Consider the following 70,740-nt stretch of genomic DNA (forward strand, 5'->3'; position numbering starts at 1 on the left):
AATTGTTTACAAACCCAGAAGATTCCCTTGAGTCATAAAATAGCTTTAATTACCATCAGAAACAAGTTTATGACGAAGATGGATCAAAATCTACAATGTAAGGATCATGCTAAAAAAAAAAGAAATAATAAAATTAAAACAGTCATATTATAATAAAGTCACAATATTTTAATGATAAATTCAAAATATTACAAGAACAAAGTTGTATAAGAATATTGTCGTAATATTACCAGAATAAAATTATAATATTAACAGGATACAGTTGAAATATTTCTATAATAAGGTCACAAATCCAATCCAATAATTTTCATTTTTTACATCATTTAAAGTCAGTAGAAACATCTGGAACATCTGAACGTTTCTACCATATTAATGAATAAAAACACAGCAGAAAATGTAATTTATTAGAGACAAATCTCACCAGCAGCGTTTCTCCCAAACAGATGAAGCTTTATTAGGTGTTATTGGCGTCTGGTTGTTTAAAACATAAATATTATTTGCATGTTAGATAATGACTGATGATCCTCTATTTAAATGTTTTGGGTTAAAACCCACTACCACCAGTTACCACTTTGCGTTTCAAGATGGCCGCTCCTCGCATCAACAGTGAGCCGTGGTGGAAACATGTTTATTTCATAAAACTCAGATGTAAGACCGGATTGTTGGGCACCAAATCGTTTCAAGACAAAACAAAAATCATGCAGGAGGAAAAGTAAAGAAATGAATCTTGACTGTGGAGATTTCTCGCCTTATTAGAAACTTCTGGCATAAAACTCCTAAAATATTCAGATAATTCTGGATGTTTGCGTCTAGAAAAAGACTCGATCTGATGAATGGATGTTTCTGGAGAACTGCAGTTTCTCTCATCAGAGAAATTATCAGTTTTCAGCTACTCTAGATATGAACTCACAACAAAGAATCTGGTAATTACTAGATCCATTTCATTGTTAAAGTTTTATCTTGTCATTTTAAAAAAATAAAATGATAAATCTTATTGTATTTGGACCTGCAGTGTATAATATTCTGATGATTTACGTAATAAACCCTGAGCTTTAAGCTACTGGTTTCCATGCACATCTATGTATGTTTTTCTCCAAATAAACATGTCAGTTTATGTGATTTCAGCAGACTGAGTTTATCATCAGTTATGTAACCATCAGCCTGCAGCAGATTCATTAGAGAGTTATCCATCAGGTGCCAGATAAAACACAGATCAACAGAAACAATTAATTCATTTAATTAATGAATTAAACAAATGAAGCAGCTCCGGTTTGCATGCAGAGTTTGTTCTGTGAGTTTTGTTTGCTCATCATTCATTTCATTTTCATAAGTCTCTTTAAAAACAAATGGACTTTAACTTCATATTTTATAGGTTCAGTTGCATTTCGAGGTTTTTATAAATGTATGAAGCTGTTTTGAAAAAGCAAAATGATTTTCTTTTTTTTATGTGACAGATCAACACAGAGAAACACGTCACTGTAAAGTTGGTAGAAATTAGTGCATGCATTTTTTAAAAATTGCTAATAAAAAATCTGGAAAGTACTGCGTCATGTTGCAATGCACACATTTCGCCAGAAGATGGCACTGTGGTTTTAAATTTAATTCTCTGTCGGGCTTAACTGTAATTTTTGTTGTTTTGTTTGTGTTTAAAATGAATCATTCTCAGAAATGAGACTTTTTCTATTACTTATGGATATAAATAGTGTTTTCTATGAAAGATTGGAGGAAAAAAGAAAAAAATGAGGAAAAGCATCACAGCCAAGTCAAAACTCCTGATTTTACTTTCAAGCTATTGATGCTGCAGCACAGCTGGCTGCAGCAGACAATTAGAAAATTACACCAATATCTTTTTTTAATCATTAATTGTTTTTGATGGAGCACAGCACAGAATTCCACATCTTCTTGTGTACAGATTGTGTTAAGACTGCAGCGCAACTATTTCTGACAGGAAGTTAGAAAAATGAAATGAACCTAAATTGGAGGAAACCTTATTAGGGACAAACAACTACTACAAATCAAAGTGGAAAATAATGCAACATTTGTTTACATTAAACAAGAAGCAAAGCATTTACTAATTAAAACAGATTCATTTAATTAGAAAACCTTTTCCTGTTGTTGTTCATCTGCTGTTTGTTTGTGTTTTCACATCACTAATATAAGGCTGACATTGACTCATTGTTTAAAGAAACAGTGATCAGGGTTTTTTTTATAGTAGAAACTAATGATAGCACTGTTGCACAGCTAAGCCTGACAGGAAGTTAGAAAAGTAAAAGCTGACACCCAGAACATTTCATCCCAATGCTCCAGTTTATACAGGTGGAGATCCAACTAAATCATTAGTGTTTCAGCTGTCATTTAGTTTGAAATGGAGACGTAAAAGCGTATGATGTTCCTCATTCTAAACCCAGCATGTATGCAAAGACAGCAAATGAAGCCGTGGTGTAATATGGCATGTCAATGCAAACACCATCTAAAGCATCTACAGGACAACAAAGACGAGGATGGAAAAACTACAAACTGAATTTGAACAAAATGTCGTCTTCTTCTTCTTCTTCTCCCAAAAACAAAAACTCTAAAACGAAACATAACTACAGCAGTTCAAGAGCTTTAACGTGTCTCAGGGCTAAATATGAGAAGTGGATGTTTAATATTGATGATATTACAAACATAAAAGCATTTATTATCACACTTTAATAAAAAAAAAATAGAAGTACAAAAAGAACTAAAAATGAGAACTAAGAAGGTTTTTGATTTGGTTTAGTTTCTTATTCCAAAATAAATGTAAAAATAAGTAAACAAAAATAAATACTGCAACATAAAAATAACTGGAATACTTAAATATAGAAATTGCAACTTTTAAGAAATAAATAAATAAACTTAATTAGCTAAATCTTTATAATATAAAAGAATGGAAGAAAAAGAAAATGAAAAAGAAAGAAAGGAAAATTTCAGCATATTAATAATTATGCTTTTGATATGATTTCTAATTAAATAAATACAAATAAATTTAAAAATAAAGTTGGGAATTTTTAAATAGATAATAGAGGTAAAGGAATTAAAACATTTTAAAATTTATTTATTTTGTATTTTAACAAACATAAATAATTTATTTAAAATAAAACAGTAGAAAAATTTCAATAATATGCATTGTGATAATATAATGAATGAAACTCTCTCTGCTAGGAGGTTTTAAGTGCATAAACGTTAGTTGTTGTGAAAAATCTATTTTCTCCTGATAAAAAGGTCAGAATTATTGAAATATTATGAATCTACTCGAGCGCGGAACCTTCGTGGTGCGTTTCCAATGGGACTGTTTTTGTTGACGCACCAGCGCACCTAGAACTCGTAGTGAGGCAGAAGTTTGGACTTTTCTCTTCTGTTTTCCCGTCTCATGCTAAGCTAAGCCGGTTTGTGAAGCATGTCTGGGCTTCCTCGGTTCCTCCGCTTTCCCCCCTCAGGCTCGGAGCGGATATGGCGCAGAGGAAGCGCAGAGAAGTGCGTCAGTTTGTCTTCCAGAGCCAACTTTCTGCGCCCCGGTGTAGCCCACCCGGACGGCAGAGGCGGATCCAGGTGGTACAGCAGCTGCAAACCGGTCCGGATCGGCTGCGCCTCCGGGTTCTGGGGGGACACGGCCACGTCGGGTAAGAACTGGGGGGATTTCCCAGTTTTCCTGGGTTCGGTGCCGCGGAACCGCTCGGTTGCCGGACATTTCCGGTTGATTTATAAACAACAACAACAACCTGCTTTCTAATGGGTTCACAGAGATCCAGAATAGCAGATTCTTTAAGGATGCTTTCTGGTTTTATGAAGCTTTGCAGAATGTGCACACCCGTAAACACCGTGGTTTACTGGGACTCTATGTGACAAACTAATTTACTTTGACTAGGCCACCATATTGTAGCTTCCCATCAGCTCTGCTCTCCAGTAAAGGGTGCAATTTGTTTTCCTCCAGGTAAAATCAGGCTAACGGATTCTTCCACCTGACCTCTGGATCTCTGCTTTTGGCTTCTGACCTCTTGTTGCCATGGCAACAGAGGCTTTGAGCCTAACACACTTACCAGCCTTCAAACAGCTCCTTTTCCACGTCTTGGTCCCTGTGACATCATTTTAAAAAACACACAGCCGAGCCAGAATGGCCGCCGGTGTTAATGACCGGTGGTTCTGCTCGGTCTGGACCCGCTGATCGGTCTCTGGTTCTGTTTTCAGCCCCTCAGCTGATCTACGGCGGGAAGCTGGACTTCCTGGTGTTCGACTACCTCAGTGAGATCACCATGTCTCTGCTCACCGCCGCCAGGACCAAGACACCTGTGAGTCTCACCTGGTCAACACTCACCTGACTCTGTTCAGCAAACCAGACCAGCACACAAATAATAGTTTTATTAGTAATAATATTAATGATGTTTGTATTTTCATACATTTCTAAATGTTGACACTATAGATTTAATTAAAATGTATTAATTTCAGTATTTGGTTCTTTAATTTTCCTGAACAATTCTTAAATTTTTTTATTTTTTTTATTTTGTTTATAATTTCTGTATTATAATTTCTTGCTTTTTATCTCTAGTTTATTTCTTTACTTTATGGCAATTATTTTTTTCTTTATCATTAATATTTTTTTTTCCTTTTTAGTAGTTTCAGTAATTATAATAATTACTTTTTTCAAATAATGTAATCTGTGAGCTATCGCAGTCTATTTCGGCCATAAAAGCAAAATTAAAAGCGTGACAGGAAGCTTTTAATTTGAATTTCAACTTTCAAAGTTATAAGTTTGAGCCATAGTTATGAGATAGTCAATTATTTGATTGAAAGTCATAATTTCGAAATTATAAGTAAAAATTAAATTCAGTCATAATTTAAAAATGGAAATTCATAATTTTGATTTTCTGCTTCATAATTATGACTTTTATTGCCACTTCAAAACTTTAAATTATAACTTCCTGTGAGGCTTTTATTAGTTTTTCATGGCAGTAATGAGTTCCTATACTGAGCTGTGTAAAAATATTAGTTTTTATCAGTGAATCAGATGGAACATGATTTTTATCTGCAGTTGCAGCTCGGCGCCTGCAGGTGGTGCTGTTGTCCCTGCTTTAAAGCTCGTTCTCTCCTTCCTGCAGAACCTGGGTTACGCTCCGGACTTCGTCCAGGTGGTTCTGGCTCCGTTCATCAACGACATCCACAGGAAAGGTGAGTCCGCCACCCAGCAGCGGCAGCAGCCCTCCGTCTCCATGGCAACGGCCAACGCAGGCCTCTCTGTTCGTCAGGTATCCGTGTCATCAGCAACGCGGGCGGAGTGAACCCGCTGGCCTGCGCCAAGGCCATACAGGAAGTCATCAGAAAGGCGGGGCTGGACCTCAAGGTCGCCGTGGTGACCGGTGATGACCTCATGCCCAGCGTATGACCCCCTCCTCTGATCTAACTACATGACCTCTGAGTTTTAAGTTGATCTGAGCTGATCTCCTTCTCTGGTTTCCTGCAGAGGAGCCTCCTGTCTGAAGTAAAGATGGCCGACGGCGGCGGCAGGCGGCCGCTGCCTAAAACGCTGCACAGCATGAACGCCTACCTGGGGTACGAACATGTAAATATAGATGTAAAGACAAACTGATATGATAAATCATATAATTTTTGAGCCATAAATGCCTTCAATTTACCGTAAATATCCTAATACAATTCCCTTTCTGTGTTCAGGGCCGAGCCGATTCGCCGCTGCCTGGACCTGGGAGCCGACGTCGTGGTAACGGGGCGCTGCGTGGACAGCGCCGTGGCTCTGGGACCGCTCCTGCACACGGTACAGCTGACCTACAGATAGAGGATTTCTGCAGACTTTTAGGCTTTAGGAAGCGCAGAAAGCAACTAAATTTACTGTATATATCCTAATATTTACTGAAAACCTTATGCAGAAAGATCCCAGGTTGGGATTTGAACCCAACACCTGCTTGCTGCTAGGCAACAATGCTAACAACTCCAGGTTTCCAGCACTGAACTCCAGTTGTAGCTCGTGTTTCTTTAATTAATACATCTCATAACTCAAAATACGCTAGCATAGCATAGTACATCATAGCTGCAGTTTATCGTAGCATAGCATGTGGTAGCATATAATGCTGTAGCACAACACATTATAGCATTCTGTGGTACAACATGTTGTAGCATATCACATTGTAGCATATCATGCTGTAGCATTGCATATGGCATCATAGCATACAGTAGTACATTGTAGCGTAGCATGCTATAGCATAGCACTTTATAGTATGCTAAGTAGGATATTATAGCATAGCATGTTGTAGCCTATCACTCTGTAGCTTAGCATAGCACATCATAACATCAGTACATAGCTGAACATATTACATAGTATTTAGAAAATATTTCATTTATTTTTATAACTTAGTATAGCATAGAACAACATCATGTTCCTAATCACACCCTAGCATAGCTTAGCATACTGTAGCATAACAAACAAGCAGGACATAATGTAACATAGCAGTGTTAGAAACATAGCATTTTCTATTGAAAATGTAGTTTTTAGAAGGTCTTTGGAGGGATTTGAAATCTGATAGAATATTCTGCCATATTTGGCCTTTCACTGACAATTTTAAAAACTGAGAAAAGCTTTTGGTGCTAAGAATGTAGACTTAGATGACTCAGTTGTTTTTGCAAAGTTTGGTTTCAAGTTGCCTCTGAACTATTTGCGGCTAAAGATTTATGTGGATGAGCTAAAAGAGTTTGGTTTCCATCGCAGGACATTATGGTTGTTTTAATCTGAGTTTTGTTCACATGCGACTTAAAGTCTGTTTCTGTTGCAGTTTGGTTGGAAGAGAGACGATTACGACTTGCTTGCAGCAGGAAGGTAAAAAACCCCACAAACACACTAAAACATCCAGCAGAATTTAAAAATAAATATATATTCTTTCTATATAAGTTTGTATTTCTTGCTGTGTAAATGTTTTTTTTGTACAGCTTAGAGAAACGAACAAATAAGATCAGACCAAAAACAATCTTATTCTAACACAAATGCTGCATAATTATTAGTATTTTTTCAGAAGAACATCTAGAAATTTTAATTAATTAGACTGGTGGAAAATTAAGAAAAAACAATTGAAATGTCAATAAAAACATAAAATAAATGCAGAACCACAGAATGTTTTTGTATTGTTTTTGAGGCTCTCGTTGTTGTTGTTTGTGTTTCAGCCTTGCAGGTCATCTGATTGAGTGTGGAGCTCAGAGCACCGGAGGGATTTTCACCGACTGGCATCAAGTTCCCGACTGGTGAGTTTCAACGGATTATTAAAAATCTGATTTTCATTCATCCATCTCCAAAGTTTAATCTGACCTCAACCCTCAGACCTGAACTAGAAACGTTAACATGTTAGCTCCTGCTACCTATCTGAATCTGGAAGGACTATTTAGCCAACCAAATATTTTTTTATAGCTACAGAATTTCTCATCTTGTGAGAATAAAGTACAGTACTAGTACAATTTACTATTTGAGTAAATTTCAGAACCTGCTAGGTTGATTAAGTGTCGTTTGACTTTAATTAGCTGCTATAGTTCCTGTAAGTCTGATTAGCTTTTAGCCTGACTCATTGTAATAGTTAGCTTGTCTCTTTTAATCTGTTAGCCTAGCTTGCTTTAGAGAACACAATTCATTAGAATAATAACGGTGTTTTGAGGAATCTTGTTTCCAGAGTAACGTTTGGCCCTTTGGTCACAGCTGCTCTCTGCTCCCCTCTCAGGGACATCATGGGCTTCCCGGTGGTTGAATGTTCCTCCGACGGATCCTTCGTTCTCTCCAAGCCTCCAAACACCGGCGGCCTTGTCTCCTTTGGAACCGTCGCCGAGCAGCTGGTGTACGAGATCGGCGACCCGCGGAGATACCTGCTGCCGGACGTCATCTGTGATTTCAGCCAGGTGGCGATCCAGGAACTACCCGGTACCCAAACACACACACTCCCACACACACAGTCCTGAGGACATGACCACAGTTTGAACTGCTGACTGTTTTCATAACCCTGAAAAACTCTTAAACAAATGCATCTGGAGCTTCGTTTGGCCCCCTGACTGAACCCTTCACCCTCCTCTGAACCTCCATTAAACTCTCTATCAGCTATCAGTCACAGATTTTCCTTTTATAAACCTAAACCTAAACATGGATCCATCAGCCCCTGCCTGAACCTTTGGGCAGCAGCGTCTAACCTTCCCTTGAACCCCAGAAACCATCTACTGAGCTCCTCCTCGCTGATAAAACGCCTCATTTTCCGCCTGTTTGGTCATTAATTCAGGACTTTCTTGATTGATAGAGAGAAACTTCACTACTGTTGCCAGATTTCTGAAATTCCACCCTCAGGTCTCCCTCCCTCTGCTCAGCCTGAGTAAATAAGAGCTGTGTGTACATTTTGGTTTTGGTACATCCAGAATATTTCACGCATGTATGTCAATGACCCAGTTACATCTCAGTTAGGAAAGACGAGGGAACAGAGTCAGCAGATAAAAAACATGGTTTTTAAAGATATCTGTACATTTTATCCCTCAAAAGCAACAAAGTTCTGATGTCTGAATTTATACAGAGAAAAAAATGTCCTGAAAGCTCAAAAGTCACAGAAGAAGTTTTCATTTCATGCCTGTAAATCAAAGTGGAACAGTGTTTCTTTTACAGGCTGAGGACCATTTGCCCCTTTAACAAATTTGAAATTGCCCCTGAAATAACACAACATCTTAACATATATATAACCTGGAATAAAAATATTAGTCTGTTAGCTGATTGTTTTTGTTCCTCCTCATGTGAAACGTGGCACTGTTTTGTAAATGTGACTGGCCACAATAAAACCATGAACAAGTCGACTCAGGACGCTTTGAGTTATTTACAGATTCTGAAAATAACTTTCAATCATTGAAAACGCATGGAAACCAAAAATGTTCTTTACTACAAGTGTCGTGTGCACTAATAATGTTTTAGGCTGTTTGTAATTTAGAATATGAGTTGCTTTGGAAAAAAACAAACATTTTCTTTCAGCCAGTAGATGTTGCAATATAATTTTATTTTAGGCGTTAAGTTGCAGTTAGTCGGCGTGGGGCGCAGCGCTGCTCACCGCCCCGTCACAGTCATATCGCATTCAGCATGGGCGTATGCTGCAGGCTATGTATCTTAATAATGTTCAAAAACAAAAGTTCTGCAACTCTCCCTGAGAAACTTTCAGCCAGTATCTTCAGATTTTCTTCCTTGTCTTAAGGAAGCTAACTTGATAAGCTAACTGTAGCATTGCAGTTTGAGCTCACGTCACAGCAAATAAACGGTTGTTTACATGTAGTACATTCTGGACCAGTAGGGGCGCCTGCGGACCACCTCTGGTCCGGGGACCACAGTTTGAGAAACACTGATCTAGAAGGTAAAGAATAATAAAAAGTGGGAAGTTTTTCCCTCCAGATGATGTCAACAAGGCATTTCAGTCATTATTTAGTCATAAAGATTAGAAAAGACCGCGAACTAGAAGGTAGTGGCACTAAAGCTGAAGCGCTAATCATAAACATTAGCTAAGCTAATGCTACAGCGCTTATCAACACAGTATTTAGTGGAAGCTAATGCTAAACTGCTAGCTTCAGTTCAAACCGACTACAATCCTCAAGCACCAATTTCATTCAATGTTTCTAACATGTAACGTTTTCACTTGACTTCACAGTTATGCAATCCTCTGTGTTGCTTTATTAAATCAAATTCTAATCATAATAACCATAATTTTGACAAGAAAAACTAAATGAAACCTAAACTATCTGTACATCTTTTCCTCATAAAAACCGTCAGAATCGTCGTTTATGTTTGAGCTGCGATGGGAATTTCCAGCTGTTGCTGAAAAATGTAAATATTTCAGTCTGATTGAACCTCGTCGAACTTTCAGAGCCCGTTTGACCACCAGCCGACCCGACTCAGTTTATCTCTGAACATTAACAAGGCGGGTTGGGGAACCCAAGACGGGTCAGTCTGCAGCGCGGTTCAAACCGCGGTGAACAAAATGCTGCGTGCCGTTCTCAGGCTGTGGGAGGAAACCGGAGGAGAGGCGGCGTCCAGAAACGGAGAGGAGGACGGGAGAAAACGAGTTCCACCGCTCCGTAGATCCAAACCAACCAGATACGAAGAAAACAGAGGACACAGAATAAAAATAGAAATAAAAAATGATGTAAAACGGACAAATGAAGAATTAACAAACTTAAATAATTTAAATGGGTTTATTAAAAATATAAAATAATTACAAAATAATAAAAAAATTATAAAAAATATTTAGAAAATAAAAAATATTAAAAAATAGTTTAAATATAACTTTTGCTGTCTCATAGATGTTGATGAATCGTTTTTCAGGTGTAGACGGAGGGGCCGTCAGAGTCACCGGCGCCAGAGGTTTGGCACCCTCTCCTGACTACAAGGTAAATCAGCAGCGTCACCAGCAGAGGGCGCCACCAGGAGGAGCAGGGACTCCATAGGAAAGGGTTAATGGTGATGTCATTGCTGGTGTCCAGGTGTGTGCCACCTACATGGACGGGTTCAGAGCGACGGCGGTGTGTCCGGTGGGAGGGCCCAGAGCGGCGGAGAAGGCCCGGCGGACCGCAGACAGCATCATCAAACGGTGCGTGGAGGAGAACCGACCCAGTTGGGATGATTCCTCTCGTTTTCTTAATGTTCTCTGGGTTTTTCAGTCTGTTGAACACATAAATCATCACTGACTGAGTTTAACTGGTTTGTTTTGTTCGTTCAGGACCAGCAGGATGTTTCAGCAGTTGGGACTGGAGGATTTTAACTCGGTTAATATTCAGGTTCTTGGAGCTGAAGACACGTACGGCCCAAACGCTCGCAGAAAAGTAAGAAAAACAAAACAGAACCTGATATTCTGTATGTTCAGGTCCAGTAACGGTTGGATTGGATTAGACCACTAATTTCAATTTTTATTATTTTTCTCTTTCTACCAAAAACTGGATGACAAAAGTCTTCAGTCTGGCTCTTTTGTCTCAATCAGCTTTTATTTTGAAGGATAACTTTGTTTCCAGAGACTTCATAAGAAATTTTATTTGTTGTTTTATTTATTTTAGACATTTAAAATGTCTTCCAGTTCCAGTGTTAAATATTCATTAGACTTTAAAGTTTATTAATCTTTTGAGAAAGTGTTCTTTCATTATTATGACCATTACTAGAGAATGGTCTCAAAAGAAAAGAAAACAGTATTATTAAGTTTATTCACCTTAAGGAATGTGTTCTTGCATCATTATGTGGTTACTATAATATCGTTTACCACAATATCTTTGACAATTTATCATCCAGCCACTTTTGTTTTCATGACAGGCCTTTTTCTACCAACATATCTTTTACATAATTGATTTAAAAGATGAATCTGTTTTGTTCTTTGCTGCGTCGTTCCTCTGTCTGCGCCTCGTTGTTGGACCAACTGGGTCAGGGTCAGAGCTAAGCCTGTTTCAAGCCTCTGAACTCCCTCTGTGTCTCTCTTGTTCTCCATTCGCCACAGACGCCGCTGTGAACCTCGGCTGCCCTACATGGAGCCTCCTGTAGAGGCCGAGGTCAGAGCGGCGCCGGCGCCAGCCTGCAGCGGTTAAACCTGCCTCTGGTCTGTGTCTGTGTTCAGGACTGTAGAGAGGCCGTGATCTGGATGGCCGTCCACCACCAGCAGAAGAAAGCTCTGGAGATCTTCTCCAGGGAGGTAGCTCCTGCAGGAACAGGCATGGGTACGATAACCGCTCCACACACAGGCTCCCTCTAACAACATGCAGAGGAACTGCATCTAAATGTATTTTGGTCTGGTTTCTAGTGCAAATGTCTTACTGCATTTTAAATAAGACAGAACTTTTCATCAACATATTGGAGTTTGTTTTAAGTCAATATTTCCTTAATATTGATGAAAAAAAACTAGATTATTTCACTTAGAACTTTGGGGAACAAGTGAAATAATCTGACAGTGGATCTAGTGTTTTTATATCAATATTAATGAGTTATTGACTTAAAACAAACTCCTATATCTTGCTGAAAAGCTACTTGTGACTTAGTTTGTTTTCTTAAAGGGACATAAAGCCATTTTATAACACAGTCTAACCATGTCAACTTCAGTTGTTATAAAAACTGTTAGTTAAAAACTGTTAAAAACTATAAGTATATATATATATATATATATATATATATATATATATATATATATATATATATATATATATATATATATATATATCAAATATGCCTTTAAAGACATTTAGTTTTGTAATTTAATGATTTGAAATTGGGCCTCTGTCTCTTTAAAAAACTCCTGCTCTTTCTGAAGCTCAGCCTTTATTAACACTTTAACAATGTTTTAATCAGTGTTTCACTGAGAAGTCGCTCCTATGCTGAGCTCAGCAGCTCCACCAGGTGTTTGCTAATTGCTGCTGCTAGTCTGAAGGAGCTGAGTGGGGGAGTAACGGAGGAGGAGCTGCTCTGAGACAGAAGCTCTAAACCTAGAAACTGCAGGTCTGAGGAGGAGCTTCGTCTTCAAGGCGGGGCTCGGCCCACTCAGGGCTCGGTCCACCCAGGGCTCGGTCCACCCAGGGCTCAGTCCACTCAGGGCTCGGCCCACCCAGGGCTCAGTCCACTCAGGGCTCGGCCCACCCAGGTGTTTTGGACAGTTGAATGGTTGCCATGGAGATCTCAAACATGCGTGCAAGAATCAAAGCAACACTCCAGGTATATTTATGATTAGGGAATAACATGACAACATGATGCAAAAGTCGATTTTACATAATACTGCCTCTTTAATTGAAGTGTACTGATATATTTGCAGTAGAAACTGGACCATAGAGATGGTAACATTTTGTGTTTTCGCAGCATAAAATCCTGATTTAACTGATTATGTGAGGAAAAGACTCATCTTAACTCTGTTTCCCTCCAAGCAGATCAGATGGTAATTAGTGAATTTAAGAACAACCTGTAGTTTGTGTTTCTGGCCAATGAAAAGACGTAAAACTGAATCTCATGTCTCTGTCTGTCTGTCCTGTTGTCATGACGATCCTCCGGCGACGTGGCGGCTCTGAGGATCCTTTGTCTGATAAATTATTTGATCATTGGGGTAAAATCTGATAAAAATCCCTGAAAGTTCAGATGTGGGTCGATGTTTGTGTCGGTTCTGAGGCGGCTCCATTTTCCCCTGATGTTTCCTGAGCAGCTCAGGCATCCATCACATCGAGTCCAACTTCTCCTCTGCTGTAAGGTTTAGGTGACGGATTGTTTTAATTTGCCTCCTTAAACTGAGATTCATCAAACTGTGATGTCCAGTTTGATGTATTTTATATTTTGGCTGTCGTCATTATGAAAAGTCCTAAATGAAGTTAAAAAGCAGCATCAGAAATCATCATGTTGGCTTCAGGAAGACGAGTTTAGTGAAATGTAGTCGCTCTGTTAAACTTCCCCCTGTACTTATTGGCCTCTTAAATGAATCTTTTATTGCAGCAGTATAATATCCCATTGAGAAAAATTCAAACTTAAATTGCAGTAGAGGAGCGATGTGACGGAGAATCCCATTTGTCTTGGCCAAACTTAAAATGGGAAACACAGGCTGACCTGCAGTACCAGGTGTTACCAGAAGAGGCGCCACTAACGGTGTCATCTGTTTTTATGTAAAAACAATAAATATTTCTGAAGTGTGAATTACACAATGTTCCTCTGGCCATCAGTCTCAGACTGTACAGCTGATTATGTAATGGTGTTTATGAAGTGCTCAGTGTTTGCATTTATTTATAAAACAGATAATGTAACCAATAGGAAGGCTCCTCAGCTTCCTTATCATTAATCTGCAGCAGAGTGAAACATCAAAATGTGAGCCAAAGTTCATTCAGAAGTTTCTGGATGTTTCTCTGCAGTCGGTGAAGTCGTGCTGCCGTTAATTAATCGTCTTTGGTGTTTGGAAGTCAGTGAGCAGTAAACAGACTGAGGTTTACTGACCTGCCGTCTTCCTCAGCTGGCTGCAGATAGCAGAGGTCACGACCTCCTGAGCCGCGTTCGGGTCGGGCTTTTTCAACTCGGAGTGAACTCTGCCTGACTCCGGCCGGTTCCGACTCTCATCTTGTTTTCTCTGTTTTTATTTAAACCCTGCAGCTCCTGGACTCACCGGCATCGTGGGCGGACGACCCAGAGTGTGAGCTATTCTCCGTTTTACATAAAAACCCGGGAGAATCGACGTGTTTAAGTCTGTTTTCTGGTTTATACTCACAGGTCTCCAGTCCTGAAACCCTTTTTCTTCTTGCATCCCAAATCCCAGATAAAGGTCAGTTTATCTCTGATCACCTGATGTCAGGAGTTTATGGGAAAACCAACACAACAGTCTCAGGTTGAGGCTGAAGAGTCGCAGGTTAACTCTCCAGGTTTCATGTACTGAGACAGGTGGACATCCACGTTGCTGGAGAACTGGTAGAGTCACTTGCTGAAGTGGGACCGGACTCACCTGAGCAGGCGCAGGGTGAAGCTCCTCCCACCTCTGATCAGGATGTGCCGGACGCAGGTGAACAAATGTTTCATTTTCTCTCAGTAACTCAGTTAGTGATTATTGTGTAAAAAATTCATCAGTTATGAGTTTAACTTAAATATTGAAGTAGTTGTTGAATAGACAGCTGATTTATTTTAATTCTAGATAACTTAAAAAAACCTAAAGATATGTTGAAATAATTTAAAAAATGTAATCAATAATGTCAGACTGGAGCTGTTCAGCCCTTCAGAGACATTCAGGTTCCTCTTTGTGTGTTTTTACCTCTGGGAACAGAACAAGTGTTGCTGGTTCTGACCCATTTGCTCTTTTCAGTCGTTTTGTTCTGCAGAACTTCAGACTGTCAAGATGCTCTTCTTTACAAAATCAAACAATTAAAACTCTGCAGCACTGACCACCTGCATGCAAACTACAGTCGTTGGTGTTTATATTTGTATGCATGCATTCATTTTCAGATATGCATGACTTAGAAGTGAACATAAGTGTCTTCCATAAAACATGAAGTAGCTCCAGTTAAAAAATACAAACATGCTACTTGAAAAGATTACAGGTCTCTTGAGTCTTAACTGATTACAGATGTCTTTGTGCACTCGTTGTTTTTTCACCCATTTCATAGATTCTTGACATTCTTAGCAACTTTTTACGAGCTTTCATGGTTTGTTGAGAGCCTTCAACTTGAACTGAATGGGTTGCATTAGGACAGAGCAGAGCACTGGCAGGAAGCACACAGCTAACAGGCTGAATGTGTGTTTGCCTCTGTTTTACCACAAGTTTCTGGGCCAAACACGCAGGTCTTTCTGGTTCCTTTCAGACCTGCCCAGTGGACCACACACCTACCGGCTGGAGGACCTGGCATTCACACGCAGCGGCGACAAAGGAGACTCGGCAAACATCGGTGAGAACGTTAAACCTCAGCGCTGCATTTTAATGGAGCCAAAGACCCAGATCCAGAATGCTGAGAACTCCTCAGACAAGCTTTTAACGTTCAACGAGCCACAGAGAGAGATTTAAAAGGGAAGGGAGACCACCACTCATTAAATGGTAGTTAAATTTTATCTTTTGTATGTTCTGATCTTTCTAACTCTAAGAATAATTATATCAATCCATAGCAGTTTAAACCAGGCTGTGCTGCCAGTATGAAGTACGGCAGTGTCCCAGTCTATCCCACTCTGCACCAGTATGCCAGTGTTTCTCAGACTACTGACCTTTTGCACGTGACGTCACGCTCTTTAAAACTCCGCCCACTCCGCCATGACGGACAGGAAACAACCAGTTCAGCCTAACATCACTTTATTTAGTTGATTTCACGTCAAAAATGGTCACAAACAGACAGAAAACACGTTTTACAAGGTAAGGAGATTAACGTTCATATACGTTATAAAGAAGTATGATTACAAAGACATCAAATATTACATTTTGGAGAAGGTACGCGTCTACCCGTTGGTAACCATGGAGACGATGCCGCACCATCATGTAGCCTCTCATCTCGTCTTTTGTTCGGTTTTAATGCTGCTCAGATTTAAGGTGAAATGCTGTTTATGACATATTAATATAAATCATGTGGCCTGAATTCAGGCAAAGTCGGTAATTTGATCAACATTTCAGGAGGGAGGCGGTGCGGGTCGCTTTCTAAGCTAGCTGTTTCCACCTCTAGTAAATCTATGAGCCCCAGCCAGGTGAGTTACCTTCACAGACAAATTACCTCGACAGGAAAAAGTAGAAGCCATGAATAAAGTGGCAAAAACAACTTAGGAAAACAATTTCAGTCGCTCTGTTCAACACTCCCGTCCCTCACTTCCATCATGGCGCCTCGATGATTCAGTCACATAGTTGAAAAGGGTCAGTATCAGTTTGTTCCAGTTTATGCTAGTTGTACCCATCAATCCCAGTCTGTCTCAGTCTATACCAGCCTGTAACCAGTTTACAACAAAACAAACTAAATCATACAATCTACACCAATTTATACTGGCTGGTTATCCTATTCCAGGTCTTTTGTTGTCTGCGCCGCTCTATTGACCCAAAGCACAAATATATCTCTTCAAATGATCGGGTGGTTCAGACGAAGTGAGTGTAGAAGTGAGGATGCTGTTAAACTTAAATCAGCATAAAACCTGAGAAAATGAGTCTAAAACGAATCCTTTGAATGTCTCTGTAGGAGTGATCGCTCGCCATCCTCTCTACTTCCCTTACCTGAAGAAACACCTGACTTCTTCTGTGGTGGAGGACTACTTCTCTCACCTGATCGAGCCTGGAGTGCAGAACGCCGTCACACGGTGAGTACAGAGGGTCGTATCATGTGACTTTAAGCAATGCAGGAAAGCATAGAACATAAAACACACTTCAGTGAGCGCTGAACAGTTCCTACTTGATGTGCAACAATTAAACAAACTGTTTGCCGTAATATTGAGTTCCTGGAGCAGAAAAATGTTTCATCATTTCAACAGGTAAGGTTAGGTTGGTAGTTCTACTTTATATCTGTGGCAAAATATGAAAAACGTTTTAACCCCACTAATAACACACCGGACCGTCCTGGAGACAGAACCAGGAATCAAAACGCAACAGGGAAACTTCTGCTGAAACCAAGAAGCAGCAGAAACACCAAAGTGATTCCAGCAGAAAAAACCCAACAAAGAGCAGAAGTTTCCTCTGAGAGCCAGACGCTCTGCGCGCTCACACCGTCTCCAGCCTCTCTGCGCGCTCACATCGTCTCCAGACTCTCTGCGCGCTCACACCGTCTCCAGACGCTCTGCGCGCTCACATCGTCTCCAGACTCTCTGCCTGGTTTCTAGTGCAAATATCTTAGTAAAGTTGATATAAAAGAAAACTAAATTACAAGTATCTCATCAGAAACATAAAGGAGCCTGTTTTATGTAAGTATTGAATTAAAATTGATTTAAAAAGTGCCACTTGCACTTTTTACTTATAATTGTCCCATGTTTTAAAAGTCGCACTTATTCATCATTATTATTGACTTAAAGCAAGCAAACATATCTTGCTGTAAAGTAAGTTTTGCCTTATTTGAAGTGAACTAAGACATTTGCAATAGAAACTTGACCAAAAATACTTGGTAAGGTTTTGTATTTTTGTATGAGTAATTCTAGTTCTCAGAGTTTTTATGTCAGATTATTAATCTCTTTAATGTTACTCTGGGTGTTTTTATTGTGACTCTTCATCAAACCGATGTCGATTGAAGCTTTCGATCTGCAGCTCCTAGTTTCTGTTTCTGTATGTTAGTTAGATAAACATGTTGTTGTTCATTTAAAGTTACATTCACATAAATTCAGACACAATGAGAACCAGGTTATAACTTTCTGCTGCTTGAACGTTCAAAGTAAATGAGTGTTTAGTCTGGAGCTCAGCCTCAGAACACGGTGTGGTTCTGATTAGCCCAATAAAGACTTTCAGGCTGTAAATCCGACTGACCAGCGGCTCCTTTCACACCTCCAGCCGCCCCCCTGCCGCCACAGACGCTTCGTTAGCGCGTCTGCTGCTAGTTAGCGCTGCAGGCGGGCCCCGCGCCGCCTCGCCTTTAAACGCTTACAGAAACACACCGCTCTGTTTCTGAGGGTCGCAGTTCGCAGCCGTGCACAGACACACGTGTTGCACTGTAGTGGTGATTCAGCCGTTCATTCATCACACATGAACTTCTGGTAAGTCCCACAGCAGGTCCAAGAAAAACACGCCCAGGCCTGAGCCGGGCTCTGGGTTCTCACTGGTGGGGGTTTGTGGTTCCAGATACACTCTGCCGGGGATCCACGGCCTCAACTTTGTCCTGACGAGTTCCCTGGGAGGGGGAGGGGTGGCCTCGCTCCGCAGCGACCCCCAGGTAACACACACACACACACACCCACACACTCTGTTAGAGCTTCGTCTGCTCACTTCAAAAAGTGGCCCCGGTATCAAACCTTTACCTGAAGTTTCTCCTCTAAACCTGCAGACAGACGGCAACTTTCTGCTTGTTCAGCTGTTTTCTGACCTGTTTCTGTTTCCTGTCCTTGTTTTGACCACCTCTCCTCTCACATGAAAGGTTAAACATGTCCAGGCACCTGGAGGTCCACTCAGCAGTGAGGAATGACAGGGAGCTGCAGCTAAACCAACAACAAGTAGAAAACCTGTTAAAGAAAAGGAAACAGATTTTCTACTCAACCTTTAAAATCTTATTAGTGACTAAAACCTTAAAGGTGCTTCTTTGAACAGGTTACAATAGATTTATGGTCTACACAAAACATCTGCATTACATTTCTGTACGTAATCATTCTTAGAGGATGAGATTTGAGTCAACTCCGTTTAGAATGAGCTGTTTTAGGGCCTCTGTCACTTTAAATCCAAATAAGTTGCTGCTGGCCACGCCCCTCCAACTCAAAACATTTACAGTCGCATGTAAAAATGAAGATGTACAATTATACAACCATACATCTGTGAAAAGCAGAAGTAGAGCCTCCTGCACAACCAATAAGAATGCAGCAAGTGGTGTTTAGATGGTAAGTCAACAACAAAACACTTGTCTTTTCCAGCAGCCATTGTAACCAGCTGACCAAACATGCTGGAGCTCAACTTGGGTTGCTAGGTAACAGGCTGGCTTCTGGGGTTGCTAGGTAACATTGCAATGCCTTGTGATTTGTGACGTTTTTGAAACGGTTCATTTTTCAGTCATCAAAAAACAAAGTTTTTGTCAGAAGCTGGTTGATTATTTTAAACGCTTGCTTTGTTTTTAGAAGCAGTAAAAACCCAAATAGTACAAAAATCCAGCAAAATGGGAATTTTTATGATTGTTTCCCTTTAAATCTTGCAACATTTTATCACATTTAATCTCAAACTTCAACGTCCTGAAACTTGGTTCTCTAACAGAGCAAGAAAAGTTATTTTATGAATTAATAACTTCAACATAAATGCAGGAACAAGACGGAGGATTTACTGGGTTCCATTAAATTTAATTTCAAAGTTTTAATTGTTGGTTTTCAGTTGATGGAAAATGACTCTGAAGCCCAGAATAATAATAATAATAATCAAGTTTTATCACCTTTAAAAGCTATGAGGAAAACTTACTTCTGTTTGTTTTTTACCTTCAGTTCTTCCAACATGTTGGACAAAATCAAATTAAAAAACTCTTTATTGATCCCAAAGGGAGATTATTGACTTCACCTCCCTTAACTGGCATGTTGAGACACAATCTCTACTTATGTTTTATGAGCTACATTTACTGTTTTACAGCGAAATGTTCAATCCAAGGTGAAACTTTGAAACACTCATTTTGTTTTATTTGAACAGCTTCAGTTTTATGTCTCAGACATCAAAATGTTTCTGCAGGACTCGGCGTTCCCAGTCAGATCACCCTGGTAGAGTTTGAACACCCAGTAACTGCTGGTTCTGCTCTTTATCAAATCCTCAAATTCCCCAGTGAGGAAATCCCTGTTTATTTGAACAGAAGACAGTCGATCTGTTGAGGATTTTGAGACAGTAGCTGCGTTGAAACGCTGTAAAATGTTCTTCATTTGGTGGCTGTTTTTGTTTTGGTCACATGTGGAAGGAAAAACGTGGAAACAGTTTATTAACAGGTTGATTCCAATTCAGCTCAGATGCTGACAAACACTCAACATTCCTGAATGTTGTTCCATTTTGCTGAATGCCAGAGTAATAAGAAAATGATGTTTTTTTCCTTTTGTTTGTGCCTCAGAAGTTGACATGGACTTTGATGAATAAGCCTTTAAGCAATTAGTGAAACCCAGATGGGGGTCGTCAGCTCCATTTGAGTTAAATCAGGCCAAACCTGTGGAGGTATTGCAAGGCATTATGGGAAAATCAGCCCAGATATCAGAAAAGCCGAGTTCTGGACCTCCATCAGTCTGATTCCTCCAGGTTATTCATCTGTTCATATAAACAGCTTGAAGGAACTGTTCAGGTTCTGTGTCAGATTAACGGGTTTTTGAGTGAAAAAGCTCAGGAACAAAACAAAACAAAAGACTCTGAGATGGTGCTGAAAGGCCACGCAGGGAGGAAGAAGCCATAGCAACATAAAATCAATCAATCCAGTTTATTTGTGTTGTTCGTTTCAGCAACAAGGAAGTTCAAAGTTCTTCATTTCATAAAAACAGAAAAATGAAGTCATGAAACTGAGAAACCAGTAACAAACATTACATTTTGTCAAGTCCTCAAAATCATCAAAACATGTCAAATGTGTTCAAAGTTTCATTCATTAAGCAACGGTTTTAGTCTAGACTTAAAGGAACTCGGTGTTTCGGCTGCTTTGCAGTTTTCTGGAAGTTTGTTCCAGATATGTGTTGCATAGAAGCTGAAAATCCTGATTACAGTTTGGAAATTAACTCAGGAACAAAGATTTCAGTTTTTGGAGACGTCCTGCAGTCCCATGAATCTAAAACTGACGTTTCCGTAAAGACTGGAAAAAAACAAGATCATACCAAACCTATCAACGTTTAAACATCATGTTTCTCGTTGAGGTGACATGAGCACTAACACGTTGAGTTGATGATGGCTTAGCCTGATAAATTAGCAATAGAAGATGCTCCAACCACTCTTAAATTATTTGATTAGCAGCATTTTGTGTTTATAGTAGGAACTATTAATGGTGATGGAGGCAGAAAGCATCGCTAAATCAGGCGGTGGATGATGAATGTTGTACTCAGGTTGAGGTTTATTCAAGTCCCACAGGGAAATTTATGTTACAACAAATAAAAAACTACAGGACGATCCTGAGGTCTAGAGAGATTTAAGAAATCATAAAAAGAAAGTCATGAGTTTGTGGTAAGATCAATCAAAACGCATCAGAATGAAGCATTATGTCTTGCTGCAGGAGGAACTGGTGCACTTCACGAGGAAAGAACATTATCTGGAGCTTCCTAAAGCTTTGGTAAACCTTTATGACAGTGGAGTTACTGGAACCCTGTGGGTAAAATCTGAGACAGTGTTGAGTTTTCTGTAAAGGTAAAGAACAACAGTTGGAGTCTGAAGAGGAACGTGTGTCTTTATTATTTCTCTGTAACTTTAACTGGTGCAGAGGAAACTGAAGCTGATTATTATTGAGATGTAATAAAATGAATGAAAACGTGCCGATACACACAGATCAGACAGCCAAACACACACTGAGACACATCAGAGTGTTAGTTGGGTTCCCGCGCTGAGAGCTTGTTGTTTGGTCTTCCCAGGGAAAAGCCTTCGGACAGATGCTGCTGGACCTGAAGCTGAAGGGACTGCCAGATCTCAAGTCCCTGGTGGACTGAACGAACGTCCCACTGAGAGACATGAAGGTGGACACAAATCATTTTACCTCAACAGGAACACAGATGATCATTTACGCCTTCAGATCGGCTGAAATGCACAAAAATTAGACTTTTTGCTTATAACATGAAATTTGGCACAGATTGAATAGACTTTGATCCACAGTGGAAACCAAAAGAAAAACTCCCCTGACATGGAGTCAGGTTGACTCTGGATGACCATTGTTCAGCTCAGTTAATGGCAAATTATTCCTGTATTTGAAGCAAATGTAAAGTGAAGCTCTGAAACTTTAAGGCCAAATTTACAGAGTTCAAAATATGTGAGTTGTTTATTGCCTTATTGAAATTAGGGAGTAAACGAATTCTTTAAAATAAATTAACTACACTGTCAAAAGAACTGAAGCGTCTAAAATCAAACCCAGCATTAATTTAAATCATTTTATTTTCACTGAGCTGCAGTTATTTCCCACCAGAGCGAACATCAAACCCGATCAAAGGCAGCCATTGTTTCTGGTGGAAGAAATCAAACCTGTCATCAGCGTAAGTGATAATTCACTCAGAACCAGCATGGAGGAATTCACAGGATATACAAGATCCTGAGTTATTACAAACATCCAGAAGATAAATCAGGTGAACGTTTCCGTACAAAAGGTGGTGAAGATAATAGCATGTTTAGCTAACTCTGACTTGCAGGTCAAGTCCAGATTTCCTCATTTATCAAATAATTTTTTAATAATAAGTTTTGTTCTGTCACAGCAGCTGATAAAGATGATATGTAGAATATTTTATTCCTCAGCTGGTCGTTATGTGTCGGCCTTAACGCCTCATCATTCTATGCAACATGATTCAGTACCGTTTTCTACTGTTTCTGCTTTTACTCATCGCTGGGGATGCTAACTGCCAACCTCTCCCCATTTATGTTTACATTAGTTATCATCATGTAACTTTAATATTTTACATGCAAAATGCAGAAACTGTAAAAAGCAAGAAGTCATTAGACAGCAAGTTATGAAATACAGGGCCAAAGGGACAAAATAAAATAATTAAATGTAAAATAAAATATTTAAATAATTTAAGACAATACATTGGACATATTATTAAAATGCAAACTTATAATAGCGTGCAGATTATTTCTTGGTTTGTGTAACTTCAGTGATGGCAGTGAAACATTTATTTCCTGGTACATTTGGTTAAAGATTTAATGATGTATTTATTTATATAATTTTGTCCCTTTTGGCCCTCCATAGGATCCAGCCTTTGTTGTGTTGGAGGTGTAACACCACCAGTATTTCCCTCCAACAGTTAAACATATATTTGAAGTTAGTTTTGACTAGTAGCGGTTCTAAAATGTAAGAAGTGGTGAAAAATGTTGGTGTGTGGAAATGAATATTTAATTGGATTTAAAAGGAGCCCGGTTGTCACGGTTTCCTTTACACAAATAATATTTATATGTGACAAAGAAGCATTTATTGGTCGTTCATGTGAAGAAAACATCAGGCTGGATGTTTTTAAGCTGCAGACTGATTGTTGCTAAAGAACTAAGAAAAACAGAAACAGTTTAACTTTCCTACACCCTCAGTCTTGGGTTTAGCTGCCTTCTTAGCCGCGCTCTGCCTCAGGGGAGCTGACCTTTGACCCCAGCACAGGAGAGTTTTGGTTTGGGTTTCCTCGTAAGATGCTCCAGGCAGATATGAGAGGTGGCGCTCTCATCCGACAGGAACGTCGGTGTCTGGTTCACCTCGACCCGACCCGGCTCTGATGTTCAGCGCCCCGGAGGAATGCGAGTCTCCCTCTCTCTCTCTCTCTCCGCAGCCAGACTCGGCCGCGCTCCGTCTGCGTTGTCATAATTGCAACCAGACTGAAGCTGGGAGTCGGAGTCGCTCTGCAGTTTAAACTGAATCATCTCCCAAAACTTCCTCCGTTTTCAGGGAACCTCTTCAGCTGCTGTTCTGTTTACCTCTCACCAAAACACTCTAAGAACCAGAAAACGTGAAACATACACACACTTTGTTTTCTTTTTTAGAAAGTTTGGTGAAGAAGCCACATGGAGCAGTCTCCCTGAAACAATAAAGAAAGAGCAGCTCAGTAAACAGACTATCAAAGTCTGACAGTGGAACCAGAATAAATATCGACCCGTCAAACTCTTCAGACAGGATTGAGAGCAGGCAGTAAATCAGGACCAAAAGTTCTGCATTAGTTTCAGAGCATCAAGACGTGCAGAGCTGGATGTCACAGTAAGATCTTTGAGTGCTTGTTCTCATAAAACCACAGACGTCACCACTTTGCATATGAAAACGCCTCATGACTAAAACGAGGTCTGGATTCACATCTGTCCCACGTTTTCCTTCCCAGGGAACAACAAGGCGTTCCACGGGATCTGCTGATTGGTTATTTGCTCACGTCGTTTTGTCATAATAAACTTTCCCAAGAGCCAGGATCTGGGTCAGGTCTCCAGGAATCTCAAACATCACCGCCGTCAGTCGTGAGCGACACACTCTGACCCCGCCCACGTGTGTGTGTGGGTGTGTGTGTGTCATCCCGTTCTCTCTCAGATCTAAAACACCTCAAGGGAATTTCTTCAGAACCAGCCCAAGCTTTTAACTGGAACAATACATTTCTGTAATTCAGTTATCTCAAAAAGAAACCAGAAAATGATTGTAAATTTAAACTTGACAGGTGAAGGCAATAAACAAAAGCAGTGATTTCAAGCAAATATTGAAAAATATCTTTTATAATTTGACGTAATTGTATCTCTGTTCTCGAAATGATTCCATATGTCACTGTAAAAATTAAGATCCTTTTTGTCATTTTATGGTTGTGTCAGTTTTTCTGAGAGAAAAAAAAACAAGGTCCAAGAATGGAGCCCTGTGGAACGCCGTAAATTTTTACCAAAATTAAGAGCTGCAGACAAACACAGAACAAAATAATCCACCTTTTATGAACTTATAAACACAAATCTTCTTTAGTTATTTAGATTTCCTGCAGCTTATCAATTAAGGTTTCATTTCTGAATTTATTAAAAAGAGCAAAACTTTGAATATACAGAAGAATTTTCAATTCAAGTCAGAAATACATTTTGTTTCTCAAAGGGAAATTAAATCCTGTCATAAGTATCTTTAGAGTCATTTTGATGGTGATGCTGTGGGAGAAACTCCAGTAGCAGTCAGTGTTGAAACGGCTGTTTAGGCCTCTGACTGAAGACTTGCAGCCAGATATGACAAGCTAACAGCTCCAAATCCAGGCAGCGCTGCCAATCAATCCACCTCATTTGTTTTTCTGCTCAGCTGCTCCCAGTTGGAGAAAAACGCTACCTCGTTGCCATGGTTACGCGTTCGAAAGTAAACAGTAAGGGCAAAACTCCTTCTTAATAATCGCCCAAACATTCAACGACTCAACTAAAACCACGACGAACAGAAGAGGTCAGATCTCCAACATGTTGCCTCCAGGAGCAACGCAATCCGGAAGCAACTTTACATCCAAGGCAACTTTTTTATTGATTACAGATTGGAAAATCTTCATAAAAATAATTCATTAAAGGAAGAGCGATATGGTTTCCCTTACAGTGGATGTTTGTCTGTGCCAAACTTCATGGTGATCCAGGCAGTTGCCAACACATCGCTGCCTTTCACAGCTGCTAATCTGGGATTAAAGAAATGCTATTAATGAAATAATAGTTGAACAATAATTTTACGGTTCTGTTGAAAGAGGTTGTTTGTGTAATTGATTGTTATATTTTACAGTGTTTAGAACGAATGTAATTTCCAGATTTCAGGACAGTCGGAGGCCGCAGCCCTGTGGAACGCCAGAGACATTTTACTTCTTTTAATGAGATTTAATTAATCTGGATAAAACATTTCCTTTTTTTCCACATGTGAACTCAAACGACGGCCAGAGCTGCAGCACTTTATTCAACCTGAGGCCTTCGGTAAAACTCTGGTTAACCTGACAAATGAGGGATTTTCTAATCAGTTTAACCTCATAATTAAACATCAGGTGGTAATAAATGTGAAATCTAAGCATCATTTAAAGAAAACCGGATTCACCTTCCTGCCTTTTTTATTCAATCAATGTAGAAATTAGATTTTGTTTCACAGCTTTTCACTGTTTAAATGCCTTTAATGCATGATGTATGAAAGTGATTTTGTAGATAAAATGATTAAATTAAAGATGTTATTACCAAAACTAAAGTTTCTTCTTTTTTATCTTGAGCTTTTTTTTTAAATTTAAACCTGAATCATGTTTTAAACCTAAAGTTGTGTAAAGCTGCATCCTGCTGATTGTTCAGTTTAATAATGAATACATGAGCCCAGCTGATCGTCTTTAACTGGTTTCTGCAGACAAACGTAACAAACATCCATTCACTCCGACTGAACAGGATTCCTGCCAACTTGTCCCGCTTATCGCCAAACGTATTCGATGCTAGAAGCTCCTTTATGGCGCCTGATTAATGGCCGCCAGAAAGCCCTAAACGTTGGGATTTAGCTCCCAGATTCCTGGACAGAAATGTGTGGGATGTGCTGAAGGAACAGTTTGCTCCACTGTGAGCCCTCCTGACTCGCCCGTTGTTTTATCGGCTAGTTTTACAGCAGCATGTCTGATTGGGTTTGCACACAAAAGAGCCAGACGCTCAGATTAATCAAACTTTTCTGTCACGGCGTCATGGCTGAGAAAAGGAGATAAATTACGTCTGGCCGCTCGTTTATCTTCCCTCTTTGTCCTCATTTCAGCCCCGTTTTGCCTTTGTGTCCAAACCTAAAACTGCCTCCAGGTTTTATTTGTCACTTTGTCACCAAAGTTTGTCTCCATGAAAAGGACCGAAGAAAACTTCAAGCTGAACAGATGAAGGTGAAACTTCTAGTTTCTAATGATTTACACATTATTGTTTTCTACATATCAGAGCCTTTAGAAGGTCTTTGTGAACGTTTAGGAATTCACAATGGAAACGTCACGGCCAGATTTATTTTATTCCTTATTTTTAATGTTTTACAACATTTTTACATAATAATTTAATAAAATAGCAAATCCAGGTTCAGCTGTAAAGACATTTAAATCATCCATAAATACAGATTGGACCCCAAACTGTTTCTGGTTGAGTATTTTTCTGTGGAACCACATAACTCCAAATTGTTCAGCTATTAACATCATTTTTCCTTAAATATTTAATGAAAAAGCAGCTTTTAGAAGTGCAAACAGGCTGCAAATAACACCAAAGTTTCTAGTGCAAATATCTCAGTATAACTGAGACAAACTAACCTGAAAGTAACTTTTTTCTGTTGGTATTTTAGTTCATTTATGGGGAAAATATCTTGTTATAAGTTAAATAATCTGTCAGAGTAACTAAAGTCTTACTGTTTCATCAATATTAAGGAAATATTGATTTTAAACAATCCCTATGTTTTGCTAAAATGTTGCTTGTAAGTTAGTTTTGCCTTATTTGAAGTTTGCTGAAATATTCTGACCCTAAACTGGACCAGAGTGTTTTTGCAGTGCAGCATGTCGGGTTAAATCCTGAAACCTGATCCGTCCTGAAGTGAGAGGATCAGCTGCCATCTCCTCTCTGAGGCGTCACTCGGCTCCTTTCACCTCTTCACAGCCGCTCAGTCGGGGTCACATCAACACAACCATTCAGCATTTCAGATCTCACCTCTCCTCACTCATTCAGCTCCAGTCGGAGGGGCGGGGTCTCACTGCGTGAGTCCCGGTCCGTTTCCATAATCTTCCCCTAATCCTTCCAAATCCTCTTCTCCCATTCGGAGGAAGACGGAAGAAAAGCTTTGGTAACAAAAATGAGAAGTGAATCACAAGTAGCTTTTAGCTAATCAGACGGTTTAACCCACCATGAACATGAAACACAAAACTTGGTTTGTTCTCCTTCCTGGAGATGAATCAGAAAAAAAAACAAGGATCAGCTGAAAACTGAGTCCAGATTCAGACATGAAGGCAGGTTTTCACTGTCTGTGCTGGATCGGCTGTATGAGGTTCTACAGTTACTTGCTTTAGATTATTTCAGATCATTTAAACCTCACAAGATTTTCTGAAGTATTTGTAATAAATTTGAAATAACGTATCCAAATTACATTTTGTTTTTCTCAGCAATTACAAACTATTTCAATAATCTTGATATGAAAATAAAGCTAACATTTGAGGGACTCCTTCAGAAGTGTAAGCATCACAGCAGGTTGCGATGGTTTCTGTTTTGTTTTGTTGTTTATAACAGATTTTATGTCCTGACCAACCGTCTGTGTGTTCCTGCTGAAACTCGTTGGACCAGCAGGATTTCTCTGTTTTCTGATTTTGGTGAGTCTGTGTGATTTAGTCCGTTAGAGTCGGTTTGATTATGGACCAAAATCATAACATTTGCTCCATCTCCAGCTGCTGTGGTTCTTTCTCTCTGCTCTGACTCAAACCCTTTGAGCAACCTGTTCCCCTCCTGGCCTGTGGGGGCGCTGCACCAAAAACCACTGAAGACACTGAGTGCAACTTCCTTCTTCACCAAATGGAAACAAAAATGGAGTGGCTTCAGGTTTTTGCGTATTTTTCACTTTTGTCGGTAAAAAAACAACAAGCTGTCTCTCCCTTAGCGCTAGGCTCTCTAGCGTTTGTTTTGGTTGTATTTACCCAGAATCCCCTGCACTGTAGTCCACTTCCTGCTTTTGGAGCGAACTGGGAATGCACCCTAATATTCAGTCTCAGCTGAGAGGAGAGGCATCTGCTGCTGTAGCTCATCTGCTCTGGTTCTGTCATCTGGAACCAGAACCAAATATTGACAGTTTTTTTCTTTTTCAGTTCATTCTTTTTAAATCTTATGTTAGTTGTGTGAAAGAAAAAAAGCTAAAATCAGCAGTTTGAGCAATTTAAACCTTTTTCTCCTTATTCTGAGGCTCCATTGGAGCTTCAGCCTGAAGTCCTCCAGTTTCTGCAAAGCGATTGGCTGGTTTGTGTTTGACGATAAAAACGTGAGGTGAGTTTACTTACAGAATTTTTTTTTGTGGTCACCAGAACCGGGACTTTCTGTAAACATGAGATCTGTGATGTCATCATTGAATCATTCCTACTTTTAATGATTCTTCCAACTCGGTTCAGTTCATTTAATCAGGCCCGGTTCACAGGATCAGTCGACCAACAGGTCCAGTTCATTAAACCAGTTTGTTCCAGTCGTTGTAATCCAGGACACTGTGTAGTCAGAAGGTCAGAGGTCATTGTGAGGTGTAAACAGTCCAGGATGGTCCAGGTGTGAACAGGAAGTGGACCTGCAGCGGCTCCTGGCCGACCCAGTTCCCACAGAGCTGCTGACGACTCGCCGTCAACAACATTTGCTGCTCTGACTTGCGGCTCAGAAGCGTTTGGTTGGCGTCAGGCTGAGCGGAGGCGGTTCTGTTACAACCACAGCAGAACGTCAGCGCCAGGTTCATGAACCTGTGGTCCTACGGGAGCCCAGAGGAGCCAAACAGAACCAGAACCAACTGAAACATGATCAACTCTTTATTAATGTAGCATTCCTGTTCTGCTTTTACTGCAGATCAAATCAATTATTTCTCCTGTTTTCATCTTTCAGTTTTTGTGATTTTTGATTCCAGAAATGCTTCGAAGTGGATTTTAAAGACATGGAGGTTTTGGAGGAGCCAGATTAAAACCTGCTGCATTCAGGCCCCGCCCACACAGACACCTGGAAGGTGTTTGGTAGTTCAGACGGGAAATCCACAGCCACCATTTTAAAAAGAAATTATTTTTAAAAATGTTTGAAAAGTAGAAACATTTCTAAACGCCAGATTCATGTTTCAGTGTCAACATGCCTGTTTTTAAAACGACATCGCCGGGAGAGTTACAGCGCCACCAACTGGCCTGGCAGACCTACTACAGCGATTCTGTGGCGCTGCGTCCTGTTTTTAACTCATTCTTTATAGATTACAAGAATTTACCTTGTTCACCTCCGTGTGGGCGGAGCCTCAGAGGGTCTGAAGTTCATGTTTAACAGAATCTCACTGGTTCTCCTGGGATGGATGGATGGATGGATGGATGGATGGATGGATGGATGAACAGGAGGTTGTCGGTTAACTGATTTAACTGGGTTCATTGGGTTAACTGGATTATTTTGGGTTAACTGGTTTCATTGGGTTAACTGGGTTAACTGGTCTCCGGTATCTCCTCTCCTCCCTCTCCCTGTGACACACACGGGGCGCGCTCCGCTCCCGCACGCCCCCGCAGTAAAAGCGGGCTTCCCGCGGGGAGCCGCTCAGACTCGGAGCCGGACGGACCCGCATCCTGCCGCCGCCATGCTGGACAGCCTCACCTTCCTCCTGGAGCGCCTCTTCCTCCTCGCCCACATCAAGCTGTCCAGCCTGCTGCCCCCGCAGCTGGCCCGCAGCTGTGACCGGGAGGAGCCGCTCCCGCAGCCCCCCGCAGCAGCAGCGGCGGCCCGGCACAGGTTCCAGCGCGGGGACCTGCTGGAGGTCCCCCGAACCCTCTTCACGCACTTCGGGATCTACCTGGGCGACAACCGGGTGGCGCACCTGATCCCGGACATCCTGCCGGTGCTGAGCTCCGACAGCCGGCAGATCCAGCAGATGGTGACCAACAGCCGGCTGCTGCTCGGCGTGCTGTCCAAGCGCGCCAGCATCCGGGTGGACTCGGTGGAGGACTTCGCGTACGGAGCCGGGATCCTGCTGAACGCCATGGACCGGGCGGTGCCGCTCAGCCCGCTGCCCGGGGAGGAGGTGGCCCGGCGGGCCGAGCTGCTGGTCGGCGGGGTTTCCTACAGCCTGCTGTGGAACAACTGCGAGCACTTCGTCACCTACTGCCGCTACGGGGCCGCGCAGAGCCTGCAGACCGACCAGGTGAGCTGCCCTTTGACCCCACCGAGCCATTCACCAGTTCATTTACCAAATTATCAAAAAACTGCAAAAGTTTTAAATGCATTAATTCGACCTAATTTTATTACGTAGCATGGAAAGCCATTACTGCCAAAAATCACTATTTGTCTAATATAGAAATAATTGAATAGTCATTTAAAACAAAAACATTCATTGCCTAAAATGCTAAAACTTTACCACTAGGCTAAAGTATAGAGTCTTAAATGCAACATATAGATATTTTTTGTACAGTTTTGTATATTATTTTTTTTATCAATTGATCTTTTTTGAGTCTGTATACTCCAGTTAATGATTAATTGATTACTAAATTAGTTAACAATTATTTCAATAATTGTTTAATCCAGTTAATTATTTCAGCCCAGACACACACACACACACACACACACACACACACACACACACACACACACACACACACACACACACACACACACACACACACACACACACACTAATTCTGATGGATTTTTTGGGTTCCATGTTTTGATTATAGAACATGACTCTGTCTTTGTGTGACCTGAACATGATTGATTCTCTGCAGACAGAAAAAGCGATGTAACAACCAGATAAAATCTTTTATAAGCATCTTTGTGGCGCTTCATGTTTCTGTTTTGCACCATGTTGACAGAGGAGATCAGGCATCAAACGGTCTGATGCCTGGAACCAAACCCAGCTTGGCCGAGTCCAGACCTCCACCCACTAAACCACCGTCGCTCCTAAAACATTTCCTCGTAATCTTTTATAGCCTCTTTAAAAGTTAAATCATGAATTCTACATCATTTGTTTGTGCTGATATTTATCATTAATGGCTGGCCGTACTGACTTGTCGCTGAAAGTCTGCAGAAGTTTCCTGCACACAGGGATCCTGTGTTTTATTGGACAGAACGTCCTGCAGCAGGAGACCACATGTGTTCACGCATGTTTGACTTTGCAGCCTCATAAAACGCTGAAGGTTTTAGTGAAACAACTTTATCCTGACTCACTCTGCATGCAGCAGAGCAGACCTTAACAGAGGAGGACTCTCTTTTTTTAAAAACTTTCCATCATCCAGACGTCTAACCTGCTGTTCATCAGCGGTTCTCAACACTTTGTTGTGATCTGTGAATGATTCCGGCGGCTGCAGCAGATTTGACTCTGAATCTCTGCTGGATTGAACTCTTTTGTCTCCTGATTTGTTTGTTATTTTGCACACAAAGCTGCTGCTTTGGGCTGAAATGCAACAGCAGAAAATCTCTGGACCCTGTTTGCTCTGGATAAACTCAAAGATGGAATCTGCTCACTGGAACCAAAACTCAGTTGAGACAGATATTCATACGGCATATTTAATGCATTAGATTGTAAGCAAGGACAAACTATGATGAAGTGCAACATTTATTTATTTACTTATATTAAAATGCATGGTTTATCCTTCATGATGCCCTTTTTGAACGTGTCTTTCATATTTATCTCCAAAATGATGCAATATCATAAAAAAACACTGCAAAAAGCACAAAATCTTACCAAGTAATTTTGGTTTAGTTTCTATCAGAAATATCTCAGTTCACTTTAAATAACTTAAAGTGACTTTTCAGCAAAAATATATGAGTCTGTTTGAAGTCAATTGATCCTTAATATTGATGAAAATCTTCTAATTTCACTGGCTGATTATTTCACTTGTAACAAGACATTTTCCCGTGTTATAAGTTAAATATTTTACCGGTGAAACTGCAACTTTTCCATCAACATTAAGGAATTATTGATTTGAAACAAGCTTTTATTTCAGAATAGCTACTTCTGTATTCATTTTGTCTTATTTCAAGCATTCTAAGATATTTGCTCTAGAAACTAAACTAAAAATACACAGTGAACATATTGCAGCAAATAAACCAGCTCATTTTTTTATATAGATGCTGATATGATTAATTCCTCCATCTGACCGTCTCATACAATCTTTCCAGAAAAATCTCTGCCTGATAAATGAAACTATTTTAACGTTAATGTAAGTGGATCAGCGAAACGACTCAGAAATGCTGCCTTGGCTTCATGTGAAGGATAAACCTCGCTGTGAACCAGGAGGACTGAACTGTTAAGGATGGAAATAATGGCTCATGGAGGTTTAGCAGCCAATCAGGACGTCCGTCCTCCTCTGTTGGACTCGGGTTTACGGAGCAGGAAAATCTGGGTCGCTCCTCGGAAAAGTCCTGAGAACAAGAGCCGCATTCAGACCTGAGCCGCCTGCCAGCAGCAGAGAGTCACTCAGTCTGCGCTGATGATGATGGACGACAGCCGTACCGGCCCTTTAAACCAGGACCACGCCTCTCTGCGGTCGGTCCAGGACGTGTTTTACTCAGATGACAGCTTGACTCTTCTTCAGCTGGATTTGGGAAAAATTCGCTCATCTCTGCTGCTGTGCATCAGATGAAGGTTCATTTTTCACATCCTGTTTGAGCCTTTGTTACTCAGCCTAATACTAAAACTGATGTTAAATACGAGTTTGACTGACTACCACGGATTTGAAGGTACTGAAAAGTTTTCAGCCCCCTAACCCATAAATCAAAATGTAATAAAAAAAAAAAAAAAAAAATATATATATATATATATATATATATATATATATATATATATATACATATATATAAAAATCTTTTTGTTTGGAAAAGTGTTCATAAAAGATGTTTTCGTCATCCCAGGTCATTCAGTGACTGTTTGGTGTTTACATAGTTTAACCAGATTAAACCATCTGGATGGTTGAATCATTACGGAGGACCCCCAGCTGCTTAAAGCTACTAGCATCTTTTCTTGATCAGTGATTATTTTAAGCCAACTGAAACTTCCAGACTCAAAGAGTTTAGTTTTATAAAAGTTGAATAACATTTTTATGACTAACATCCAGGTGAATAAAGGTGATAAATATTTACCTTTTTGCTGTTTTTCAGCTTCACACAGTCAACCTTTACATGTCAGAACGAACGATGGAGCATTCTTTACACTTTCAAAACAAACCTGAGCTAAAACTCAACCTGACCGGAGCTTTGTGAACAGAGTGGCAGCATGCTGACCCCTGGTAGCAGAGGGTAATCCAACCTGATGTTTACTTAACGCTGGGGCCCTCTGAGGCTCCTTTAAGAGCTCCTGTTGGCCCTCGGCCCCCCATTCCTTAAACCTTTACAGGCTTCTCTCCGAGGCGGCACACAGGTCAGATGTTTGGCTTGGAAATTACAGGATGTGAAACTTGATGCAGGGAAAAGTCTGTCAGCAGCAGCAGGAGGGAAACCGCAGTCTGTCTCTTATTAAGGCTGTAATTAGCATTTCAAATGTCATTTACTTACAAATATGGGAATAATTTGTAGCGTTTCTAAAACCTCTGTGGGGTTTTGTGTTGCTGGTGTTTCTGTATTGTTTCAACTCTAAGCAGAGTTTGAAAAGCAGCAAGTCTGGCAAAAATATTCATTCCCTCATGAGCTGGTTCACATGTTGCAACCTCACAGTTCAATGTATTTTATTGATTTTTTTTTTATGTGATTGACCAAATCTGATTAGTTCCTACCAGCTTTCTAATTCCATGCTGAAGAAATGCATCCCCTTAGCATGATGCTGCCACTGCCACGTTTCACTGGCGGATAAAATACGTGGAAGTTTTGTGATTTTAGTGTGAAAAAATATGAAAAGCAAACCTAAAAATATCAATACAAGTGGAAAAGCAGCGAGTTATATCAAGTCCAAAAGTATCACAGGTGCTAAAATTCTTTGTTCAAGCAGTAATCTTTGTTTTTCCTTTAAAAGAAATAAATGTTTAGGCACTGCATTAATAACACACATGTTTCCTAACATTTATGAACATTAGTTAAATGTGGATTAGAAAAGCCGGTTTTCAGTTCAGCACTGTTTGTTTCCTCTGAAGGTTTTTTATAGATCAAGGTTTTCCTGTAAATGATTTTACAATCAAAGACTTTCTGCTATTTTAGTGAGATTTTATGCGGCAGGCAGGATGTAGGATGTAGGATGCAGGATGTAGGATGTAGGATGCAGGATGCAGGATGTAGGATGCAGGATGCAGGATTTAGGATTTAGGATGTAGGATGCAGGATGCAGGATGTAGGATGCAGGATGCAGGATTTAGGATTTCAGATGCAGGATGTAGGATTTAGGATTTAGGATGTAGGATGCAGGATGTAGGATGCAGGATTTAGGATGCAGGATGTAGGATGTAGGATGCAGGATGTAGGATGTAGGATGCAGGATTTAGGATGCAGGATGTAGGATGCAGGATGCAGGATGTAGGATGCAGGATGTAGGATGCAGGATGCAGGATGTAGGATGTAGGATGCAGGATGTAGGATGCAGGATGTAGGATGCAGGATTTAGGATGCAGGATGTAGGATGTAGGATGCAGGATGTAGGATGTAGGATGCAGGATTTAGGATGCAGGATGTAGGATGCAGGATGCAGGATGTAGGATGCAGGATGTAGGATGCAGGATTTAGGATGTAGGATGTAGGATGCAGGATGTAGGATGCAGGATGTAGGATGCAGGATTTAGGATGCAGGATGTAGGATGTAGGATGCAGGATGTAGGATGCAGGATGTAGGATGTAGGATGTAGGATGCAGGATGTAGGATGCAGGATGTAGGATGCAGGATGTAGGATGCAGGATGTAGGATGCAGGATGTAGGATGCAGGATGTAGGATAGAATTTGTCCATTTTTGCAGGAAATGTGACGTTTTATGTGGAGCAGAATGGTGAAGGTGTGTCTAGACGAGCAAAGTAAACCAACATGGTTCCATAATTATCCAAATGAAAATGCAGCCCACACTTTTCAGATTTGTATAAGTTATGTGTTTAATATGAAAAATGTGAACGTTTTTTTCTGTCCTCTGTGTTTTTCTGCAGTTCTGTGAGTGGCTGAAGTCTCTGATCCGGGACCAGCGCAGCGTGGTTCTGACCGGCCTGCTGGGCCTCCTGTCCATGGCGTGTTTGGGCGTATCCCCTGGCACCGCCCTGCCCTCCGCCCTCATCCCCTTCACCCTGTGGATGGCCAGCTAAGAGGCCAGAACAAACCCAGAGACTCTGTTCTGGAAGACGGAAAACATCTGGCCTTTAACTAGACCGTTTGGGTTTTAGAGACGGAAACCGTCGCCTCGTCTGATCGATCTGGAAGTAAAAACGTTTTCTGCTAGTTTGGACACTTCTCACTTTGATATTATGTTTTTTTCTGTTATTGTTTTTATTTCCTCTCCTGCTGAATAGAAACTTCATCTGATGATTATCAGCCAATCAGAAGACAGAAAGGAACCAAAACAGCCGACTGAACATTTTAGTTCAGATTTGAAAGTTTTCTCCATCCAGACCACAGATAAAAATCTCACATTAACTCTGTTCTGTTTCTAATTTTTATCTTTGACAGGTGAATCTGACTGGTTTTCCCTCCAGTCTGATCTTGTTCTTGATCAAGTTTGGCTCCATTTCTACCCAGTATGTCAGGAATCTGTTTGGTTTTTTGTTTCAGCTCTGCAACCTGGTGAAGATGTAAATATCTGTAAATATCCTTCTGGACCTGATTGTTTCCTAACAGTCACAAACTTTTTTACCGTTTTTTATAACTTGTTATATTGTGTTTTAATGTGTAAATAAAGAAAATGGAAGAAAAGTGGATTTGTGTTTTTTTTCCTCATTTGTTACATTTATTATAACAAATTTACCCAACTTTGATTTTATTCTATGAAACTTTAATTTATTTTCACTTACATATTAAAATATTAAAATTTCTTCAAAATTATCACTAAGACGGATTAAAGCAAAGTCATTAAAATAAAAAAAAAGCTGTGTCAGCATGTTTCTTTCCAAATTAACTGAAAATTGCTTGAAGTATTTTTTTTAATCTCCTATGAATCACTGAACTCGTTTTGAGTTTCGCTGCTCAGCTGTTATCAGGGTTTGGTTGCTGTAATGAAATATTTTTTCCTCTGGCTGCAGAGAAAAGTGGAAACAGTTGCTGACCTGCCAGATTCAATCAAATGAAAATAAAAACAGATTTTCTTCAAATCAAATATTCCTTTACTTCCCTGTGTGAGAAGAAATGAATGGAAACTATTTTAATCTGGCACGTTTGTTGATTTTATTTATGGTTATTGGTTCTGTAGGTCTTTAGTTGCTTACGCCTGTTAACTTTTGTTCATCATAATAATTTTGAACTGCAAATAAACGTGATGACCTCAGTAATGTATTTAATTTTTTTTTAAATTAACTTTATAAACTCTACATGCAGTTTAAAAACAGACAAAAAAAACCCTAATCTGTTTATAATAATGAAGTTATGAGCTTTTACATTATTTATTTGGCCTGATTCTTTTCGTTGGGCTCCTTAGAGCCTGCCGCCCCCTGCTGGCCAGCGTGGAGACTGCAGACCCAGAACAGTGATGAAGACGTCCTGTTCTTCATCTGTAGAGCCTGAAACGCCGTCAGCCCAACCCGGGCAGATAAAACAACTTCAGATCTCCAGGAAAGACTTTCCATAAAGTGTAGGAGTTTCTTTGTGGAAATTATTGACCTTTGATCATTTGTGAGGTCAGACTCTGATGTTGGATGAGAAAACTTGCAGTTTCTAATTCCTAACTGAGGTGTTTTTGTGCTCCGTCTGCACCTGTTTTTGTTCATTATGTCTTTTATGTGTATTTTCTGACTTTATGCCAGAAATAAAATATGGTTCTCATCTTGCTTTACCTTTTTAATAGTTTAATATTTTTTGCTTTATTTTATTTTTAATTGCTTTGTTTCTTTGTTTCAACACTTACAAAAAAATCCCATGAGATTCAAATGTAAGGGTATTTTTCACCTGTTAGCAGATTTTACAGGTTTCATTGTTTTGCGTCTGTTTGATTTGTTTTGCTGGTGTTTCTGGTTGTCATGGAGACCCTGGCTCACCTTGTTCCAGGTGTTACTGTGTCATATTGATCTATCTGGAATATCTTTTAAAACATCTGTTGAGGAGGTAACTTTACCAGCAGGATGTGGTTATAGTTTTGTCCCTCCTTTGATGTTTTTAAAAAAATTAATTTTATTGTTTTTTTCCTTTTCAGTGGTTGAATCTTGTACATTATTTAATTTTTGTCAATTTCTTCTGATTTTCTATGACAGTAGTTTGAAAGTTGTCTATGAAATACTTTATATGTTTTCATATCAATAATGTTTGGTCAGTTTTCATCCTGTTTTGATCTTTTTGGACCCAGAAAGTCAGAGCTGAGACCTCTGGAGGTAAAGCAAACAGCGCCCCCTGTCTGCGGTGAATTCCTCTGACTTCCGGTCAGAATCGGACTCTCATCTCCTCTCTGCTCCTCCCACCTGCTGGATAAAACCTGCAGTTTCACCGCGACCCGCGTCTCCTGCGCCATGTTTCCGCTGCGGCTCCTCGCTTTGATCTTCGTCTCCTCGGCAACAGTTGACCCTTCACCTGAGGAGGAGAAGGAGAAGCAGGATGATGATGAGGAGAAGAGCAGGTATGACCTGGTGTTCATGAGGGGAGACCTGCTGGAAGTTCCCCGGACTCTCTTCACTCATTTTGGGATTTACCTGGGAGGAGGCAGGTGAGTCTGACGCTGCGCTCTGATTGGTCAGGAGGTAAAAATGTTGAAAATATTAGAATATTTCTTATTTTGCCTCGTTGCTTCTTTCTGATGTGTGACGTCATTCTGCCCTTCTGAAATATTCTTCTCTATTCCTCATTTTCGTCTTACATTTCTGTCTTTCTACCATTTTCTGTACTTTCTTGATTTGTCTTTTTTTATAATTTACTTTTAACTTTTTTGTTCTGTTTCTCAATTTTTATTCGTTTTTAAAATTTATTTTTCATTCCTTTAATTTTGTTCTGCCTTTTTTGCCTGCCTGTTATTTTATTTATTTTTATCTCCATGTTTCCCTCCAGAGTGGCTCATTTCATCCCCGACATCATGCCCGTCGTCTCCACTAACCAGTTTCGGCTCAAACAGATGGTCAGCAACACCAGACTCATACTGGGAGTACTGGCTAAGGTGACATGGACTCTTCTCCGCCTTGTCCTTCATTATTTCCTGAAGCCAGAAGGATCTATGAGAGATTAAAAAAAATGTTTTATCATCATTCACAGCAGCACTGGCAGCATCAAACCTTCCCTTTGTTTAAAGTTCATCTTGCAGTTTCCCTTGCGGCCTGTGGATGGCAGTGTTGCTCTGCAGTTACAGTTCGCAACAAAAACACTCATTGGCTTGGTGTCTGTTTCGTAAACACATCAGCCTGTTTTGTTGTGTTCGGAGCCCATTAGGCCCTTAAATAGGATTTAATTCGCTGCCCTCGTTGTGTGTTTGGCTCTAGACTCCAGGGTTTTGGCAAAATCAATTGGTTTTGCGTAGATTGATCTGGTGGACCCGACCGGACCAGAACAGATGACATCAGTCGAGTTAGCTGCTAACTCTTATATCAATGTCTGGTAATGTCTTTAAGTTAAAGGAGGAACTGAGCCTAACTTGTTCCTGTGTGCAGGTTGGCAGCGTGAGGGTGGACTCAGTGGAGGACTTCGCCTACGGAGCCGAGATAATCCTCAACCCCATGGACAAGGTGACCCTGGTTCAACTCCCTGATTCAGTATTTAAAGCTCTGAAGTCATTCATACAGTAGGAAACAAAAGGTTTATGTTACTTATCCATGAATCCAGCTGACTGTCTGACTGGACATAAACCAAGGCTTCTTAAAGGTGCAGGGAGTTCTGGGTTCTGGGTCTGATCCATGTTGGATTATTCCTGGTCATTTTGAATGATTCTGGAGCTCTCTTGATGGTATTAATCCAGGTTTTGCATGTGTTCTCCCTTCAGATGTGCAGCTGTGCAGCGCTGCAGGGGGAGGAGGCGGCCCGGCGGGCCGAGAAGCTGCTGGGAGACGTGGCCTACAGCCTCCTGTGGTACAACTGCGAACACTTCGTCATGTACTGCCGATACGGCACCGTCATGAGCTTCCAGACCTTCCAGGTGACGCTACACAGGAAACACCTACAGTACAGTCCAAATTCAGCCACTCTCTGACTGGGAATTACAAACCCAGGTGGAGGATAAAAGCGACTCAGTTTTGTGGGTTCTCAGGTTTTCCAGCAACACTTTAACCTTCAGCTGCAACCTTTGCTCCCTGTGGCAGATTAACAGCGATCACCGATCAGACCAGCCTCTTTCTCTGCTTGGGTTAAGCTTTGCATTGCAGCAACCGTTCGTCTGTGAAAGCTTCATTGTTTCAGTAGATTTTCTGTGTGATTAGGAGGTTGAGAGTTGAGAAGGAATTAAGGAGGAACGAACCAGGCTGCATGGAGCCGGAGAACAGGGCTTGAAACTGCATCAGTGGAGCTGCTGAGAAGGAAAATCACGTCAGGATTACACAAACATTCATTTAGTGGAGGTCAGGAACATAATGTCCAGACCTGCTGCAGCCACAGAGGATAATCGTCATGACCCACACCATAGGAACAACTGCTGACGTCAAGAAGGCAGATTCTCTTGGTTTTCTTTGAGAACTCAGAAACGCTCGGAGGGAGTTTCATTAGCTTGGCTTCTATCCAACTGTCATGTGGTGAAAAAGGGGGAAAATGCCAATCAGACGTGATTTTATCAGCTGGTTTGGAGAAAAGCTGAATAAACAACTGAATGATCTCTAGAGTCAGAGCCAGCACGGTGCAATGTCGCCATCCAGTGGCTGTTTTTATGTAGCATGGATTTATGTGATACAATTTTTCATTTAAATATGTTTAACTTGAACTGTTTATTATTATTCCTCCCTCCAGGAATAATATTCAATTTCGCTTTAAACTTGCTGAAACTTGTTAGTTTTTTTTCTGGCAACAGAACCAAACAGAAGTGAGACAGAAGAAAAGAAGGAATGAAGAAAAACAGTCGGATCATAGAAAACAGCAGAGGAAAGCAAAATGGCGGCGCTGACGGTTCTCTGGTTTGTCTCCATCAGTTCTGTAAGACGGTGAGGAAGCTGTTGCTGAGTCGAGGCGTTGCCAAGGTTACGGCAGTGCTGGCTGCTTGTCTGCTGGTCTACCTGCGGGTTATGAACACCTGGTCGGTCCTGCTGGCGGTTCTGCTGCCCTTCCTCCTCTGGATGGCCTCCTGATTGGACACACTGTCCCGGACCCCGACCCGGATCCTCAGAGATGATTTATTTTGACCAGCAGTCCAATCTGAAGCTTAAATTAGTCCTGATTGTTTTCATCACAGAATCTTTCATTGTTTATGATTTATAATAGATCCCAAACATATCCTGTTAAATAAAACGTATTTATTTACATTTGTTCAGTGTTTAGATGTATCAACGGATGGAGTTTTCCAGAACATTCTCATAAATCCACCTCCTTCGGTTTGCACTCGTTCTAAATATTGTTTCATACGATATTATTTTTACATTTCTTGCAAAACAATTGTGATAAAATGATTTATTCTTGAGAAATCAACATCATTAATTCATCTCTCTCTCAATCACATAATATAAAACTACAATTGAATAAAATTGTTCCAACTTTATGTGCAAAAAAGTTTTATTCATTTAACATTTGATTCCTCTCATGTTTTTGTTTACATTTTTTATTTGGTGTAAGATTTTAAATTTATATTCTTGTTCAACTTTCAGTTAATGTAAGTATTCAACAGATTAAATAATTTCGTGTTTTTAGCTTTATATAGTGACACCTAAAGTTTATTTTAGTTTTATTTTGTTTGTCTTTTAGTTTAAAGGGAAAATAATTCAGTAAATAATTAAGTAATAACATTTTCGTATTATTATTTGCTCCCCTACTGCATCTCGCCATCCACACTACAAATCAAATTTAATTTAATTTAAAGTCAAATCAAGTCAAATTAGTTTTAGAGTGGACAAAAGAACAGGTGTAAAGCAAATGAAAAAACTTAATTGAAAAGAAAGACGGATTTTTATTTTATTTTATTTTATTTTATTTTATTTTATTTTATTTTATTTTATTTTCGCATCTATCCGATCCCGGCTTCCGCACTGAAAAGCTCAACTCTGATTGGCTAAACGTAAGTCGCGTAAGGATCAGTTTCCTCGAACGGCTCTGAACTCCTCTCACCGTTGCCAGGCAACCTTCCTTCTCTTCCCGGCGAAGTTTTGACCGAAGACCGGAGCTCCGCTCGTCTCTCCTGAGGTTTTATTACCGCAAAGAAGGCGAATAATTCACTCAGAGGGGACAATGCCACAGCACAGAGGCGGTAAGAGTTTAATTTAAGTCGTTTGCTAAAGTTTTAGGAAATAATTTGACTTGACTTAAATTTTCGGAACGTCTTTATATTGGTGAGCCGCTAGCATGTTTAGCTAACTTTTAATGGCTGTTTATCTAAGTTTAGCTGCTGAAAATGTTGCTAATTTGACGATAATGATGCTGAAAGTTTATGTAATTGTGATAAAAATTTGAATTTGAACATTTTGAAGTTTCAGATAAACTATTTTATTCGTCACTATTGGTTTAAATCAGCTCTGTGAAATCTTTAGGAAAATGAGAATTTTGACCGTATCATCATTACGAGGCATTTTTCCCAATTCCAAGCTGGATAAACTTGAATGAATTTAAGCATAGCAGTTGATATTTCGTTGTATAAAAAGGGAGGGTGCGGCCTAAAGAGGTTAACACCCTGTATCAAGGTGTGTGTTATTATTAGGAGTGTCTAAACTGGAGCAAGAAACACTTCAAGGCAGATTGTTAAAAGATTTAATGGATGAAACGAGAGTGACTCTTATTGGACCAGATGGACGGTCCCGTGGGTTGATCAGTAACTGGCTCAGAGCTTCACTTTGAGTCCAACGTCAACAAGGTGGAGATGGGGTACTGGTATGGACTGGTATGATTAAAAAGAACTGGTCAGACCTTTTCAGGGTGAAGATGGGGTCAAAATAAACTCCAGACCTTCTGCCAGTTTTTAGACACTTTCTTCCATCAATGGTTCAGGAAGAAGTCTCCCTCTTTCAAATGATTCCTCCTCCTCTTGCTAGAAAATAAATGTGTAAAAGAAGCAAAACTGGTAGCATGGGCCTTCCTCACCTGAACTGAACCCAATTAGAACTGGTGGGTGGGTTTTAAATGGGAGATTTCCAGTGAAGGAAACCAGTCCAACTCTCTGGGAGGCAATGAATGGAACCCGATCGCTGTTATTGAAAAGAAGGGCGGCCATATTGGTCACTGATTGTTTTGTTTTTTAATGTCAGAAATGTTTATATGAAAGTTTTGAGTTAATATTAATTGAAAATAATGAAAATGCGAAAGTCAGGTGTGAAAATGTGTGTTTTTCTTTTAGTTGCCCAATAGTTGCTCATAAATAGATATTTTCCTAATAAAGCTAAAATTCATGGTTACTTTCTTAAACCTTCATGTTTGAGGTTTATTCATATTTTTGGATTAACTAAAAGAACTGCAGAGGGTGAGTATAATAATAATAATAATAATTGTATTATTTTAACCCTGTTACAGATTCTTTAAAACACAAACTCTGTAAAAATTGTTGTTATTTTTTATCAAGCAGCCTCCCTTAGTTTGGCCAGTGAAACCAGAACTGGATTATTATGCATTGAAAAATACAACTGGTGATTTATGAAAACATTACCAAGTTTGTAATGTTTTAAAACACAACATGTTTGTGTAAAAGCACCAACATGTTGATTTAATGTATTTTTGTATTTCTGTAAATGATCTAAGTTAATTTCAACAAGAAGGAGTAGAACTGTAGTCTCAGGTATTCGTCTGTAATCCAGTTCATTGTGAAGAGTTCTTTTCTTTTTCTCGTAATGATTTAGACTTTATTGTAACATTTAATATGACAGTCAAGCTGTACAGCATCAGGTGAGCTGCAGAATGCTAACCGCGGTGCTTCTCATTGGACAGACGGGGACAGGTCATCCGACGAGGACCTGGACGGGGACTCCGGGGACGTGGACCTGCCGGCGAACAGAGATGACTTCAGGGTGTCGTGTGCAAAGGAGATGGCTCTGCTGGCTCTGATGGAGAAGACGGGATACAACATGGTGCAGGAGAACGGCCAGAGGAAGTACGGCGGCCCGCCGCCAGGTAAACCAGAGTCCAAACAGGAAATAAAACACCATGAGATTAAAGCTTCACTCTACTGCGCTGATGTTTTCAACATTTTATCACCATACAACAACAAACTTTAATTCATTTTATTTCAAAACAAAGTTTTCAGTTTTCCAAAATAATAAATCAGAATTCTGATCGTGACAAGAAATTTATGACGATAAATGATACGATAAACTCTCACAGCTGAAGTCCAGCAGTCATTTCTGTCACTTCCACACGCACATTTAATTTTTTTTATGTTTTTCTAATATTGTATAAAATTAAGTGGTTTTATGAAAAATCAGCAGAATCTGCCAAATTTTTATCTGGCAGATTGACGATTGAATAATTGATCAATCGTCAAAATTTTTATTAAATATTAAATTATTTGTCAGAATATTTGAGTAATCATCAGAGTAATTGATTAGCTATCTGAATATTTGATCATCTGAATATTAGAATAATAGTCAGAATACTTGATAAATTGCATAATCAGTTATTAAAGATTGTCATTAGTGGCAGTGATGCAGCTTAGCAGGGTGCTGCAGATTTGTATCTATTTAGTAGTGGGTATTTTAGTGACCTCTGACATTTGCACATTTAAACTGTTAGCTGTGGTAGATGAGACTCTGACCCTGGCTGTGCGGTCCAGGTTGGGAGGGGCCGGCGCCGCCGCGGGGCTGCGAGGTCTTCGTGGGGAAGATCCCCAGAGACATGTTCGAGGACGAGCTGGTGCCGCTGTTCGAGAAGGCCGGCAAGATCTACGAGTTCCGCCTCATGATGGAGTTCAGCGGAGAGAACCGCGGCTACGCCTTCGTCATGTACACCAACAGGTGGCGCTCCGTGACTGCGTCGGTCCCGCCAGGTGAGCTGAGCAGATTAGTGAATGACGCTGTCGGTTCTGGTCCAGAGAAGCGGCTCAGCGGGCCATCCAGATGCTGGACAACTGTGAGGTCCGACCCGGGAAGTTCATCGGCGTCTGCGTGAGTCTGGACAACTGCCGCCTCTTCATCGGCTCCATCCCCAAAGACAAGAAGAAGGAGGAGATCATGGAGGAGATGAAGAAGGTGGTTAACACGCGCCGTTTCTCTTTACTCAATTCAAACTAAATGTGTTCAGCTACTCTTGGACCTGGGCTATTTCTTTAAATCCTCCTTCTATCATAGGGTTAAAAGGACAGTAAAAACTTTCATAAAACCTGAATGTGAACACCACCTGATCAGCCAATCAGAGGCTCACCTGTCCAGGTTGTTTCACGTTATGCTGCTTCTGTCCTGTCAGTCCAGCTGATCTCAGAGCAGCTGCTGTCATGTGTCTGGATTTAAAGTGACAGCTTGTCCTCATGAGTCAGAGTGTGTGTGTGTGTGTGTGTGTGTGTGTGTGTGTGTGTGTGTGTGTGTGTGGGGGCATGTGCTCCCAGGTGACGGACGGCGTGGTGGACGTCATCGTCTACCCCAGCTCTATGGATAAGAGCCGCAACCGAGGCTTCGCCTTCGTGGAGTACGAGTCCCACAAGGCGGCTGCCATGGCCCGCAGGACGCTCATACCCGGTACTGTCTCCACACCGCCCCTGTCACTTCCTGTCTGCGTCCAGCAGGGGGAGGCACAGCATAGCAACACACTGTTGTGATCTGCTTTTTAAGAACAGGATGATGAAGCAGGTGAGTCATGGAGCAGGTGAATCAGTCTGAGTTAAAGACGTCGTCCTGATCTCGATGGAATCTACTTCCTGCTCCGTTATCTTCCCCAGTTAGTGAGGAGAAACTCAGAATTCCTGGTGTCAGTGAATGCAGCGCAGTAAAGAGTTTATGAATAGGTCAAATCCCTAAATCAGTTCTCAGCATCAGCGCTGTAGAAACTGAATAAACACATAAATTAACGTCCAGACAGACTGTAAAACAAGACCACGTTAAATATAATATAATATAATATAATATAAACCACAGAGCTTAATGTTTACATTTATTACCAATAACTCCTCAGGGTTTGATGCATCAGGATGTAATAAACGGATCTGAAATGATCAAAAACAACAGAAGAAACTTGAAGCCAACATGAGAGATTGATGTGATAAAAAGTAAGTACACCCCATCATCCAACAGCTTATTGTTTTTCATCTGACTTCGTCAGCCTCTTGGATCACTGTGGAGAACCTTTGGGACAAACTGGGTTTGAGTTCAACACCAGTATGGATCCATTTGGATCCAGTTTAAGCTGAAGTTCAGCTGCCCAGCAGGTGGCTTCACCTGGACTGAAGCCCCGCCCACACCAGAACACTTCCAGAAAAACCTTTTCAATCTGATTTATTTGACTTTTATTCTGGAAAACAGCTGAGAAACACGAGAGCAGCTCCTTGTTTCCACTGTCAGAGTTCATAGTGTTCTGGTTGTCAACTGGTTCTGGTTGTGAGCTGGTTCTGTTGTTCCTGCAGGAACCTTCCAGCTGTGGGGCCACTCCATCCAGGTGGACTGGGCGGAGCCGGAGAAGGATGTGGATGAGGAGGTGATGCAACGTGTTCGGGTCCTCTACGTACGTACCCCCGTCCGTTTCCGCCTGCTAACACGACGGCTACATTGGTCAAATATTGAGCCTGGATTCCACCAGAAAACTGCAGTTTGGATTAATGAGAAAAATCACCCATAAACTCAAATATTTTACAGAGTTTTTGTTCTTGAAAGTCATTGAAAGGTAAGGAAAATCATTAAAACCCCATAATTATCCTGGCCCGCGTGCCGGTGGGGAGTGAATTTAAGCTCCGGATCAGAGCTGTGTTCAAGGCTGAAGATCCCACCTGGAGAGACTCCCACTGCTGCTGCTGCTTGAAATGTTCCTCAGATGAGCTTTAAGTGGAAAACAATTAGAGGCCTGGAGACGTGAGTCATTGATTTTCCTCTGAGCAGCTCAGCAGGGTGACGCGTCTCCCTACAGTCAACACACACACACACACACACACACACACACCCACACACACACACACACACACACACACACACACACACACACACACACACACAGACACAGCCTGACGGTCATTACAGAGAGCACCAGGACTGGTTCTGAAGTGTGACCCCCCACCTGTTGCCAGCTGACCCTGTCTGTCCTCCTGCTGCAGGTGCGTAACCTGATGATGGACACGACGGAGGAAACGCTCCACCGGGAGTTCTCCAGCTTCAAACCCGGCTCCGTGGAGCGCGTCAAGAAGCTCACCGACTACGCCTTCATCCACTACCGCAGCCGCAGCGACGCCATCGCCGCCCTCACCCTGATGAACGGCGCCCAGATCGACGGCGCCACCGTGGAGGTCACCCTGGCCAAGCCGGCCGGGATCAAGGACGGGAGCGCCGCCGGGCGGAGGTACAACACCAGGGGTTACCTGGGAAACACGGCCGCGGGGGGCATCGGCGACGGCCACTGCTCGCTCAGAGCCACGCCCCTGCAGACTCGCTTGGGAAACCCCTATTACAACGGAGGAGGTGAGGAAGGCTTGAACACAACCTGAAACTCTAGAGACATGATTAGATTTTACATCTGCTGTAAACACATAAAGGCTGTTGGTGTAGCTTCGTTTCTCTTTATGGTTCAAACTCTTTTCATTTTATTGAACGTAATCACACAAACACCTGTTCACCTCTACAGCCGAGCCCCGCCCCCAAACACCTGTTCACCTCTACAGCCGAGCCCCGCCCCCAAACACCTGTTCACCTCTACAGCCGAGCCCCGCCCCCAAACACCTGTTCACCTCTACAGCCAAGCCCCGCCCCCACGCCTAGTCAAAGTTCAGCCTTTAAGCATTTGCTCTGCAAGCTGACACCGAAACGCTTGACACACCACAGGCTGGCCAATCCAGGAGCTGCATTTATTTTGCTTAGTGCTGATTGGCTGAGCCACCAAGAGCAGAGATCGCGATGCTAGCTTCTGCAGCTTTAAGACAGATTTCTTTTTTAACATCTCAAACAGCCCCTCTGTCACTTTTAAACTTTATTTTATGGCCTAAAACTGCTTTTAAGTCAGATAAAAACAAACGAGGACAGATTTGATCTTTTAGTTTGAGGAGTTGAATTCTCTGACTTTAGATCAGATCCTGACCTTTGTGTTTCTGAGCAGTTTGGTAAGAGGCCTCTTACCAAACTAAACACCCCAGGCTTCCCTTCAGCCTGACCACATGGACGTCCATGCTTCCTCTCCTGAGAGCTCACTCGTGCTCCGCGTTGCTTCTCCAATATTAAAACCTTCTTCGCCCTCAAGGTGTCTCTGGAGAGACGTCCTCAAACGTCCACTTTGTCTTTAAATGCAGGCTGTGCTTTCCAGGATAAAGGTTACAAACACTCTGTATTAATCCAACTGTGAAGCTACAACCCTTTTTCATGACGCCTGCAGATATTTCCTGTAAATAAAAGTTTTAAAATGAGCTCTCCCACAAATGAGCCATGAATGATTCATGGCAGGATGTGGGTAGAGCACATATAGCAGAAAGGAGAGATGGAATAGTGATGAGTGATTACAAAAACACTGAAACAAAAGATCCTTTTTCCAATAAATCTGGCCTGCAGGTTGTTGCAAGTGGGACTCAACAACTCCATAATGAGAAAAACAATAATCAGGACAAATTTTTTTTTATTGTCCACGAAAAGATGGGTACAGCAGGGGAGCAAGGGCTGGACGATTAATTCATCGAGTTACAGAAGGCAGTGAAAGCCATGAAACCTGCTGAAATTTGTCTGTATTCAGAAAACTTTCAGTTTGTATGTTGGTCATCTCTGGGCTGGTTTCTAGTTTGGTTGATCTGATCGTCGTTCAGTCAGTTGGTTGAACCGTTAGTTGGTCAGTGAGTCGTTGGGTCTGCAGCTGATTTTGATGTTGGTTAGTTTCTATTATTGATTTATTGGTCTGGCTGATGTTTCAGTCAGTGGGTTTGTTGGTTGGTTAGTCAGAAGTTTGGTCAATTGATTAGTTGATTTTAGAGAGTTTAAACCACATAATAGTTAGTTGAATGAAAATCCCTTAAAGGAAAAGTCCCTTTACTTTCATTGCCGTAGCAGAAACCAAGCCATCAAACCGGCAGGAAGCCATTTAAAGTCACCAAAACATCTGATCAGTAGAGGCTGAGCAGGAGCACAAAAACATCTAAATAAAACCAACTTAGTGACGCTGAAGCTGCCTGGAAGAGAGGCAGTGAATGGAGTTATATTTAATTAAAGTCAGTTCAGCTTGTTTATATTTAGTTAAAACAGGAAGTGAACCTGAGCTCCAGACTTCACTGCAGAGGTTGAATCAGCTTGAAGCTTTAAATATTTCCAGTCTGACAGTTTTACTTCCAAGCTCAAGGCGCTCCACAAATCATGGAGCCAAACATAAACAAACAACATGGCTGCCAGGCAGGAAGTGAGTGAATAGTTGCTTAATCATCTCTAAACAATGACAGTGAGAGACTGTCTCACCCATTAAACACGTGAACCCGTCCACGTCCTGTTGTCCTGGAGACAAACCCTCTATGGGGAGTAATGAGGGACATAATTACCCAAACAACTTCAAAGTGTTTCTCAAACAAACATGCATCATTTGTTGCACAACATCTTGAACACTAATCAGTTTCATAAATAAGACCAAAGCAGAGAGCAGCATTCATCCCCATCTAATCAGGACATTAAAGTGTTTTACACTGATGGGGCTGATCAGCAACACTTAGTTAGTTATGTTTTGTCTCCTAACAGCTAATAGTGATAATTCAGGACGTCAGGTTCAGTTACCAGAGAGCATTGTGGGTAATCTGGGCGTCTCGGCTGCTGAGCTAAGGTTTTCTGGGGTAAAAACCCTCTAAAGAGGAAGTCAGTCACTCCATCATGGTGTCTTAATGAAGAGATGAGACGAGGTGATGAAGAGCGTCGTTAATTAGAGGAGCTGTAGCTTCAACACAGGCTTAGACTCAACTGGGATCAGAAACGTATCAAAACAACGTCACAAACATCAGGACAGAAAAGACTCGCATGGAGCCTCTTCCCATCACTTCAGGGCCATTCAGGGGTTTTGTACCTTTTTTAAAATATTTTCTACCAGAAAAAAGTCATTAAAATATTATTTATAGCTGTTTAGCATATAAATAGCTCTGGTCTCGTTGAGATGATTAGAAAGATTGTAAATGTGGACTGCAGCTTTATTGCTTTAAGCTGTCAGACATAAAAGTCATTCATAACAAGGGCAGCGACATATTCACTGATACTCATATAACCACTAGCTTAGCTCAGTGTGTCCAGGTTACAGTAAGTCAGGTAAATCAACGGGTCGGTTCTGGTACCAGTTCATCCACAGTTCCCTCCCACTTCTGTGTACGACAGCGCTAACTCCTCTGAGCTTCTCCTCACTTTACAAAATACCAAACAAAATGTCTGAATTTTCTGAGAGCAGCATGGAGCAAATGATGAAATGTTGCAACAATATTTCCAGGCTCTGGGTTTAATGATCAGCGCAGTGCAGAATCGGGTCGTCAGGCTCTCAGTGAGGCTTTATGACACTTTGGACAGAAACGAGACGTTCTGGACAACAAGACACACATTCAGCTGCTGCTTAGAAATCTCTGCTCTGTTTTTGTTTGTTTTTTGTAAATTGAATTGAGATGATGTGCTGCATAAATAAACTGAATTAAAACAGCCTGCTGGCTCTCCAACTGACATTAACTTACATTTTTTATCCTAAGATTATTTTACAACAAGCGTTAACATTAGTTTATTTTCATCTTCATGGCGTTTAAAACTGTTAGGAGCAGATGTGACGTTGTGAAAGAGTGTTTACTATAAATTCTTTTTAATTCTGTTTATTATTACAACTCACTGTAGCATCATATTTTACTGTCCATCAAAACACAATAAAACAGGATAAAATTGGATAAAACTTTAAAAATACTGGATAAAACTGGACCAAGCTGGATATAATTTGATAAAACAGAGTAAAACAGAAAACGTCTATTATGATCTATTCAGCCTTCTTGTTATCTGCCAATGTTTCCATGGAAACCAGTTTCCTCCAGTCTGACTATTTTGAAGACGTACAGAAAATGAAACTAACTTTTGATTCTTCAAGAAATTTAGCATCAGTTTGTTGTTATTAGTGTGACCTGGATGTTTTACTAAAATAATCTGATTTAAATAGATGGTGTGTGTGTGTGTGTGGTTCAGAGGACCCGGAGCGCTTCATGTTCCCCCTGCTGCCCTGCACCCCCCTGACGCCCATCAGTCTGCTCGCCCTGAAGCAGAGCCAGATCGGCTCGGCCGTCAGCCTGCTGGAGTACCACTGCCACAAGAACTGCTGGTCTCCACCCGAGTACCACCTGTACTCCACCCCAGGACAGGACGGGAAACTGCTGCTCATCTACAAGGTCCACACACACACACACCGCCCCACACACACACGCTGTGCTGGTAGCCTCTCTCACACCTTGATATTTACACAGCAGCCTGTAGTTCATGACCCACTTATTGAAGAGCCAACATCTTGAACTGAACCGTATCTTTAATGATCAGCTGTTCTAAAGCATTAGGATCCCACAGAGCAGCTGTTCAGCGCTGTGAAACAGAAACATCTGGTTTGGCTTCACCTGCTTCACCTCAGGAAGCTTCACTTTTACAGAAACAAGCAGCAGCAGAACCTGACAACACCGACCTTCACAACAGAAACCCGAGGCCACATTCTTCATTCCTCTCTCTCTCTGTGTGTGTGTGTGTATGTGTGTGTGTGTGTGTAGGTGGTGCTGCCGTCCACGCGAGCCACCTACATCCCTGATAAGCTGTGTGTGCTGCTGGACGACGCCAAGGAGCTGGCTGCCCAGACCACACTGTGGAACCTGGGTAACGTCTCACTCACACCGCAGTCTGCAGGAACACGGCGTCCATGTTGGGCTACTGACATGGAGCCGCCTGATTGGCTGGGAAATCTGAGACACAAACAGGAAGGAAATGGAAATATTCGATATTGAGGACAGAAACATTTCTTTACTGAACCAGTTTTAGTCCTGTTTATATTAGTTTTAAAGAGAATAAAAAAGAAATTAAATTATATAGATTGTGTTCAGTCAGAGGCTTCTAGAGTACGTTGCAATACAGACTGCTAGAGGAGCCCCGTCCTGTCCACAGCCATCAGTGTCTACAACTCTGAATAATATGACATTGAATTTTTGTCTGGGATCAATAAACTAGTTTTGAATTGAGCTGATTTCTGCTGGCCTGCAGTTTGGCTGATCTCTGCTTTCATCAAACATTTCTTCTTGATTTGATTAAAAATCTGGTTAAAATGACATAAATGTTTAAAAGGACAGAAACCCTTTGGTTCCATTATTCCTCCTACTGAAATCTGATTCTGCTGCTGGTTCATCTGAGCTGGTTTTTTCTGAGGTTTGGAGTCAGAGTTGATCGGTGAGTCGTGGCCGGAGCTGATTCCAGCCTGCGGCTGTGTTGAACGTAACTCTGGCTGCTCCCCACGCGTCACTTCCTCCGGTTTGTTAAAAGGTCAGCGGGGCGTGGCGCTGGCTCGGAAACGTATGCAGAGATATGCAGCCTGTGTGTCTGACAGCAGCTGCATGTTTTATGGATGGAGTTGAGCGTCGTAAACAATGACCCTTTAGTTTTAATGATGAGGTGATAACAACCTGCAGCACGTCTCCACTCACACGTTCAAAACTCACTGCAGCTGCTGCTGGAGTTTCAGCCGCCATCATCTGTTTAGGTCCCAGCAGCTCAGACTGGAACATTGATTTACCAAGTCACACAGCAGATCATCTGAACCCTGAAGGAGCGACGAGGCTGGAAGAGAAACACCTGGATAGTCTGGAGAGCAGGGCTGACAGAGCGGCCATGTTGGCGGCCATGTTGGCGCCCAGTGGAGCGGCTGCAGCTCTGCCTCTGACGAAAACTCTGACAGTCGGAGCCAGTTATTTATTCCCGACTTTTTAATGATTCATTTAAAATATTCCAGATGTTTTAATGATCCTCACCTGGAAGCTGGGGAACGTTTCAGTGTTGCTTCTTTAGCTACATCAGTAGGAGGCTGGTCTGAACTCGTCTGCTGTTTTAGGTTAAGTTGGTTTCTGTTTGGGTTTATGTGGTAACCGTTGGTAACCAGTGTTACTTCCTGTCTGCTAGCTCTGAGGATTAAGAACCAAAATGATTTTTGGAAGATTTTCTCAGGAAACCTTTCCATTCAGCTCAATAATCCAAATGACATTTTCCATTTCACTGAAACTTTGGCTTTTCTGCAATGCAAACCTAATTCATCATTAAAGCAGCTTGTCGCAAAATGTCAGTATTGATTTAAATCTCTTCAGTCTAGTCAGAGACTGAAGGCCTGCAACTTGTACGACTTTTATGGTTTAATTAGTGTTTTAGAGTTCAAATTTTTAATGAGGTAATTGCATGTCTTTAATTAATTGAAATGTATTCAAAAACTGTATTATAGATATTTTATTTTAAATGTTAAAACTAAGCACCAAGTTATTTTGTCAACAAAATGCGCAAAATTTTTAGTTCAAAAATCTTTTTTTCAGTTTTTTTTCTTCCTGAACCAGCAGGTCTGAAATGTCAGGCTCAGATTTGGTCAAATCTCTTAGGTTTTTATTTCTTTGAACGACATTTTCCTATAAATAAATCAGACTTTGGTGTTTCTGCGACGGAGCCGGACCGGTCCATTAATCCAGAACCAATGAAATTCGGACATCAGCATGAAATGGAAAAAGAGACAAAGTGGTAGAATCGGTCAGAGCTGCAGAAAGCTGCTCCTATCTAAAGAGTTTAGAGAATCTCATTCTGGACCAGAACCAGCTTAATCAAAGGAGAGCAGCAGGAGTTTCATCCACTGGAGGATTTTTTTATTAAACTCTCAAACTGCATGAATTTTTTATCCTCTCTCTGCTGCACAGGAGCCTGAATATCTTTGGTTCTGATAAAAAATATCCTTATAGGGTTTATTTTAAATATATTTATTTCTATTTCATCTCTTCTTGATGTCTTCATGTCTGAATCCTCCTGCTGCAGAAGAAGAAGAAGAAGAATCTCTCATGAGGAAAACGGTTTCATCTGGATTTTGTTCTCACTAAACTGTTTGTTTCTCTTCCGTTTATTATAGTCAAATTGATTAATGAAAAACATTTCAGCAACAAGGAAGTTTAAAGTTCTTTACATCATAAACACTTTGAGCAAAAACAAATCAAATATGTTGATCAATGTTTCATTTACCTCTAATCAAAAGTAAATCTAACAATCTTGATTTAAAGGAACTCAGCGTTTCGGCAGTTTTTCAGTTTTCTGGAAGTTGATCATTCCATACTAATTGATGAAAAGTTATTAATCTGGTGAACCTCAGATGATTTATTTTTGCTGCCATAACCAGGTGAAGTTTTATCCAGACCTTTGCGTCTCATTCCCAACCTCCTCTGTTTCCGTCCAGATTCGTCCATCCTGACCGGAGCTTCCTTTGATTCTCCCAGCAGCCTCTCTCCGCCGCTCGCCATGTCGCCGTCCGACTGCAGCCCCAGCCTCCTGAGCTGCGGCGGCCGCACCTTCACGCCCTGCCTGCCCGCTCCTCCTCCTCCGCCGCCGTCACCCTTCCCCATCTCCCCCCTGCCCTCTCTCTCCGCCTTCTCCCCCGCTGCGTCCCAAGCCCAGCGGCTCTACTTCAACTCCCAGTCTCCGTTCTACTGACGGTGAGGCTAAAACTCTCCACACTTCACTTATCTCACCTCAAGCTAATGTGTTTTCACATCCGTCTGTACAAAATGGAAACAAGAGATTATTTTTGTTAAGCTACGTTCTCAGAGCAGGTCTTTATGTTTAGGGCCACTGACAAAAACAATAATTCAGACATTTTTTCATTCAGAATTCTGACTTTTGATCTCAGAAGATTAAAGTCAGAATCTGATAAAAATGCCAAAATTTGGAGAAAAAGTCAAGTCTGAGGAAAAAGGTTCAAATTCTGAGAAAAAAACTTTTGGTCAAACTTGGAATTAGAAACTCTCTTATGAATATGGAGTAGAAGAAGAAAATAAAGAGAAAGTGGATGAAAAGCTGTCCTCTTGGTAAAGTAACAATGAGAAACGAGATCAGCTGTAACTTTATAAATCCAGAATTTAAAACCGATCCGGAGATTAAATGAAACATTTTGATTGTATTTTCCGTCGTAGAGCTTTTACTGATTGCTGATGTCTTTCCTTCTTGGCATTGTGTTAACACAAACCGCTGCTTCTATAGAGGAGCCTCACTCATCATGATGATGATGATGATGGTCCGTTTATCTCTTTTGTTTGATGAAGGTTTGTCCTTCACCTTGGTGCCATGGAAACCTTCTTTTCTTACCTCTATTGGACAGAATGTGTAGAAACTGTTTGTTTTTGTTTTTTCCTGATTGCAGGGAGTCGTTTGTCGCCCAGGGAGCGAGCTGCGTCCCCGGAGGAAGAGGAGGGTGAGGAAGGCAGGCAGCAGTGTGTCCATGCAGGTTTCCAGCCGCTCACTCTCTTCTCTCCGTTTGATATTCGGAGTTAACGCAACGGTTCTCTGGTTTTCCTGGCGTTTGTCAGATCTCAGAACGTCCTCTCATCTTCCCGTCTCTCTGTCCTCATCTCCTCATCATGTCCCACCGAGTCCAGAACCGGCCCGATCTGACCTCCTGCCCTCAGATCCGGTTACATAAACAGCAGCAGAGCTCGTCTTTCTCCACAGATCCAACTTCTGAAGCTTTTCAGGAAATGTTGGCGCGTTGAGCTAATGATTCAGACGGAGCAGGGATAAAATGGCCGCCTCCTCTCCGCTTCCTCTCATCCTCTCAGCAGCTGAAAACAGATTCATCTCCCCGTTTGTAGCTCCTGACCGCTTTCATGTAAACCTGTCTAAATCCAAGAGCTTCTCCAAGCAAAACAAAACTCATTTTATGATTTTTAAGGCTTCAACTTCTCAGAAAAAAGGCCTAAAAAAGCAGATTTAATAATTATAAATAGACTGTAGCGTTTAAATGTCAAACAGGAATAAAACTGTTTATTTTTAAGCCATAGAAACTAATCAGGTTTGTTTGTGTTTTCTCTGCAGATTCAGATAAAAATATGGAAATAATTCACTATTAATATTCTCTATGATTAACAGACATGGTGGCATTTTCCAAAAATTTCAACTAAATATTTAGAAAAATTTAGCCGATCTACAGGAATCTATTATATCACTAATAATAGTAATAACACAACATGGCTGTAAAAACAATTCTAAAGTACAATAATAAGGTAAATATGAACACATACATAAAGTTAATAATTTAATGAAAATAAAAATTTTCTTACTTTAGGCCAGCGTTTTTCACTTTTATTGGTTTAAAATAGTATGAAAGGAATATTATTACATTTAATATGCACCTTTTTCAAAAATACCTTTTTGATTTTTGTTTTAATTGTTAAGATTACTTATTTAAAAAGTCTTTTTTGTTGAAGGAGTATTTTGCTTTTGAAATTTTAGATTTAGGTGACTTATTTTAAAGTTTATTTATTAATAAGTTCATTTATTCATTTTCTCAGATCTTCCACTTTCAAATGTTTTACTTTTTTATTTTTATTTTGAAGCTACATTTATTTAAGGAGATAAATTTTTTTTGTTAAATTGTTTTACAAATTACTTATTTATGCTTGGAAACAAAATACTTAATATTTGTAAAACATTTTTAAAAAAAATTATTTTATTTTGAAAGGCCTTATTGATTAACATAAAGTCATTAAATGCATTGCAGGAGTTAAACTTTCATTAATTAAGGATTTTCAGGAACAAATAAATTAGTCTTTTTTAAATCTTCATTTAAATGTTTTTCTTTATGATTATGTTTAAATAATTTTTTTCCATTTAATATAATGGCCAGAATGGCTTTCCATACGAAGCATAGATTAGTTTAGGTTTATTTGTTTGCGGTCAGATTTCAGGACGTTCCTGCGTTTGTAGAGAAACCGGTTTTAACATTCTGAGTAATAAGGAAGAGAAAACGTGCCGCTGTTTTTCTAACCTGTTAGTGAGAGAGAGGAGAGGATGAGGATGAGGATGAGGATGAGGAGGATGAGGAGGAGGGAAAGTTTCTGCACAGAAGACGAGAGGACCGTCTGAACCAACTGAAGTTTCATTCAGAGCAAACAGACGAGTTTCCAGCTGCAGCTGCTGAAACGTTTGTGGCTCTGAACGTGTTTTATTGTTCTGAGCCTGAGTTTTATTGTTTTGGCTCAAGTGTTTTATTCTCATTGATCTGTTCAAGCTGAGCAGCTCAGAAATGTTCTTTATTTTTATTTTATTCTTTTTTTTGTTCCCCGACACAGAAAGTCGATATTCATGTTTGTTTCACTGGTGGTTTGTTTGTCGTTGTTGGAGTTAATTTAGTGTGTAGTCTGCAGCCAAACAGCCATTTTGAATCTGAGTTTGTCCCGACGCTGTGAATGAACAACCACAAATATATGTTTTTAATCCGACTTTCAAATCGCCTTGATTATCAGAACAATCTAAACCTGAGCAAAGAAATATTTAAGAGTCCAAAGACTAAAGGGAAATCACAAATCAGGCGCGCAGCTCTGGAGTTTGAAAGGTCTGTGCAAAGTAAATTATTCATTTGTGTGAAGGTCACCCTATTTATTAAAACAGATAAAACATGAAGTGTTTTCAGCTGCTGTGAAACAAATGAAGGCTTTGATTGCTGATGATCAATCTAGCTGAAGATGAAATGTTTTGTGCTTAAATGTTGAAACGGTTTCATTTCTCCGGCCAAAACAAACAGATGCTGGTGAGTCTTTAAATAAAACTCATTTATTTACCAAACATTTTAAACTTCTCCAGTCTGTTCGCCTCCACATCTGCATCAGCGGTTATTTCACTCACGTATGTTGATAATTGTTTTTATTTCTGCCTCTTGAAGCACTTTGGAGCAACACTGCTGTTTTTAAATGTGCTTTAAAATAAAGTTGACCTTGACGTCTGTCTTCTTTACGTCCAGATGTAGAGTTTAATTAACAAATGCTGACTGTGAAAGGATAGAAATATTTCATTTTTATCTTATGTGGGTTTTATATCATTTAAATGACTAAATCAGACTTTACCTTTACTTTATGCTGTTTGTTGTTGTGGTTTCTCGGTTTTGTTTCTCTCTCTCTGCAGGTTTAGACTTTTCTTTGCTCCTTCTTTTCCTTCTCTTTCCATCCCATTTGAAATGGACCCGGATCAACTGCTGATAGTTTCATACGTTCACCATCATGTCATCATGGAAGTGATGACTCGGCTCTTTCAGCTCCTTTGATTTGTGGATTATTTTCTGTATTCAGCAGCATTAGGAGCTCAGTGAAAATCCCTGTCATGTTCCATCAGGATAATTATGTGTCAGAATAAAAGTTTAATGAGTCGTCTGCCATTTTGATGTAATGAACATTAGGCCCTGCTGTTCTGAAGGTCGGCGTTATAAAACCCAGGAAGTGGCGTCCTGTCAGCGTTTGAACGCTGTTTGGACAGAAACAACTTTTCTCCTCTCTGCTGCACATTTGCATTTGTTCTCCTCTAAACGTCTCTTTTTCTCCGTTCTTCCCTCCCTCTCTCTCTCTTCTCCGTCCTTGGGTTTAGTTTCCATTCCTGTTTTCACACCCAGAGCTCTGCAGCTTTGTTTTCACCGGGGCTGTTGTTGTTTTAACTCACATTAGAGTCTTTTTTCCTTTGTGCTGCTCAGGAACATGAGCTGCTGCGTCGGAGGATGAAACGGCTCAAACCCCCACAGAACAAACTAAACGAGAAAAAAAACTGGACTTCTCGTGTTTCTTATAAACATTTTTTCTCACACGTTCCAAAACGTTTTTTTCTAAGTTCTGCATTAGAAAAATGAAGTCATTAAGAGGTTAATAAGTTGTACTCAGAAGGATCAGTAATTGGTCGTCAGTCATTAATGTGGCCTGACCTCCAAGTCGTTGCTGCTTCCTGGTCCAAACATTTAATGACTAGCAGAACCCGACCTGGATGTGGTTCAGATGTTCAAACTGAGAATTTATACATCTAAGCTCATTTTATTTTTTAAATCCTTTCAGTTTTACTTTGTTCCTTTATGAAAACAAAGTGCTCAAAAGTTGTAAATCAGAATTTAATACGACATTCATTTCCAACATGCATCTGCTCCTTTGTTTTGTTTTAGATCCTTGAGTGGATAACGAGGTTTTTAGTTTTCCACCAGCTGAGCCTAAAACTAGAGGAAGGAGGAGGAGCTGCAGAACAGATGAAAGCAAGAGAGAGAGGGCCAAAAGATGAAGAGGAGGAGGATCAGAGGAAGAGTAATATTTGTGGAGGGTAAAATCAGGGTGAGCAGTTGGCTTGTCAGCAGGAGAGTCTGTGCATCAGAGTCGACACAGTTCATGTTTCATTTTGTGCGTCTGCAGCAGAACTCCTAATTCCTCCTCTGATTTTAAACGATGAAACGCTTTGCTGCTCGGTCAGCCCAAAAACCTGAGCCCGGCTCCTCGTTTCCAGTCCCTGGGTTTTCATCGGCGCTGGGAGTTCATCAGACAGTCAGGCACCTCTGTGGACGCCTCGGCTCGCTCTGCCATCTGCTTTCATTTCTTTTTAAGTAGCTTAGAATACCTGAAGCTCTGCATTTACAAAGCAAATGCAGATATTTTCATCACCAAATACAGAGTGGCCTTCATTTGAATAGCACTTTATCAAATCCAAGGACTTTAATCTGCAGTCATTCATGTAGCCAGCTGTGCAGCCAGCTGTGTACATGCTGGCTACACAGCTGGCTGCACAGCTAGCTACACAGCTGCTCAGACGGTCGTTGAGTTTTTCCCAAAAACACGACTGAGATGCTGCTGACTAGTGACAGGACAGATGGGGAAGAAAAACCCAGTCCAAACCCTGCAGACCAGGATATTAGCATAGTAGCTAACACATAGCAATGCAGACGCTGATAGTTTCAGCCCCTTCATGGATGCCACCCTGGGCAAACCTCCACTACTGCCTCCAACAGCTGTTTCTCAAGTCCCGATTCCTTAAAATGTCCTGGTTTTGCATAAGTAAATGCACTAAATGTAGGAAACAGGAGAACTGGAGATCAGGTTCTGTTTGCTAACAGTTAGCAGTCGTACCTTCTCGGCACTCGGGGGTCCCTGTCCATGCATAAAAGCAATAAAAACTTGCCCAGAGTTCAACCCACTGATAAATACATTTATATTTTAAAAACAAGATGTTTGTGTGCCCCCTTTCATGTTAGCGCCCTGTGCAACCGCCCACATTAAAAACCACCAATGCTAGTAGGACTAGCGTCACTTTAGTGTCAAATATTCAGTTTTAATACCATAAACTCTCGTTATGCCTCCAATAATTCCTGTTTCTGTCCTCAGAACTGCCTGAATTCCTCATGATATCGATTCAAAATGTTGTCAGATACATTTTGATGAGGTTTTCCTTCATGTTAGCCTGATAGCATCAATCTGCTGCTGCAGATTTTTTTATTCTGAGATCTGGTGACTGGAGGATGTTGGGCTGCCGGTGTATCTAACAAAGAAGCTCTGAGCTGCGGATTAAAATGATATTTTTAATGGTTTCTGTTGGCTCTCCAGAGGAGTTTCTGCGGTGGGACCGTTGGACCAGAACTCCACGCTCTGCAGACGGTAAATATATGGAAGTGGGAACGCTTTAAAAGCCTTTTCTCCTCGTCACTGTTTTACTGGCAACCGAACCGGGAATTTAATGAGCTCCTCTGGAATGTCAGCTCCATTTATCCGCAGCTAAACTTTCAACAGAACCGTCCAGAACCAACGTGTCCCACAGGACCGGGTAAAGCTGCGCAGTAGAGCAGATTTACATTAGAGGCGATTTATTTCAGCTGCTGTGAATGCGGGAGGCCCCAGGAGACCCAGGGGTCCATGGAGAGCCGGGCTTTTTTCTGATCTACACGTTCAGCCGGAGGCTTTGAAGTCCAGCCCAGCAGGACTCCACGTTGGATCTCCACAGAACTTCCTGTGTGTGAAAGCGGGGCCTCCTGGCGGCGTGAGGACCGACTCCTCGTCCTGCTCTGGGTTTATTCTGCGGCGCCGGCTCACTGTAGAATGAGAGAAATTAGTTTTTGTCATCGCTGCGTCCCAGGAAACGGATGTTAAAAGGCTCTTTTGTTCGGTTTCAGTTTGGATTGGACTGTCTGCAGAGGGAAACGCAGACGGATTCCTCTTCAGGTTCATCCCTCAGCACATTCCTGCCAGCCTTTCTGCAGCCGCCAGATGCATGATGGGTCGTCGCAGAGAGCGCTGCAGATCTTCACTACTCAGCAGACTGAAGGAGGAAAACATGCAGCCATCGTCACTTTACAGCAAACTGCAGCTGATGGGGAAGTTTTCTGATTCAGCTGCAGTATGAAGGATTCAGGGCATCTCAGGTTGGTCCAGAACGTCCAGAACCGTCTCTTCGCGGTGACAGAAATGGACCGGATCATGAAGCAGGAATTTAATCAGGTGGAATTGCTCTTGATTTTGTTGCAGCTGAACATCTTTTGAGGTCACATGTGGTGAAACTCCAGGGTTGGAGACGGTGAGAAGCTCCGTCATTCAGTAGAGCCTCCGCTTCTCCACACCGACAGGAATCAGTCTGAGCAGAAAGCCTCTCTGAGAGTTTTTCAGACATTTCCCTCTGGGAGGAGATCCAGAACTCACTGCAGGGATTTTAGATCCCGTCTGAACTGGGACCAAAGATGGACGAGTGTCTCATCTGTCTGACTTCACACTGATGACCTACTTCCTGTTTCCATCACATAAAATCCAAATAAAACTTTCCTGTAAACTGGTGTGGAATAAGTTTTATTTACTGGCTGATTTCTGCAAAACGACTCATGAATTCTTCATATTTTCTCATCTAATACTGAAGTTTCTTCATTTCAGTGCAGCAGTTGGTAAGTTGTCTGTTTCTGCAGGACAAACTGAAGCCAAAGGAATCCACTGCCTCCCACTCAGCAGCGGAAAGTGAAAAATGTTTCCTGTCGAGCAAATTTATGCAAAAACAAGTGACATCCTTATGGAGATGCATTACTGGGACTAACTGCAGCAGGAACCAACAGGATGCAGTGCAGAAGCCCTGAGGGTCTCTGACCTCTGACCTGAGGGTCTCTGACCTCTCCGGCCCCCCTGCTGAGACGTCCTCCGCCTGTTTGAGGAGCAAATCTCCAGAACTGATGTCACATCGCTCGAGGGGCGTCCAGTTCTGTTAATTAAATTATCTCATGATGTAAATTAAATTAATGATGCTTAAGAACCAGCATCATTTCAGAAGTTTTTTTTTTTTCAGAAAAAAAGTTATGAAAAATCAGAAGTTTTTTCTGAGTTTCTTGTACCGAAGTGGAGCGAGGTGAGGACTAAAAGTCAGAGTTATGCAACATTTTCCTGATTATTCCAGTACGGTCGCTCTGTTGTCCTGGATAAAGCAGCAGCCTGCAGGCTGCGGGGCCCGCGACACGCCGTTTATCAAACACGGCGCTGCGCAACGGATTTATTTTATCTGCTGACAGCAGCTGGAAGCGGCGGCTACACAGCATACCAATGTTTGATGAGGAAACAACGAGAACGGCGGAACGCCATCAGGACTCAGACGGAGCTGGGTTAGCATCCTGCAGAGACCTGACCTTCTACTTCCTGTTAGCTCAGCGGAGATGAAGGCCAACCTGACGCTCCGCACTAATCAGGTGAACCAACCCGAGTCCTGCTGCTGACCTCACAGCCGGACGCTTAAAGGAACAACTTTAGGCTGGAGAGAACAAACCTTTCTCTGAGTCAAAACATGTGAAAATTATTTTAAAAAATGAATCAAACCGATAAAATTTTAATTTATTTATTATTTTTTGTAGGAAATGAAGGTTATTCATCATAGATCCGGAACTTAAAAAAGATTTGGCTCATTTGGTTTATTGAAATAAAAACATTTAGTTTTTAAATTGTTTTGTCCTCAATCGAACAAACAAATGACTCTTAGCTATAGAAACAGGATTTTGTTACGTTCTTTCAAAATGTTTGCTATATGTAGCAACGTTTTATAAAACAAAACAGGTTTGAGTGGAAAGGCGACAAATCCTAACTAATGGTAATAATTTTACTGATTAGTAAATAAAACGTCTCCATCTGCATCAACCACATGTACTGGACAAACACCAGTTGAAGGGCCACACATGGCCCCCGGGCCACAGGTTGGACAGCCCTGCCTTAACGAATCCTCGTTATGAAAATGGTTTTATTTACATTCAGAAAGGCAACAAACCGAAGAGACTCAGCATTTTATTCCTGAATGAACAGAAGGTTTGGCCTGGAATATTGTGCCTAGTCAAATCATTTAAAAGCTTTAGAGTAAAAACTAAATGTAGGTTATGGTTTATTTCATAGTTAAATAATGTGTTTGATGAAAAAGATTGTTTTTCAGAACCTCTAAAATTTAATTCAAAGCCTTTTTCAGTTTTCCAGACTGAATGAAATGATTTATTGATGTTAATCTTTCATTTTATCCCAGCAGCTCCATAAATCATCTCAGGCTAACATGCTAATACTCGCTCACTGCTCATGGCTTCATTTCCTGTCGGTGGCGGCGCAGCGTCAGCCAGTCACCGCCATGTTGCCGCTGCGCCCTCCAGACCCATCAGACTGAGGCCGGAGTGTCTGGAGGTCAGGCGGCTCTTTCAGGGATTCCTCTCGCCTCTCAAGTTGACAAAGTTTCTGCTCCGTTAAGCAGGTGTCAAACTGTCCACAGTCACACCTGTCCCCAGGAGTCACCTGGACGGCTGCTGGGTGTCCTCAGTGTCCGTCCCTCTGCAACAATCCGCAACAGTTTCCACCTTTTACCAGCAAATCTCTGGAAAATTACTGATCTGTGTGTCAGAGCGGCGCAGGTGTGTCTGAGTGTGAGACTCAGCAGGACATAAATACATTCAGTTTGTAACAAAATGCTTTATTACAATAACAATTTATTCAAAACATGCCTTCATTAAATCCTTTAAAAGGGCATCACTATGTAAAATTGACTTAAAAAAAAAAATTCTCATCAAAAACATCCCTGTAGTGTTGCTTTGATTCTTTCATGCATGTTTCAGAAATCCTTTCATCGCCATAGCAACAAATCAGCTATGCAAAACGCCTGGGTGAGCCTAGCCCCGCCTACCAGACGCAGCTCCTTCCTCACTCCTTCAGACTAGCCAGCAGGAATTAGCAAACAGCTGCTGTAGTTTTTAAAGAGACAGAGGCCCAATAAATTACAAAGTCAAATTTATTTAAATCATGTTTTTATAACAACTGAAAGTAACAGTTACGTATTTGTGCTATAAAATGCCACCATGTGACACACACTGGGCCACGCCTCTCCGTCTACCTTGGCTCCGCCCACTTCGGTGGAAGGGTTGAATATTTTCCAGGGAGCTGGCGATGTTTTCACAGGGGCTTTTTAAATCAGCTGTTCAGGGCGCCAATGTTTCAGAGGTGATGTGAGCTCAAAGTGCGTCGCTGCAGTTAGCTTACCAAGTGATTGTGAAGATAATATTGAAAACCGAGTCACTAAAAATAAAGCCTGAAGATACCAGTGGAAAGTTTGTCAGGGAAAGTTGCAGAGCTTTTGTTTTTCAACATTATTACCGTATATAGCATAATACAAGCATGCAGATCTGAGGCTGTGCTAAGAGCGAAGTGACTGACGAGGCGGTGAGCAGCGCTGCGCCCCACGCTGACTAACTGCATCTTAACACCGAAAATAAAATGATTTATGTTGGGCTACTGGCTGAAAGAGCACTTGTAGTAAAGAAAGTTTTAGATTTTTGTGTGTTTTCTATCATTGATACTTTCAGAATCTGTAATTGACTCAAAGCCCCAAATGTACATATTCATGACCAGTCACATTTTCAAAACAGCGCCACCCTTCACATTAGGAGAAACAAAGACAACGAGTTAAGAGACTAAAATTTTCATTTCAAGTTATGTTAAGATGTTGTGTTGAGGGGCATCAAATGAAGTCGTCTTCGGTCTGAAACAGTTTGAGAGACGCTGACCTGAAAGATCAGCCTCCCTTTCAGAAACGTGCGGCCCGGATGGATGGACGTTATCGGCAGGATTTTTAGTCGTTCTGTTTCTGTTTGGCTGATTTCAGGGGAATGAAACTCGTCTTTCACCTCATTACGCTCTGAAGCTGTGATGACGCTGCCATGATCCATCACGTCACACAGAAGTGCTGAGCTGGAAATAATTTCATGAGATTCATCTGAGGTGGCTGAGATTGATGCGGTGATAAACGGATGAGGAGCCGTCATGAAGACCCGTTTGGACGGTTAGCAGTAGACGTTCGCGGTTCTGATTCCTCCTGGTCATTAAAATATTCCCAACCGGAGCTCCTCAGGGTGACTTTGAACGGGTCCAGCATTAACAAACACACAGAGACAAACAGGCTGATTTTCTCCAGTGGGACTCTGTCAGACTCACCTGACAAGTCAGGAAATTGTTTCTCCTCTCCCTCCTATTTGTCGGCCTAAATATCTCCCACCTTGTATGGGAGCAAGGTTAGCAGAACCCGGAGGAGCCGTTAGCTGAAACTGAACCTCAGTCCCTCAGGAGTCCTTAGGTTCTGATATCTGGACGTCAAACATGATTTTAAGCTCCACGGCTGATGAATCTCTGAAGCTGACCGGTTTTCTCCTGTGTGATGTAAATTTCCATCATGTAGACTTTGATGCAGTTACAGGAGCTCAGAAACGCCGGCGGCAGCCGCAGGATTGGTATTCAGGCTGGCCGCTGCTGTGAGCTGTAATTCAGAGGCAGAGCTACAAGGTCAGCAGAAACAAACCATAAAAAGTCTGAAATGTTTCAGACCCTGAAATGAGTCCCAGTTTCACAGAAACCTGCTTCTGTTAAACTCTTTCATTTCACAAAGTTGTGATTTGGCAGCTGACCTTAAAAAGTCACAGCTTTGTTGGAAATGACTTTGATTTTTGAAAATGAACAACAAAACTGTCGTCTTTCAACAAAACCTCAAAGCTTTGTCTTATTTTCTGACTGATTTGTCATTAAAAACAAAACAATGAAATGTCCTCCAGTTCCTGTCGTCTCAGAGTTTTTTGTTTTCTTTCATTTTATTGACATGCTAAACTTTTATTTACTGTTTTATTTATATAAAGTCCCTTCTGGCCCGGTAGCTCGATGAACTAGCTTAGCTAACAAAGGTGGGGTTCTTTTGGCCCCATATTTGTTTGCCCCACTAGCTTAGTGTTGGTGGGTCAGTTCGCCCTGTGCATTGTCTTAAAGGCATGTCGCCACGTTAAACTGATTGGTTTCTATGTTATGTGTTTTATTTAGAGTGATAACTAAAAAAATAACTGCTGAGAAAAAGTATTTTGGAAAGCGTGTTCATTTGTTTAAGGTTGATTGTTTAAGGTTAAGGTTTGCTGATAAGCTTAAGTGCTTAAACATTACAATTCAGGAAATCGTTGAGCGCGTCTGAATCTACTGTTATTTACATTATGTCCACATAGTAATCTATATAACTTCTTATATATTTAATGTTTGATATTAAAGCCCTCTTGGTGAGAATGCGATACAAAACACTACAGATTTAGATGTGAGCAGATTTAATTGAAGACATTTTAACAAACTCATGTTTAAAGTTTAGGAATCAGAGCTCAGGGAAATGTTAGTATAAAAAAGGCTTTAGCAAATTAATGAGACGCAAACTTGATGACAAATGCTAACCGTTGTGTTTGTTGCTGCTATGCTTTTAATGTATTTTTGTAGACTTGTCACTTTGTTACCATGGTAACAATCATGGGACATGTAACATAAAGTATGAAAAAACTTTGCTACAGACGCCTGTTTGCTACCATCAGTGGTGGTGAATTAGAAACAGAAGATTTATCTCTCTGTCATTTTTACATTTCTTTGTAATTTTCTGTTTTAGCTTCTGCTTATAAAAACCAATCAGATCATCTTTGACTGAATCCTCATCCACTCAGATATCAGCTGCTAACTCATGTTTCTCTTTTGTTCATTCATCTGGTGAAGCTCAAACTGACACTTCGTCTCGTCACCTTGGCATGTTTCTCACATGCTTCACCTGAACTGCGTGATCAAGATCAAGAATGTTTAATAAATTCAGACTCACAGATCTTTAACTTTGTGGAAATTAATGAGATCAAGTAACAGCCCAGAACTGGATTTCCTTTAAACACTGAAATCTGAACTGCAGATTGTTTGAGTTGTTTCTGCATCCAGAAACAGAACCGATGAACAAGAACCAACCGTCATCTGGAATTACTCCGACTCTTTGCCTCCCCTCAGATAGTTTTTATTCCTGAGGTTTTTCTCTACCTCCTGCATTGTTTTGTGTTTTCCTCTGGCTTTCATCATCATCTTTCATCAGTTTCTTTTGACAGAAATGCTCTTGATTCTGATTTGTCAGGGGATGGATGTTGAATTTCAAGCAAAGTCTTTATAAATCTTTTCAAATCAATAAAGTTCTCCAGTGCTTTTATCATCATTACTTTCCCCTGTGGGAGTTTTCACTCCCTCGCTGAGTCAAGGTGTCCTTGACGGAGTCGGATAAACAGGATTGGGCAGCTGCAGTCGGCTCCCCGGAGCCAAAGTGTCCGTCTGAATCCAGTCACCGTTTCCTCGATAAACAAATCCAAACACAGAGGGAGAGTAACCGTCCTCAGGTGACAACCTTTAACTCTGCTCACCTTCACACAGTCTTTTACTGCAGCAGATATTGGATCCACCCGAGCGCCGACGGTTCCCAGAACACTGGGCCAGACATCGCTGAAGACGATCTTTCCATTACCGCCGCTGTCTGTTTGCTCGTCACACAATCACACAGCGGCGACACAAAGTACCGGAACAGCTCCTGATTCAGTCCTGGGGTGGAAATAAGCTCATTTCCTCCGACACAAACAGCCCAACTCAGGTCTGGACAAGCAGATGCAAATCCACACAAACAGCTGGAGGAGAGCTGCAGAGGAGGCCGGGTGGACCCACAACAGCAGACAGTCCGGCGCTGAACTTTACCGGACACTCACCACAACAACATAATGACCGGACCTCCCGCAGGAGCAGCACAGGCGGGCTAAAAAGGCCCCCAGGGGCCCCGTCAAAATGAAGAGGCCTCTCCGCTTCAGGGATAATTAGGCCGCTGGTCTCACACCGGGCTGGAGGTGTGAGGTCGTCCGGTCACCTGGAACCAGAACTGAAAGGTTTCCTGTTCATTAACGGTGAAAAGGGAAACATTTCCTGGGTTTTATGGAGATCTGGGTGGATTCAGAGACGACACCAAGCTGTTCACCTACTGGAAGAAATGATTCCTGTCCGAGTTTGATGAGGTTTATACGGCCAAAGTTTAGGCTTCAGGACTTTTGGGAGATTTTAAACCAGAATATTCAGACAAATTCAGAGTTTTGTCTCCACATGAAGTGTGGATGTTTGTGTTGACTGTGTGCTGCTCTCTGCTGCAGGACTTTAAAATTCTCCCATTAAAGCTGGAAACACATGGCCTGTTTACCTTCTACATAACCGACTGCAGACATGGAAATGTCCGTCAAAAACCTGGACCATGTCAAATTTCATTCTAAATGACCAAATGAAGTTTTTCCATTGTGATTTATTTCAGTCCTGCTCCCTCTCTCTCTGCCAGCGTTGGGTTTCTCTTGCTCTCTGAGGATCAGGAAATGCTTGAAAACAATATTTTTTTCTGAGCCCCCAGGTGAATACCAAATTGATTTGTATTCCCTTTGCTTTGCCAATGTGTTAAAGTGACGTATTTCTCTCTACTGTCACCACATGCTTGCTCTGGAGGAAAGATTGCTGTAGAGTCAGTGACTCGATGGAAGTGGCTTCCTTAGACTTCCTTCTCCTTTGTGCCTCTTCAAGGAGAAATCAAACAGAGGAGATTAAGACGGGATCAGATCACAGCAGCTTCATTAAACCCAATCAGCTGCTGCTGTTTCCTCAGACTTTATCTCTCTCAGCCTCCTGAATCTCCCGCTGCCTGTGATTCATTTTTAAACAGATTTTTGTTTCAGCTTCGTCGCCTCGTTGATGCAAAGCGCTCGGCTTCAGATCCACGGAATGACGGGCGACGGGAGTTTCCACGTTTGAAGATTGATCCTCAAGAGTTTCCAAACTTTTTCATTCAGATTTTTGTGTCCTTTTAGCAAGTTTATATCAGAAAGCATTGAACTAAAGCTGCTCCATGGTGTCATCAATACTGTAAATAATAGATTAGGTGAAAAGGATAGAGTGAGTGAGAAGGTACACATCTTATTTTGTAGGTTTTTAGTCGTTTAGATGACAGACTAACATGTTTCTGCTTTGAAAACACTTCCATCAAACAAACGCTGAACTTCCAGACCCTTTGATATTCATATTAATTTATTATCATATAAAACAGGATGCCATCGCCTCCCTGACTTTACAACAGGCTGATTGTGTTTGTTTCACCCGCTGGAGTTTTCTACTCTCTTTTCTTCCCAGCTTTGCACTTTTAATCAAATATTAAAAATCCTTCCGAGACAAAAACAGGTTTTTCTTTTGACAAGATTCCTTCTTGAAGCTCAATCTTTAGGAATCTGAACCAACTTCAAGTGGCTGTGAAAACTTTCTCAGGGTTCAGGTTCCTACGTTATACTGCTAAAAGTGTTTGGCAATGAAATGATCAGAATCAGGTGTTTGAATAACTGTCACTGCTGCAGCTGTATAAAATGAATCACTGAGGCCTGCAGCTTGATTGTAAAAACATGGACGGAGACTCTGGTGTGGACTGGCCTGCACAGAGTCCTGACCTCAACCCAACAGAATATCTTTGGGATGAATTGGAGCAGAGACTGAGAACCAGACCTTGTCGTCCAACATCAGTGTGTGACCTCACTAATGCGGTTCTGGAGGAATGGTCAAAAATCCCCATAAACAGTCCTAAACCTTGTGGACAGAAGAAATGTAGCTGATCCAGCTGCAAAGGACACGACACACTGAACCCTCTGGATGAGGAATGGGATGAATGGGAAGTTCATCTGTGAGTCGAGGCAGGTGAGCGAATACTTTTGGTAATATAATGTATGTTTAATAAACTAGAGTCTCAACGCCGGGCGTAATAATTGTGTCTTAATATAATATAACAGATCTCCAACCAGGAAAGCGATTAAATTCTTTCCTGACCCGTTTTCTTCCCAAGGACTAAAAGAACATTAAAAGATTAAAATCAGGATGTAATTAAAGTTTCCTCTGGACGCCTTTCAGGTGTAATTTAGAGGCGAGTAAAGAATTTAAATCTGCGTTTAAAACACTCAACCAGTCGGATTTATTAACTTCTGTCCTGGACGACTCGGACCTTCTTTAGCTTGATTGAGTGGACGGGTTGATTGTTTCTGGTGACAGATGACACCTGCCGGTTCTGGTCCGATCCATTTCAGATACGACGCAGCAGAATCTGATCCGCCAGCCGTGATAAAACGCTCCAGCACCTTCCGTGGCATTTCTCAGGTGTCAGCCTCTCCGTTTTGGGTTTTCTGTCACAAAACTCAGCAGAGAGGAAAAGAATCCCTCGCCGTTACCGAGACGACCACAGCGGCGATGTCCTCAGCAAGTCTGTCCGTAAAACGTCCGTAAAACGTCTTCATTTAAGGTTTATGACCTTGTTGGTTCTTTGAACTCATTTTCACAACAATGTTTGGTTGAGTTTCCACACAACAACAAAGTTGCCCACTGAGTGGGTAGAAACCCAGTGAGTGGGTAGAAACCCACTCAGTGGGTAGAAACCCAGTGAGTGGGTAGAAACCCAGTGAGTGGGTAGAAACCCAGTGAGTGGGTAGAAACCCACTCAACAATGACAGGATGTGGAGGTGAAATCTGAACCACCTCCTTCACTCTGCAGCCATAATCTGATTCTATTACAGAGAAAATGCTGCAGGTGAATCTCAACGACTCCTATGTGGCTCATCGTTGGGTAAAATTGATGTTACCATGGTAACCCTGAACTTTATATTCACTTCATATTATAACCCTTTTGCTGTTTAATTACCTTGTAATTAGGTAGTTTTATCAAATTATTACATTTAAACTTA

At 41.2% G+C, this 70,740-nt stretch overlaps 4 protein-coding genes across 5 annotated transcripts; all 4 read left to right on the forward strand.

Moving 5' to 3' along the window:
* Positions 1–3,319: 3,319 nt before the first annotated feature.
* Positions 3,320–25,900, forward strand: LOC102225488. 2 transcript variants are annotated; one of them, XM_023346430.1, is made up of 21 exons: positions 3,320–3,641; positions 4,207–4,307; positions 5,115–5,184; positions 5,262–5,392; positions 5,477–5,565; positions 5,686–5,785; positions 6,798–6,841; positions 7,183–7,260; positions 7,728–7,924; positions 10,343–10,407; positions 10,501–10,607; positions 10,737–10,839; positions 11,616–11,715; positions 14,108–14,147; positions 14,225–14,276; positions 14,393–14,510; positions 15,304–15,387; positions 16,648–16,765; positions 18,228–18,318; positions 21,653–21,754; positions 25,490–25,900. In XM_023346430.1, exons 1-20 carry the CDS (start codon positions 3,419–3,421, stop codon positions 21,725–21,727), a joined length of 1,986 nt encoding a protein of 661 aa, XP_023202198.1. In that variant the 5' UTR covers positions 3,320–3,418; the 3' UTR covers positions 21,728–21,754; positions 25,490–25,900. The 2 variants fall into 2 exon arrangements, with proteins under 2 accessions (XP_023202198.1, XP_023202197.1); XM_023346429.1 differs by having other exon boundaries at positions 21,653–25,900.
* A 4,012-nt stretch (positions 25,901–29,912) lies between these two features.
* LOC102225752 (lecithin retinol acyltransferase-like) lies at positions 29,913–36,216 on the forward strand. Its single transcript, XM_005810756.3, has 2 exons — positions 29,913–30,558; positions 35,466–36,216. Exons 1-2 carry the CDS (start codon positions 29,998–30,000, stop codon positions 35,616–35,618), a joined length of 714 nt encoding a protein of 237 aa, XP_005810813.1. The 5' UTR covers positions 29,913–29,997; the 3' UTR covers positions 35,619–36,216.
* A 1,728-nt stretch (positions 36,217–37,944) lies between these two features.
* Positions 37,945–40,875, forward strand: LOC102223500 (lecithin retinol acyltransferase-like). Its single transcript, XM_005810747.2, has 5 exons — positions 37,945–38,155; positions 38,494–38,599; positions 39,087–39,161; positions 39,416–39,568; positions 40,548–40,875. Exons 1-5 carry the CDS (start codon positions 37,962–37,964, stop codon positions 40,701–40,703), a joined length of 684 nt encoding a protein of 227 aa, XP_005810804.1. The 5' UTR covers positions 37,945–37,961; the 3' UTR covers positions 40,704–40,875.
* Positions 40,876–41,793: 918 nt separating this feature from the next.
* Positions 41,794–55,146, forward strand: rbm46 (RNA binding motif protein 46). The gene is made up of 11 exons (XM_014473194.2): positions 41,794–41,812; positions 43,477–43,659; positions 44,318–44,498; positions 44,576–44,732; positions 45,086–45,215; positions 46,097–46,194; positions 46,778–47,138; positions 50,835–51,034; positions 51,401–51,503; positions 54,094–54,349; positions 55,054–55,146. Exons 1-10 carry the CDS (start codon positions 41,794–41,796, stop codon positions 54,345–54,347), a joined length of 1,686 nt encoding a protein of 561 aa, XP_014328680.1. The 3' UTR covers positions 54,348–54,349; positions 55,054–55,146.
* The last annotated feature ends 15,594 nt before the right edge of the window (positions 55,147–70,740 follow it).

The sequence above is a fragment of the Xiphophorus maculatus genome, chromosome 14 (assembly GCF_002775205.1).
Source record: "Xiphophorus maculatus strain JP 163 A chromosome 14, X_maculatus-5.0-male, whole genome shotgun sequence".
Classification (NCBI taxonomy): Eukaryota; Metazoa; Chordata; class Actinopteri; order Cyprinodontiformes; family Poeciliidae; genus Xiphophorus; species Xiphophorus maculatus.

Coding starts and splice junctions, on each gene's coding strand:
- LOC102225488 (XM_023346429.1), top strand. CDS start 3,419: ATGTCTGGGCTTCCTCGGTTCCTCCGCTTTCCCCCCTCAGGCTCGGAG. Junction 5,566..5,685: donor AGCATGAACGCCTACCTGGG/GTACGAACATGT, acceptor TTCTGTGTTCAG/GGCCGAGCCGATTCGCCGCT. Junction 10,408..10,500: donor CACCCTCTCCTGACTACAAG/GTAAATCAGCAG, acceptor GCTGGTGTCCAG/GTGTGTGCCACCTACATGGA.
- LOC102225752 (XM_005810756.3), top strand. CDS start 29,998: ATGCTGGACAGCCTCACCTTCCTCCTGGAGCGCCTCTTCCTCCTCGCC. Junction 30,559..35,465: donor AGAGCCTGCAGACCGACCAG/GTGAGCTGCCCT, acceptor GTTTTTCTGCAG/TTCTGTGAGTGGCTGAAGTC.
- rbm46 (XM_014473194.2), top strand. Junction 44,733..45,085: donor TCATGGAGGAGATGAAGAAG/GTGGTTAACACG, acceptor ATGTGCTCCCAG/GTGACGGACGGCGTGGTGGA. Junction 46,195..46,777: donor AACGTGTTCGGGTCCTCTAC/GTACGTACCCCC, acceptor CTCCTGCTGCAG/GTGCGTAACCTGATGATGGA.
- LOC102223500 (XM_005810747.2), top strand. CDS start 37,962: ATGTTTCCGCTGCGGCTCCTCGCTTTGATCTTCGTCTCCTCGGCAACA. Junction 38,156..38,493: donor ATTTACCTGGGAGGAGGCAG/GTGAGTCTGACG, acceptor GTTTCCCTCCAG/AGTGGCTCATTTCATCCCCG. Junction 39,162..39,415: donor TCCTCAACCCCATGGACAAG/GTGACCCTGGTT, acceptor TTCTCCCTTCAG/ATGTGCAGCTGTGCAGCGCT.